Here is a 72,089-nt window from a genome sequence, read left to right on the forward strand (position 1 = left end):
ATGCTGTGTGTGCTTCAGAGCTCTTCTGTTTCTCCCGCTCCACTCATCGACAGGTCTGACCATTGCATCATTGAATGTGCTGCGATCAACTGAGCGTGCAAGATCCGCGGGTTGTCTTTCAAGGATGTTTGTTGGAGGCACATGACATAAACATAGGGAACGGTGTCGGTAGACAGCTGCCTTGTCATATTGCACACGGAGTGCCTGTGCTTATACTGGCACACCCTCGTTGAGCTCTAGCACAGATCATGCTCCAATGCTGCTGCAGTGTCTACTGTTCTCAGGAATGCAAGCTCCATCTTTGGGCACCTCATCCACATTAATGCATTCAGTGATTGATTTGCATTCTGCATCTGCATCCTCAAACATTGTGCATGGAGATCTAGCCTACTTTGCTGTTTGCATAGATGCACTAGCCTTGTTGCAATGCCTCTACTCAACTTGGACCTCTGTAATAAGAAGAAATGCCTGACCAACAATGGAATCGAACCTCTGCCTTTGAGCACAGCAGCCAAATGCTCTAATCACTAGGCTATGATCGGACGGAGACTCCTAATGTGCCGAAGCCCACTAGCATTTTGAGATGTGTGGCGAGTGTGTCATGCGGTAGTTTCTCGGGAGCTCGTGCTTTGAGGCACTGTCTTTGGGATTGGCTCAAATTCGCTTGTACTTTCCTCGTACCAGCTATCGTTATATAGAAACTGTATGACATTGTACCACCTTCAAGATCAACCTTGGTTGACCATGCTGTAACATTTATTTGCTGCAGTACTAATGCCGTCAATGTTTTAACATAGACTGCGTTTCACATGTCTCTTCATTTTCTTGACAGAGGCCCTTGCTTGAGGCGATCAAAACATCTCCCAGCTTTGTTGAACAGTCTTCTTTTTATTGTTTTGCTTGATGCACTAGGTTCAGCAGAGTCGCAAAAAGAAGAGGGTGCATCTGCCTATACTCAGCTTTTAAAGGTAGCTGTTTTTTTGTGAAATGGAGCACTTTTTTAATGTCAATGGCTTATCACTGTTCTGAGCAACATGCACCTTGGTCTCACTGAGAGCCTACCTGCACCAAAAGTTGTGCGCTGAAGAACATCAGAAGAGACTGCAGATTTCGTTGAGGCAGACTCATTGATTCCTTTGAGAATCCTTGCTGCCTGCTCATGATGAATAATGTGTTTCATGAAATCGAAGGACTACATTCGTTTGCAGAATTTGAACACGGCACAACATCAAGCAGTATGTGGCGAGACTTGTAACAATGGCTTTTAACCTTCTGATGTGCCCACACAGGCGATACATATAAGCCAAAGGGTACACTGGCAGTAAAGCCTGCTATTCAAGCAGGCTTCACAGCTGATCTTGCTCATTTAGCTGGCTGTCAGCAAATCTTTTCCGTAGAAGCTTAATTGTGTCTTTAACATCCTTTCATATTTCTTGGAACTCTAAAACAGCCAATGCAGCTGACTGAGTAACAAGTATCCACCGAAGCTGCAATAAGCATGATGCGGATAACGCAGAAAGGAGGTAACAGAAAGCGTCACCATAAAAGTTTTGTTTAAGGTTCATTCAAATAGTTCGTAATGTTGCATGCATGTGTCCCATTATCCGCGTTTTGTCCTCTTTGCGCACTCGAAAAGTGCGAACAGAAAAGTGCAAAACTTGCCCAGCATTCTACTTGCACTTTCCCACGGCTAAGAGAGAGCGACTATCTAAATAAGCAGCTGCATACATTGACTCTCTCTAGTTATTATTGTTATTATAAACACTGCATCTTCATTTCCTGGACCTCACGCGCTCGCAGCGACCACGACCGTGTCAGCGACCAACAATTCCAACTCGTGCTGAAGCGTATCTGGCGTCAACACAGCAAATGCTACGAACGCGACATAAGTAGCATACCAACAAGCCCACTCATCACGCTTGAATGCGACATAAGTAACATACCAACAAGCCCACTCATCACGCTTTCTAGTAGCGCAGTCAAGCGCACCGATTGAGACAGCACAGCTAATGATGTAAAAGTTTACTCACATTTCGCTTTCTGCAGGCTGGGGCGCTCCACCAACGCTCGGTAGCTCGATCAGCAGTGCTCATCCTAGGACGTCGCCATTTGCCAGGGCGAGGTTGCGGTGCCGTAAGTGTCGTAGCTTCCAACAGGCGCTAATTTCAGCAATGGGTGTCGCGTACAGTATTTTTGTGATTTACGAAATCTTTTAACAATACATACGCCACAGTACACTTAGCTTTTAGCTGACTTTTTTCAAAGCAGCGGAAGTCACGTGACCTGTTTTGGCCTATAGTGCCACGCCCCGTTGTAGATGCTAGCGGATGAAAATACGCGAGCGGCGTGGCGGAAAGATCTAAGAATGGCGCTACTTTTGAAAAATTGAGGGGCTTTAGCCTTTTCCCGCCGAAACCGACACAGATGGAGCGGTCAAAGAGTTCAAGGAAGGCGGAACCGCATGGCGCGATTTCAGGCGCGGATCCGTCACGAAATCGCGCCGCCGCGTGCTGCTGCTCGGAGTAGAAAAAAAAAAAAAAAAGAATGCGTCGCGCGGCGCGTCCGTCAATCAGAGTTCAGGTAAGTCACGTGGCATTTGGTCACGTGGCATATTGGTTTTTGGTTTTGCCACCAGATGTCCGTGCTCTGTGCGCAACTCGACGGAACCTCTCTGGCGCAATTTTTTTTTTCTCGGCAGAACTGGCGCGTGCGTTAAAGAAAGCACGTGCTACCGTGATTTCGTTCGCGCATCGTGTTTACCTAAAATGGACGAAGCAACCTTCAACGAGGCCCTAATAAATCAAGTGGAGAAGCGTCGCGTCCCCTGGGACATACGCGACCGCAATTACAAGAACAACATCAAATGTGACCAGGCTTGGCGAGCTATAGCAGATACCCTCAGCGTAGACGGTATAGCAGATGCCCTCAGCAACCCCCTTAATAGTTGCAATAGCCTCTTCTGCTCGGTAGTAAGCGGCCGACACTCTATTTTTTATGTGAGGTTCTAAACAAGCAGCGGCCTCTCAGCACGCGGAAGGTACATAGTCGCAGTTTCGCAAACAATCTTGCTGCTTGAAATTAAGCTTGATAAATACACTTTGGACAAAAATGTCGCTGTCTAATTACACTGAGATTATTTTTATTGTAGTGTTCTGTAAGTTTAAGGGCATATTATATATGCGGTAACAGAGAAAATTGACGTCCTTGGGAGTTATATGTTGTCTGGCAACCCGGAAAATGCGACGCGAAAGCGCTGCTCCCTTTTTTCGTGCGGGTGCTCGCGCGTCGGCGGCAACGCGGGCGTTCGCCGCGCGTCACGTTTTTCGCTCGCGGAAAACGCGCCATGCGGCTCCACGCGAACGGTGGCGCGTTCGAACGATCGTGTTCGTCCATTCCGGTGTAGGCTTCGCGAAATGATCTCACTGAAGCGTGGATCGGCGCACGCGCGGAACGTCCGCGCCGGTTGCCGACTCCGAGCCAAAGAGGAAGGGCCTTCTCCTTTCCGCGCCCAAATAACGCCGTTGTTAGGTGGCGTTAGCAGAGCCACACTCGCGCCATCTCTCGCAATGCGCTTCAACCACACTGACTGCCGTGGGCACCAAGCCACGCGGAGAAGCCGGATTACAGAAGACGGGAGCTATGCGGGAAGACAACATATCAGGGGACGCGTGAAAGTCACGCGTCGCCGCAATTCAAGCCGAAATAAGATACTCCGCGTATTTCTATTTAATAAAATTGTTACATGAAAACGGCGCACGTATGCAGCAGTTTTTATTGTATACATGTGAAAGGGCATTAGTGATCTACTGTGCAATGTCACAGTAGGATTCATGCTTTGCACTGTTGCGTCTGAGGTGGCATTAGGGCAAGGAATCCACCAAGCCCATCAACGAATACGTCCAGTAGTAAGGATGAAGGGAAAAGCTTCGTGTACATATGTTGTCTTCCCGCATTGAACTGACATTAGTTGCCCCCCCCCCCCCCCCGCCGGCTTCAGTTATAGAAGCCCACTCCATGCAGGAGCATGTTAGACATTCGAGTTCACATCATGACACGTCGGCCCCACTGCACGAAAAGTTTCCGCTTTTAATACCGTCATCTTCCCTAGGCGACTAGACTAGGGAATCTGATTACTGTACCACAGCCAATCCGAATCGTCGAATCGGTTGCGATACCATGCTCATTCTATCCAACACCTACGCACACCCGAAGCATAGAATAGGAGACAGGATAGCAACCTGCGAATTCACAGTTGGTGCCGTTCTTCCGTAGCGTTTGACGTGGGCCCTTTTTATCATTAGATAAAGCTGCCAGGCAGTGTTTGGGGGTGCGGTGCCTTTTGTGGACCCGTCAGTAGTCGGTGTCAACGTTGCGTTGACCTCTTAGTAGGCGCTGATGGATGGGTGGAGGTCACCTGATGGCAAACTTCTAATTAATGCCTTTAGTCGTGTTCCGACGTAAACGTCAGTACCGTCGAAAAACATGCTTGTATTAAAAAAATTATTATTCGCCTCACAGAACACACCTAAACATGCACAGAGCAAAAGGTATCACGCTTCCATGGCTTTTCAGGAGCTACATTAAAAAGTTATGAATGAAAGCAAGATAAATAATTATTTGGGCGAATGCGAAGTGACAGGCACAACACTTTAAAGGATACATGGTGTAAAAATAATGCGAACGTGAAAAAAAAAAAAAAAAAACATGACCATGACGCCAACAGACAGAAAAATGTTTGCTACATGTTTTACACGCGCTAGATGTAGTGCACTGCTGCACTGTGATGAATTTAACAAAGCATCTGGCTTTCAAAAATGATAAAATCTTCACGCAATTTTGCCTGTAAATATTAAGTACAGTGATTTCTTTGCCAAGAAAGGCGTGTTTCGAAGGCGCGAATTATTATAGGCGTAAGCTACAGCCCCTCAATACTACTAATGCTATGATGAAGGAGCTTAAGCATAGACATAGGTGAGTGGCCTGATCGATCTGCACAGTCCAGCCACCTGGCGGCGCAGAGCTTAACCAGCCAAACAAAGAGCTAATATTGCTCTAACCAAGTGTTCATGATTACTCCAAACAATGTGTTTATGATTAAACTCTTGCGAAATATTTACACCAGCAGCAAAGTAGAATGCTATATTATTTCTGTTTGGTTGAGCTCTGCGCCACCAGGTGGCTGCACCATGCAGTTCGTTCTAAAGTTCCTTGATAATTTGAAAGTAGCGACGCTCTTTAAACTCTGCCGCCGCCGTGCGACCTCCTCGCCTCCTCCTCGCCCCTTGTGCGTTCCCCCGCGGCAGCCAGTTTTGCCCCCGTTTTTCTGCACGACGATTGGTCTCCCTGCCGTTGCCCTTGGAAACGCGCGGATCTTGAGTTTTGCTTGTGTTTTTATTTTTCGTTCGCGCCATTTTCCTCCTGAGCACGGCTGGCTCGGAGCTTTAGCTCGGCGTAGCGAACGTTGTACGCTGTGTTTCCTGCTCTGTGTGCTAGGGCTATGCCGGGCTGTTGCGCATATAACTGCAGCAAGAAGCCTGAAGATGGTTATGCCGTTTTTATGATACCACAAGGAAAGCGTGACGGCTTGCGCAGGAAGCAGTGGCTGCATGACATTGGCCCAAAGAACTTTGTTCCGACAAAAAGCAGCGTTTTTTGCGAGCTGAGGCGTGTTTCTTATAGCTCGTAGCAAAGCATCCCGTAATACTGCATTTTTTTCTCATTCTTCCGGCCTGCTCACCAGCGTTTTTGTTGCGGTTGTTCTCAGTATGCTTAAAGGGGTGGAGACATCAAAATTTTCGTTCATGCGTTTGTTGATTCAAACGTTGCGTCATGCTTCAGGGAGCACGATACACACAGCGGGATTCATATATATCCGATAAATAATTTAATAATAGCATTATTATACCGAGCGATTTCGGTTTCGGTTCCTGGGCTCCGGGAGATGCTATGACGTCACAGAGGAGGAAACGCAACATGGCTTGGTCACATGGGCCACAAGAAATAGTGACGTAAAACTATGCTGCGTCGTCTGCTCGCGCATACGTGTGCTCTGCCAGCAGAGGTCGACAACTGGCGATCCGAAGTGCATGTCGCGATTATTATAATTATTGCGAAGAGCGACAACAACGGTAAGAAAATATTGCGGCTTGTGAGAGTCGGTGATTCATTCCGAAGCGCCGTAAGCTTTAGCTTTGAAGTGAACCGGAAAAGGCCTAACGGCGATATCGGCGGCGCCGAACGATCAGAGGCGGGGAAGCTGCCGTCGGTGCCAGAGTGACCACTCCTCGGTCGCTGATTGGCCGCTTCGCCGTACGGCTGCCGCACAAATGGGTCCCGGGCCCGTCCTCTCTACGTCAAGGAAATCTCGCCGTTCGCGAGCAAAACCGCCGTCGCACGGGGGCCCACGAACGGCGAACGGCATGCGGCGATTTTCCGTGCCGGTAACGTGGACGGGCCCTCACAATGAGAAAGGCCAAGCGAACGAGCGACCGCTCCGAGCTGCCGAACTATGCGACTATACGAGGAGAGAAGCGGACAACACGAACGCCGCATATCCTGGTCCCTTTCGGAGTCGGCCGGCAAGTGTTGCCTTCAAATGTGTAAAGGCCCGTTCGCACGGCAACTCGCCGCACGCAGTTTGCCGTTCGCGGGCCGCCGTGCGGCGTTCGTGTTGTCCACTTCTCTCCTCTTGTGTCCGTGTCTGCACGCCTTACCCCTTCTTTGCATTTCTGTAGGCCTGTAGCTCGGTCGCTCGGCTCAGCAAGCTCCGTAATCGGCATTTCATCGCTACTCATCATACGTCACGTTTTTCTGCTAGTGTGCTATGACGTCAATATTTTCGTTCCTCCTCTGTGACGTAGTAACTGCCGCGCTAGCGATGGGTCTCGACAACGAGAAGGAGTTTTTAATGACTTTTTGGAGCTGAATTAAAATTATTTTGAAATGCTTGCAGCGTCCGATACCTCGTTCTGGGTGTCCTTGCACACGGTAGCAGCCTACAACATGCTTTTTATAGCTTCAAAATTTGGTGTCCCAACCCCTTTAATATTCTGGGGTGGCTCCATCACCTCGCACGTCGCTAACTGTTCTTATTCAGTCGGAAGTGCAGCATTGTAGATTCTGCTTTGCGCCCTGAAAAAATTTGTGGCAAGTATACCCGTGGCATTGCAGGTGATGAGCGTTAGCTAGTCAACATTGAGTTTTTTATTTAATTTTAAGGCGAAAGCCTTTAGATCTCTATGTTTCAAGATCGCGTTGTAAACTGGAAGTATCACGTGACCCATGGAAGGCCAGAGGTGCCCCAAAGCATGTCCACCCCTGTATAAGAGAATGATTACCCAAGTGATTCGTGATTGACATAAGGTGGATTAGGGAGGATTAACGTTGATTAGAGCGTATTAATGAAGAATAAGGTGAATTAGAGTGCATTAATAAGGATTAAGATGCATGAATAAAGATTAAGATGTGTGGAGAAGGATTAAGGCGGATTATGGTGGAATAAGGTGAAGGGTTGATGAAATGGTATTAAGACCGATTAGGGTGGATTAGGGTGCATGAACAAGGATTAGGGATGATTAAAACGGATAAAGGAAGATTAAGGTGAATTAGGATTGATAAAGGAGGATTAAGGCCGATTAGGATGGATTAGGGTAAATTAAGGTGGATTAGGGACCATGGAGCTGGATTAGGTTTGATAGAGATGGATTAGGGTGTATTAAGGTAGATTGGGACTATCAAGCAGGATTAAGTTGGATTAAGGTGCATAAATAAGGATTAAGGTGGATGAAGTAGGATTACTGCGGATTATGATGTATTAGGGTTGATAAAGGAGGATTAAGACCGTATAGGGCAGGCTAAGGTGCATTAGGGTGATGTAGGTGGATTGGTAGTATTAAGCTGGATTAAGGTGGATGAAAGAGCATTAAGGTGGATTATCTATAGGGTGGACTAAGGTGAATTAGGGTTCATTGAGTATTAAAACCGATTAGTCTACCATAATCCTCCTTAATGCACCGTAATCCTTCTTAATCCACGCATATCCTTCTTAATGCACTTTAATCCACCCTAATCCACTATAATCGTCCTTAATGCACCTCAACGCATCTTCATCCACCCTAATCCACCTTCATCGACCTCAATCCAACCTAGTGCTCCTTTATACACCTTCATTCACGCTCATGCACCTTCATCGACTTTATTCCACCTTAATCCTTAATACACCCGAATTCATCTTAATCCAATCACTAATCAATCATTACTTTGCTAATCATTAATAATCTCTTATACGCGACTGCACATGCTTTGGTTCGCTTCCCGCCTTCCTTCGGTCACGTGATATTTTCTGTAGCTCACAACGGGACCTTGAAACAGAGGTCTAAGGCTTTCGCCTAATGAGCCACACATAAAGGGATGTGTCACAAGCAATACTAGATCAGACGCACGAAGTAAAGCATCTGATCATGTGGCACAAAAATTGTCTGGAGTATAGAACTCGCCTCAAAGCCCCCTTTACATCGGTATACCCCGTTCATACGGCTTTAAGAAAAAACCAACCTCCTCATAAACGTTGCCTCCAGCATTATCGATGCTGTTATCAGCATTTCTCAAAATTTTCAACCCCACTGGGGGGCGCAACTGGCCCAAAATAATACGCCTCCATAGAATCCTGCGGCCCGTCCGCGGGAGCCCAGGAGGAAAAGCGCGCCGTGCGCAGCCGGCGGGCGAGGAGAATCGAGGAAAGCGCCGTGAGGAGGAGAGTGTCGCTACTTTCAAATTATGAAGGGGTTTTAGTTCGTTCACATTTGCACCCCCGCTCATCCCATAAACGCCCATGCCCAGTCCGCTTGCGCTTTCGTTTGCCCGAATACCAGATATGCTAAAAATCTCCATTATGGTAGTAACCCTCCTATGTGAAGTGACGGCTGCAAATGCGTAGAGTCCGGTGTGCTACAGCCATTCAGTGCATCTGCTGCGTTGCACAAGGACAAAATGTTGCAGTTTGGCATATTGCCAGTCACTATGTTTGCAGCCCACAAGGTAACAAGCGTGAACCATGGTGTTCGGGAAAAGATCGAGACCAACACTGACCGCAGAGTTCTTGTCAACACAGAGCACAGTTCTAACACAAGCAGATGACATGTGGTGTATGCTGGAAGTCCGATAAATTGTCCTGGTGCATTCTCTTTCTGTTATTTTCATTTTTATAGAAACAAATTAACTAACATTGCAACTATTTTGAACAATATTCCAAACAACGTTGGAAAAATTATCAATGATGCGCACTGGGCAGCAAATGAGATAGCTCACTCTACTGGCATATATATGGTCACCTCGCGCCACCTGGTCAGGGGTGACTGAAAACTCAGCCGAGTGGCGTGCTGGAATTGGTAAATGAACATTTTTGAAACCTTATAATAAGTTGCCCGCTCTACGCGGAGCATTTAGGTGCATCACTGATCAGAAGCACCCACCCTAACAACTCAATAAGTTTGTACAAAATTCTTAAAATTGTTTCAGGGTGCCTTAAAGTACTCGAAGGCTATTACAGTGAAACCTCGTTTCTACAAACACTACATTCACAAATTTATCAGATTAACGAACTTTTCAGAAATCCCCTGCTGACTTCTTATAGTTTCAACGTAAAATATTTCAGAACTACGAACTTCAGAATACCGAACTTGTCAAAATAACGATTGTTATTCAGTTTCCCTGTGATGTTAATGCCTCAGTACTACGAACTAATATTACGAAATCTGCGGATCCTTACATTTCTGTGTATCTTTCAAAGCAGCTGCAACAGTAGGCTAGCAGACGACAAGGCGTACAGAGCAGACGTCGCAGCGCATGGGTTCAGAAAACCCGAGACGGCACCCAAGAAAAAAAAAAAAAGAAATGCAGGTAAGCAGAGGTGACAACATCAGATTTTGAGACCGCACGCTCCACCCAAGAAGGTGTCGCCTAGCAATGGAGGCGCGCCTCTTCCTTCTTTTTGCGCATGCTTCTTTTTTTCTCGCTTCTTTCTGCAGCCGGCCGTACTAGTTATGCGCATGGTGAAATGTAACCTCTGTACCTGCGGGTGATGCCCCACACGGTTGCACTTCTCACTTTTCAGACGGTGTCGTTTACGCACACTTGCGCTTTGACATAGTTCAAGTGTCGGGACAGTTGCGGTTTGCATGGCAAGAAACACGAAAAACAAACAAAAAGTAAGAAATATTGCTCTTTGAGGGCGACATGGAGCTACCTCTTTATCAGTAGTTTTCTTGGCATCAGCATCTGTTTTGTGCACATCACTCTTAATATACGGTGTTTCGGTGGTGCGTGGTGGCGGAACCTATGGAAAATAGCAACAGCGCGTGCCAAGAGCCAACAGCGACGTTTTGATGGATAGCTCATATGGTGACAACTTATGAACTGATGATTTGATGGGCAGAATTATTCATTTTTGGGCTCTCAATATAACAATATTTCACAATAACGAACAAATCACTGCAGTCCCCTGAAGTTTGTTATATCAAGATTTCACTGCAAAAAATATTTTATTTATGTAGTGCTTATTTGAAAGCATAAAATATTTACACACCCTGCACCACTTGGACCCCTTTCTTCGACTGCGCATTCCATCTGGACTTTCCCGAATTGAGACAACTGTTCTCTGCTGACTGTGGCTTGGAGTATAAAGTTTGAAAACAGGGATAAGGTGCCTCAGAAAGGCTGGCCAACGTTTCGATAGGAGGACCTATCTTCGTGAAAGGCGGCCTCGTCATCCTCGGCATGTTAGTTTTAAAGGGTTAGTGCAGTGACGTCACGTGTGGGTGTTGTCGCTGGCGGCTGCTGGCGGCTGGCGGCTCTCCCAACAGTAAGGAATAGATGGGCTCAGATAGTAAGGCGAGGACTGTGCACGGGGGCAGGTACAGTACGTGTGGCGAACGTCGGGATAGCCGCCGCACACCGGACATGCCGGATGGCCGCGGCGTTTTTCAATAATGTGTTGTATGGCGTCATTCGCCAATGTTAGAGTTTGAGCCTGACGAATTAGGGAGCCGTCGTGGCGGGTGAAGGACGGATCGGGGGCCGGAAGGGTACATGCAAACGAGCGCAGTTCGCGGACCTTATAGCGCGGCTTTGCTTGCGGTGTTCAGCGCGGTACATTCTGGCGCAATAGGTGTCAGGCCATGGAATAGGAGCGCTCGGTATTTTAGACTCGCGAGCGAGGGAATGAGCACGCTCATTTCCCTGTATCCCCTGATCGCCCGGCACCCACTCCAAGAGGACGTGTAGTGAGGGATGTTGTTGCATGTGTAGCGCGAGGGATGCCCCAATATGACAGGGAAGTAGGTTGTTTGCGAAAGAACGAAGGGCTTCCTGGCTGTCTGAGCGAACGCTTATGGTTGGCGTGGAGTGAGGGGGAATAGTAATGGCTTCCGATATGGCAAGGATCTCGGCGTCGGTTGGAGACGGTACTCCGCTATGCCAACGAGTGATGTCACCCTGAGGGCCGATGACTGCCGTCTTGGATGCGGTCGGCGAGAAGGCGGCGTCAACATAGTAGGTGTCATGCGCTGGGTCAGTTAGATGGGTCGCCCGCGCCTGTCGCCTGCCTGCGTTGCGTTCGGAGTGCATATTCCGGTGTATCGGTCGGACTTCGATTCGAGGGATAGTTATCCATGGTGGAGGGTCGATGGAAAGAGGTGGAAGTGGTGAAGTGTCGTGTCCCAACATTCGCAGGATGGCGCGTCCTTGCGACGTGGTACTCAGACGGAGATGCTGAGACTCCCGGTGTGCTTGGACCTTCACATCCAAGGTGTTGTGCAGGGTTGAGCTTTTAACATCGATGCTACGGGCGTACCTGGGAACACCCATTTCAATGCGGTGACATCTTCGCAAAGAAGCCTCGAGTCGTTTGGTCTGGGTGCGTGTAAGTGCAACGTATGGCAGGCCATAGAGGATTCGGGACTAGATTGCTGCCTCAGCAATTTTACGGAGTTCGTGTTCACGCAGGCCTGTGTGGCGCTTGCTTACGCGTGCCATCATGTGTATGACCTGACTTGCCTGATGGAGAATGCGCCGTAGCCACTCCGCACTACGTCCATTCTCTTGCCACAGAAATCCGAGGATGCGGACGGATTTTCTGCGCGGGATAGGTTCGCCGGTCATAGTCAAGGTGATGTGGGCGCGTTCAGCAGCTGCTTTGCGCGTAGAGGAATTCAGTACGACAACGTACTCTGATTTTTCCGGGGTGCATGTGAGGCGTAGATGTCGACGATGTCTAAGCCGGTTTGAAGTGTGGTTTCCTGTTCACCTGGGTTTCCCGTGGCACACCAAAGTGTGATGTCATCAGCGTATATTGCATGGCGTAAACCTGTAACGAGGTTGAGCTTTGCGGGGAGGTCCTTTATCGCCAAGTTGAAGAGAGTCGGTGACAGAATGGAACCCTGTGGCGTCCCTCGGTTTATAGGGAAGCACATGGATGGCTGGGTGTCCGGACCCAAGAAGCGCACTTGCCTAGCACTGAGGAAGCCGCAGACGTAGCGAACCATGCGTTCTCCGGGTTTGGTGGCTGCTAGGTTGTCAATGATGGCTTGGTGCAGGACATTATTGAAGGCGCGTTTGATATCCACGCTTACAATTGTCCGGAGTTGTGCCGAGCTAGGGTGATCGTAGACATCTGTGGTAATTTGCAGGGCCACGTCTTGGGCGCATACGTGCCTGCGGAAGCCTATGAGTGTGTCTGGGAGATGGCCCTGGCTCTCAAGGTGCCATTCTAGTCTCGTCAGGGCCATCTTTCCCATCAATTTTCCCGCGCACGATGTGAGGGATATCAGTCGAAGGTTTTTAAGCGTGTTGGGAGGTTTGCCAGGTTTGGGGAAGAAAATAACTAACGCTTCCTTCCATGACTGTGGAATGTTCCCCGTCTCCCATGCATGGTTAATGAGGTGTAGAAGGTGCTTCTTGTGGTTTTCGGGCAAGTTGCGGAGCATGGTATATGTTATCTGATCCGGACCCGGAGTTGTATTGCGTCGGAGTTGCATGAGTGCTGACCGCAGCTCCTGGAGTGTAAATACCGAGTCAATCCCTTCTGGCTTGGTTGGTGATTGCGGAAAGGGTGTAAGTGGTGGTGGGTTGAACTCCGGGTAAAATGTCTCTCGCAGTTCTTGGATAATTTCTCCTGTGGAGTGCCCGGTCTGCATTTGATATCGTTGGAGGGCGTAGCGAGGTTTCGCTTGGCCCATGAGAGTGCGAAAGATTTGCCATACTCTAGGTGTGTGAAGCTGGCCATTGAGGTCTCACATGTTTGCCACCACCGTTGAGATGCCAGTTGGTCAGCGTATTCCTGGCTCTCCTGAGTTATGGTGTGTATACGTTGGTGGAGCGTCCTATTTCTTTGCACGGCGCCACCAGCTCACCAGTCTGCGGCGTCGTTCCCAGAGGGCTAAGAGGTGAGTGTCGATCTGGGGTTGATCCTCTGTGGCGGCAATGCGGGAAGCATGTTGGGACACAACCTGCAGTACATTGTTTGTCCATTCTGTGGGGTCAGTGTTCTCATCAATCTCATCCAGTTCGAGTCGTTTACGCGCCTTGTTCCAGTCAACGAGACAGATGGTTTTGTGGCGGGGTGTCCGACTTGGCCTTTGTGGACAAGGGAAGCCGGATCTCAATAATAGTGTGATCGCTCCCCAGAGTGTCTTGGGTATTCTCCCATTGAATGTTGTAGTGGCTGATTGACCAAGTGAGATCAGGGTTTGTGTCCTTCTCACGTGAGTTCCCCAGTCTGGTGGGAGTTGTAACGTCGTTTAGGAGAGAGACGTTGTAGTTTGACATGAAGGTGTCTAACTTGCGGCCGAGCGCTGATGTCTGGTCATATCCCCAAGAGGGGTGTCGACAGTTGAAGTCTCCGAGGATTAGGACAGTATGGTGAGGTGTTAAGCGTTCCTGGGAGGGGTTGCAACTTGATAACGGCCAGATATTTTGGTTTGGCGTCCAATAACAGTTTAAAATATCTATACTGTGACCATGAACGTCTGTCCTCGTGCTCACGTGCTCAGTAGTCGGTGTATTCATATGCGTAGTGTCGAGTTGGATTGTGGGCAAGGATCTCTTGACGTCAGTCACCGTCACTGTAGGAGTAAGTGGGTCTGACGTGCCCCGTTGTTTGTATGTAATACTAGGAGCAACAAAATGTTCATAGCCAGTGAGGGGAAAGGTACCGTGGGTCTCCTGCAACACAAGAATGTCCGGTTCTGTTTTCATGAATACCATATGTTGCAGGAGATGTTTCTTGCGTCTGAAACCACGACAGTTCCATTGCCATATCGTGAGAGATGGGGATGGTGGGGTTGGGATCGGAGGTGTTTGCCTAGAGTTAGTGGCCATGTTGTGATTCAGAAGGGTTATGGTGGATGGGGCGTTTGTGTGGGTGCATGGTGTCCTCTATATGTTGTAGGCGGGTGGAAATTTTCGCAAATTGGTTTGGCAAGGAGGTTAGAGCGGTCAGAATGGCGCGTTGTATCTGTTCAGTAATTATAGTTGCGATAGTAGATTCGATCGCTCGTTGCACGATGCGACGAATACGTGCATCTAACTCCTCTGACAGAAGGTCTGAGCTCAATGGGGAGGGCTGCGGAGCGGGGGCAGTTTCTGGGAGAGCTGTACCACTCACCTTTAAAGGCGTAGACTGCGTCTGTCGCTGGTTAGGTAGCGCAGGCCAGTTAGGGTCGTCAGCAGCAGGCTTGGGTTTAGGTAGTTGCTGCCACGAAGGACGGCGCGGATTGTGTTGATCACTTTGTGATTTAGCTGTCTGGCTCTGTCTGAAGTCCATCTTCTGCTTGTGGGCGGGCTTCGGTTTTTGTTTGGGCCCATTTTGACTGGGCTTGCGGTTGTGACTTTTACTCTGGTTGCGACTGCGGCTACGGCTGCAGTCGGTGTCGAGTGCCGAAAACCGGTTGCTGGTTGGCACGCCGGAGTCTTCTCGAGTAGGCGGTCGTGAGAGGTGATGGGCTGCTCGGTGGTTTGGATTGATCCGTGTCGGTGCTTTGCGCCGGCGAAGTGCCTCCTCTGCAGCGCGGCGGTGTGGGCAGTTTGCGTCCGTAGCCGGGTGGTCACCCCCGCAGTTGCAGCAGCGCATATCGCACTCGTGAGGAGTAGTTGACGTGTCAGTGCCAGGGGGGAAATGTTGCCCACAAGATCTACAGCACGAATATGTCGAGGCGTTGGGGCAGACATCAGATCTGTGTTTCTGGCTATAACAATGCCAGCACTGAAGGCATTTCGGCTTGGGTGGGTAAAGCCGGTAGACCGCTGAAAACAGGATGGCGCTCTTCGGTATTTCAGGCCCCTCTACTGTGATGATGAGAGACGCCGTCTTGCCAAGTCGCCGAAAAGACAGGATTTTTCGGCCCGGAATAAGGAGTTCTTTCCGTACGGAATCTTCAGAAAAGGAGAGTGGTACACAGTGCAGGACGGCGCGGGCGTTCTGTGGGTCGTTGGCGCAGTACGCACTCACAGGGTGCGATTTTCCGCAGACATCCACGGACTGTAAGGCGAGTAGTTTGGTGGTGGCCGATGCACGGTACGTGTCGATGGCGATGAGGTTTTGGGTGGTTCAAATTTTGACGACTGTGTCCCGTCTCTCGAACTTGGCGAGGTGGGCCGCCCGACGAATTTGTAGGCTCAACTCGATCGGTGTGACTGAGGAGAGTTTGAAGCCATCGGTCAACTTCACAACTATGGTGGTGGCCTCGTCCTGCCGTGGTGCTGAAGGGGTCACGCACGTAAATGCTCCCTGTGAAGCGTCACCAAAGTCCATGCCCTGTGGGTTCAGCGTGGTGGATTGCGCAGGCTGCGATGCAGTCGTAGCTGTTGAGGGCGGCGGATCCATGCCGAGCACGGCAGCGGCGGCGGCGAAGCGCCTGCAGTGCTGCGCGGGGTCCGGGGGCCCTGTGCTGGGGCCGACCGAGGCCGCCGGTGTTTAGGCGAGGCGCAGTGGGGCGGGCCAAAGTTCGCCCAGCGATGACAGGGAGCTCTCAGAGTTTGGCGGAGCTCTCGTTGCGCACGTCCGCTCGGGGCGAGCACTGAGCGCCGAATCAGGAAACGAGCGCTGCCGTCAGACGTCTGTGAGCTTTGTTCCCAAGACGGGGGGACAAGAACGGGAGAGTGGGAGCGCGGGGAGAAAAGAAAAGAAATAAAGGCAGCGAACAAAAAAAAGGGGGGGGGGAAGCCAGGGCGATCCCAAGACAGAAAATAAAAGGGGGGGGGGGGAGACAGAAAGAACAAGAAAGAGAAAAACCAAATTTTAAGAAAGACCGGGTCCTGGGAGCGTGTTGGGGATGCGAGAGGTTAGGAAGCATTCAGCGGTATCGCTGGCAGCATGCTCGCGTGGTACCAGAAGAGCCGGCCAGGCGGTCAGTGCGCGAGTAACACAAAAGACAAAAAAATAAATAAACAAAAAAAACGACTTGAAAGGGTGACTTGAGGAGCATAGTAGCAATACGTGGAGTAATGTTGAAACAGGATGGCGACGAGGAGTCTGCGGTGCAATGTATGGGGTGACTGAAAGGCAGCGGCATGGTCTTTCAAGGAGCATTGCACCAGTTGCTCAACGTAGGTGTCGTTACGGCGGCATCCAGAGATGGCGATACTCTGGGTTGAGGCGCCGAAAAAGGCTTATTGACTTCGGAATGCGTTGGTTACGGGGTTTCAAAAAATATATATAATAAAAAAAAAGGGAAAAGAGAAGGGGGGGGGGGAACCGAAACCGGAATAACAAACAGGAGGGTGACGTGCGCAGAAGCGGGCGGCGGCAAGTGTACATGGGAGAAGGGGTTCACACAGTTGATATAGGCGTAAAAAGCTGAAAGAGTATATTAAATTGAGTAGCAGGCAGGAAAAATTTTTTTTCGGAAGGGAAGAGTAGGTGAGGTTAAGAATTAAGGTTAGCTGGTGGCATAATGTGTTTTGTGTCTTGGTTGATGATATGAGTGTCTTTTACGAATACATTTGTTTGCTGCATTGGAATGGCTGACGGTGCTGCCTGTGATAGTTGTGGCAGCGAGGAAACAATTGAACATATCCTCTGTCATTGTTCCTGCTACAGCTCCCAGAGACAGTCCCTCGTGAAGGAGTTGGCATGCCTCGACGATCGGTCGCTTTCTCAGCAGACGGTCTTAAGAGCGCTGGCTGGTGCAGTCTTCACACCAGAAGGTGATGAACTACTAAACTTCCTCCGATCAAGAGACCTGTTTGAACGACTGTGACATTCCCGAGTTTCTTCGTGTATGTGTGTGTTTTCCTTTCTTTTTTTCTGTAATCTCCCTCTCTCGCTAAATATGTGCATTTTTCTTTATCTTTCTGTCTCCCCTTACTCCATGCCCAGTGCAGGGTAGCAAACTGGATATCTTTCTTCTGGTTAACCTCCTTGCCTTTCGTATCTATTTTATCTCTCGCTCATATACAAAACAGTTAATCCTTGGATTTATTATCTTAAGAACATGTCTTGTGCAAAATTTGGTTGGTGAGAAAATTCCGTGAGATATTGGCACAACTGCAATTCATAAAGAATCATTACAAATGTTGGAAAACAGAACTGGCCAAATTTCTTGCCGTCTGCGCACAAATGTACCATATTGACTCGCATAATGAACACACCTTTCTTGCCGAAAAATATGCACAATGTTGGGGGTGCGTTGATAAGGCGGGGTAAAATTATGAGCAAGTTTTTTTTTTCCCTGTGGTCACTTCTAAAGTCAGTTTCGCCCGAAATGCGAACCACCGATTGTGATGGTAAATGTGTAGACAGCTACGTGAAGTAAGGATAGTAGCTTTGTTAGCCGTATAAACTTGCAAACATTCCAACGCAAACTGAGCGGCGAGAACGCAGCCTGCACAAAGGTATGAGCCACCATAGAGCCAGCCCTTGTCGCAGATTGGTTTGAAGACAGGGCACGCCACGGCCGCGCAATGCGCAGTTGCTGCCAGAGTAAAATGCCCCCCCCCCCCCTCTCCCCACTTCACTCCCCTCCTCCCGGTGCAATGAGCGCGATGGAATGTTTCCTTCTCGCTTTCCTTCCTTGTACGCGGGAGATTGAGCCACGATCGTCGACGCCCCTCTGACATGGTTGTGCAATACGCAGTTGCTGCCAGACTACAATGCCGCGGCTCCTCCCTCCGCCTCCCCCCCCCCCCCCCCAGCGCCTTTTGTGTGATGAAAGATGGTGCGCGAGATTGAGCCGCGCTTGTCAGCTTGCCTCGCGCACTTTTGCTCGCACCTACACCATGTGGCGCGTGGCAACGACGACGGCAAAAATGCGCCTGGAGCGTCCATATAATTGCTATCGCAATAAAAGTAGGATACACGGTACGATTTGGCGTCCAATGCGGAGTCGGACACAATTGCACCTGCCGGATGCCATATCGGACACAGAATCGCACTGTGTGTCTCCTCTTTCAGGGCAGCAAGTTCAGGGTGCGATCATTATGCAAGAAAAGGAAGAAACATACTTCTTGACTGGATAAGTGGGGGCTGCATTCATTACACGAGTGTGTTCATTAGGCAAGTAAATACGATACTATACAGTGCAGGTGTCACTGTATGCTGGATTCAAAAAGTAAATTTTATACAAGTATTTCGGGAGATATGTCATACTAGTGCTTACTGAAATGCTAATACATTGGTGGAAATAAAATGTAGGAATAAATTAGGCATTGGGGACTTGACTCTAGACTTAAATTACTCATGTATATTAGTTATAACAAGCGACCTCTGTATTAATAATGAATTTTGGGCTGTCGTCGCTCAGCTTCTCTTGCAGCCCCCATCCAATAAAATGCTACATTGCATGCTGCCATTCAAGCACTAAAATACATACAAACAGTCAATGAATACTTATTAAACAGTATTTTATTTGGTGCTCTGATGAAACAGACAGTGGAAAGCTAACTTTCGAACAATCAACTGCTCTAAAAAAGTATTCATCTGTAAAAAAAAAATGTGTGAATAGAATAAGATCAAAGTCTCTCTAAGATGAACCATGTATACCAGAACATAGAGGCAAATGGGTCTAACAGAACATGTTCATATGTACCAAAAGAAAATACTGAAAAGAACAAAACAAGAACACAAAACTTAGAAAGCAGATCATTCAGGCATTTGTAGTATAATATTAAATATTACATTGAACATACATATTTTGTATGGGCATGCAAACAGTAATGTTTGAGATCGAAAGAACTATTGAATGTACTTCTTCAATAATCAAATATCACAATATAGCAAAGCAAATTGCTGATTTTATTGTCTTCATTATATTAAGGTTTAACTGTATATTTAATTATTTTTCAGCTATAACAGCGTTGTGTGGGTCACTTTTCATAATTTCTTTTACTGTATGTTCTATGACATGCTGCGAAAAGATCTAGAGCAAATATGGTGACCCGAAAAAAAGTGTTTCAGGGCCCCTTTAAGGGCACATGAAGACACTTGTGTTACTTGATGCAGTACAATGCTATGCAGCAAGCCACACATCTGTAGATCTTTAATTCGAACTCTACTTTAACATGGTTGTCGACCTACCCTACACTATCAGGGTGCTGTGCTCTCTTATGTCTGCTCAAGTGATTAGACTGCGTAAAGGACCTGGAACAGACGGTGCAACTGTATGGCCGGTCACCTGTATGAATGCGCTGGTGTATGTTCAGGGCACCCTTTAACGAGAAACTCCGAGAGCATGAAGGGCACTGATAGGGCTTCTCGCCTGTGTGGGTTCGTAGGTGGCATGTCAGGCTGGTCTTTCGTATGAAGCTCTTAAGGCATGAAGGACAATGAAACGGCTTCTCACCTGTGTGGGTGCGCAGGTGGTTTTTCATGTGGCGCTTATGTGTGAAGCTCAGAGAGCATAAAGGACACTGATATGGCCTCTCACCTGTGTGGGTGCGTAGGTGCTTTATAAGGTTGCCCTTTTCTGAGAAGCTCTGCGAGCATGAAGGGCACTGATATGGCTTCTCACCCGTGTGGGTGCGCAGGTGTTTCATAAGATTGCCCTTTTCCGAGAAGCTCTGAGAGCATGAAGGGCACTGATATGGCCTCTCACCTGTGTGGATGCGCATGTGTCTCATAAGGTTGTACTTTTCTGAAAAGCTCCGCGAGCATGAAGGACACTGATATGGCTTCTCGCCTGTGTGAGTGCGCAGGTGGATTATAAGGCTGGCCTTACGTGAGAAGCTCCGAAGACATGAAGGACATTGAAATGGCATCTCACCTGTGTGAGTGCACAAGTGCTCTTTCAGGTAAATCTTTCGTGAGAAACTCCGAGAGCATGAAGGACACCTAAATGACTTCTCGCCAGAGTGGGTGCATAGGTAACTTTTCTGATGGACTTCTTGTGAAAAGCTCTGAGGGCATAAAGGGCAATGAAATGGCTTCTCGCCCGTATGGACATTGGCATGTGTTTCCAGATGAGACAGTTTATCAGTCTCGTAGTCACATAACTGATATCGGTGGAGGCATCCTTGCTTTGAGTTGTCACATTTGGCAGTTGATGGAGAAATAGAAGGCCTCGATGCTGCACAAATGAAATAAAAGCAAGTGAAAGTTACTACGAAATGCCAAAACAAGAAGACAGATGACAAATTTAATGACTAGCTTTATTTTCTTTTTTATTTGGGAAATCTTGAGATTCAATTTAAGCATGATAAAACAGACAACTGCCAACGGTCCTTTTTCCTTTTTAATTTACCCAATATTTCTGCATCTGAATGCTTCCCGACCCTATCTGTGAAGTACACCAACAAAAATAATTTTGCAGAAAGGCAAAAAACTACATAGTAAGAGAATGTGCAGTGTGCAAAGACTTTCACTGATTTGTACGATCCTCAGAGAACAGTTTAAAGACGCTTTAACCGAGCTCGCTCTCTCATTCTCAATGAGCACTCGAGGCCCAGAGGCCACTGACGCTATTTGCAAAACTTGTTACAACTCGCTGGCACAAGAAAGTTGTTTCATAAGAAATTTCATCAGTGGGTTTTTTCTTGATGACATGCTGAACTTTGGCAACGTTTTCATAAGTTGAGATTGCAAGGAGCCGGCTAGGAAGTTCTGTATTTTCCTCCATATAATCCGCCAACATGTAAAACCCACACCTTCTTTTAGAACACGTCGCGAAACACGGACAGCTGGGCTAGTTGGTCTTGAATAACATTATATAACATGAATTATAACATGAATCATATCAATCAATCAATCAATAACATGAATCATCCTTCTAGCACTAAAATTAACAGGGACGAGCAGAGAAGGACAACAAAAACCGGCATTCTTGTCCTCCTCTGCTCGTCCGTGTTTATTTGTTTGCTGGAATGATGTTTCACAATGCTTTCAATACAGCCCAGAAAGGCAAATATGATATGCGTGTATAACCAATGGAAGTAACTGCATACAACCCTCAGATGGTAACATAAACAGTATCCATTTGGAGATAAACGACTTGTGCATGCCGTATCTTCAGCCACTGACTCTGTTCCACTGTTTTCGGAGACTCTGCTGGGCGGCTGAGCACAGCTTATCGTGATCCAAGTTATACTTTTCCGGCGCCATGTGCACTATTCAGCAACTGCTCATACAGAGGAAGATAATGACCAAAAATGAAGAACGGGAAAAGGGAGCTTTGACACACGGATGGAAAGACGGCGGGGTTCCCCAGGAGATAATGAAAGTTCGAGTAGCAAGAACCTTGCCCTGAAGTATGGCCTTGTGGCAGCATACACTGTGCTGCCATGAAACCAAACTTCAAATCAAAATTTCTGCAATCTGCACCCTGGCCTTGTCCTTACTGTGAAATTTGTACAATTTTTGGTGTGGGTAATACGTGCCAAAATACGGCAACTTCTTTGAGTGATCTAGCCAATCTTCATTAAAGAAGATTACTTGTTAACTTGGGCTTTTCTCAGTGCTGTCCTTATAGGCTTAACAAAGTATGACATCTTCAGTTACAGTCGTGTTCAAGGTGAAACAAGTTGATATGCACTCTACTCCTCGTGCTCTGCTCAGGTATGGAATGTGAGAACACCTGATTAATGGTATAAATCAATGCTACAGTCACAAGCACAGAGGCAGACAAGCAAATCAAAGAGCACAATTGCGCATTATAACCGGGTAAGAAAATGGAAGGCAGTCTTATTTTCTGCACGAAACGACTGCACAATGCGGAAACAAGCAGACAAAGTGAAAGTATGCCTCTCTAGCTATGGCATGGAATAAAACAAAGACTCGCAAACATTCAGTTTGTAGGTTGTATATAATTTCTCTGATCATTAAATCGTTTATTGAAGCAACAGATCAAACAAACAGATGACGTTGCCTTAAATAATTCTCAAAGTCACATATCACTGTGATTGACGTCACAGTACTGTAACTTACGTAGGCACTTGTGAGATTAATGCAACTCAGCCGCTGAGAATTTGGTGGCTGTGCGACGAAAGGCACACAGAGTTTGGTTTGAAATTTGAGCCCTTTTTACAATGCTTAGTGATGTACTACTTTGCAGACACTATCGTTAGCATGTATTGTATGCATTAAGTTTCTCAGTTCACGAAAGCCAGACCTCAGAGGGGCCCTTCGAAGCTCCGCTTGTGTGAAACGCTCTGATGGCAGAAGTGCCAATTAAGTGGCTTCTCTCCCAGGTGTTTGCACTTGTGTGTAATGAGTGGGGACAGGATACCAATAGCAAAGTCGCAACTGTCACAATGATTGAGGATGCTCTGCTGCAACTCCTTGTGCTTGACTGTTGGTAAGAAGCCATTGTTCCTCCCTGCCCACAGAAGCATAAAAAGTAATTGGCTCGGCCAATTGCACATCGTTTTGTTTACTACATGAAATTATAGTAAAAATTCTACGCTATCTTAACATCAGGCCAATACTTCATTTATGCCAAATGAGCAAGATTCACAGTGTCATGGAGAAAATTAAGTTTATTTGCTACAATCATGAATGAGAGAAAGAGATAATGGAAGTTGAGTCACTATACATCTCTTTGTTCACATCAGCTTAACATAAGATAGCAAAATTAAGCCGCCTATTTGCACAGTGAACTTTTGGTACACCACTGCTAGTAGTATTCAATCGCTTTCTTTAAATGAGTCTTCACCTTCATTCCTCGGTCATCAGACTTGAAACGCTTCTATTTTGAAAGTTTATCGTGAGATTCACTTTTCGCATACAGCATCCAAACATACATTGCCACATCAGGGAAGAGGCTAAAGGGTGTGTGCCTGATGAGGCCTACCCTCTTGCAGTGCATTTGAGACTGCAACAAGCTTCCTTGTATGGCAGCATTAGAATTGCACCAAAAAAGAACATCCATGATTCTGTGCAGTGTATAAATGTTTTGACATAATCAATTTCTCAATTACAGCTGTGAAAATGAGCATCACCGACAGCACTCAAAAATAAATAAGTAATCAGCCACGTTAAGACTACAATAGGTCGAATTTATGTGTTATGACCTAGGTAATAGATCTATAACTTCTGTTTTGTTAAGTATTGTACTTGGGAAATCATGTGTTAGATTTTCATTTTCTTTGTTATTCTTCAGGAAAGTTATTATAATGGTATGTTCAAATGTTTAAAGCTAACCTCAGGCATCCTGCAAGAAACATACCGCAGTTTGTAAACAGCACAAGGCTGTGCACGTGAACAAAAGCTAAGGTTAGGTTTGCTGTGGATCAAGTAATAAGCATCTATCGCCCGTCGAACTGTTACTAACTTATGTATGTTTAGAGTGGTCGCCAGTGTTCATGTGTAATGTCGGGAATATTAATAATGGCTCTAATAGCATTTTTTTATGTTCTTCTACCCCAAACAAATAAGCAGAAATGAAGTGAATGGATAAGGGCAAAATATATGTTTCTTTCAGTCAGCTTGGTAGAAGCCTTAACTTCTGTATTAGACCGTATGTGTGTGTGATATTTTGGTATGCAAGTAATTATTATGCTCAGTCAAGGTTAACTGTTCACTAAATACCACTCGAAGAAAATGTGTAAAACTCACACATTCTATTTTTTTCCTTTCTGAAAACTGAATACAGGATCGAAGTGTACGATATTATTTTTAGATTTAAAAACAATAAATTTTCTTTCTTGACCATTTAGCTGGAGCTCATTCATTTTTATCCATACTGATAGTTCAGACAAATATTTGTTTGCATTTACTACAGTGTTCAAGAAGTTGTGACCGAAGAAAAATTTTAGTGTCTTTTGCATGCAGAACTATATCACCTGAACTAGGTATATTGATACACCAGATGTGTCAACGAGGTGTCCCAACACGGTAATCTGACGGTGCCCAAATTGACACATTATGGAGTTCAGTTGGAGGCCGGCTTTTCAGAAGACCGAAAGAATGGCAGTGAGTCGGGTAATGTGGCTGCCGAAAGTGGGAGAAAAAACAATAGCGCTGTCAAGGTAACAAATACAGGTGGTCCATTTGTAGCCTTGCAGAAGAGTCCATCATACGTTCAAATGTATGATGAGTCCATCATACGTTCAAATGGGCAGACTTTGAACTCATATAACTTCCGCCGTGATCAAGGCCGCCTTCTCGCAGTCCATTTCATCAAATGAAATCTGCCAGTAGCCGGATCGAAGATCGACGGACAAGAAGTATTTAGCTTTGTGCAAGCAGTCTAAGGCATCATCAATGCATGGTAGTGGGTAGACATCCTTTCGCGTGACCTTGTTTAAGTGGCGATAGTCGACACAAAAACACCAGGTACCATCTTTCTTTTTCACAAGGACAACAGGCGAAGCCCAAGGGCTGGCTGATGGCTCGATGAAACCTTTGTGGGGCATATTGTCCACTTCCGATTGGATGACTCGACGTTCAGCATGCTATACACGATAGGGACACCGACGAAGAGGATACGTGTCTCCAATGTTTATACGGTGGTGAACAACAGATGTTTGGCCTAAAGGCCTGTCGCCGAAGTCAAAGATGTCACTGTACGATTCAAGTAGGAGACGTATGCCCTTGGCCTGTGCCAAGGTGAGGTCAGGTGCAATCATTTTCGCGAGGTCATCCATTAAGGAACCAGAGCTGTGAGCTGCAATTGGCACTAATAAACCACTTTCGGCATTCAGACTCTCAATGTCAAAATCGGAACCAATAGAAATGCTGTCCAAGAACATGCCGGCCGGAATCACTCGAGGGCACAGGCTGAAATTCAGAAGCGGTATAACAACGTTGTTTTAGTAACTGTGACCTGTGTATAAAGAACAACAACATTCCAGTTCAAAAGCCCATCAATGATAAGGCAAAGCACATATTCACCGTCAGGAACCTGTGGCTGAGCGGTCAAAGTGACATAAGTAACTGCCTCGGGTGACAGACACACATCGTAAAGTGAGCACAAGTGTGGTGGGGCGGAGCTCGGAGCATCGGCAAGTTGAGGCAGTTCTAACTGAAGAACGCCGGTCGCGCAGTCGATGAGAGCAGAATGAATGGATAAAAAGTCCAATTCAAGGATAACGTCGTGAGGGCAGTTGATCACAGCAAAGAGAACAGAAGTAGGGCGGCTAGCTATACTTAAATGCACAGTACACATTCCAAGAGCAACCAGCACGCCGCCGTCGGCCACACGAAGCACTCGGGCAGCTGCTGGGGTGAGGACCTTTTTGAAACGTCTACGTAGGATAGCCCTCATCACAAATATGTGGGCTCCAGTGTCAACAAGTGCTTGGACAGGTACGCCGTCTATTTTAACGCCAATTACGCTTCTCCTTGTGGGCACAGACAAGAGGATTTTCTGTAGTAGTAGGCAATGCAGCACCACCTCCGAGAGCTGCATTTCTTAGTTTTCCGAAAGTGTGCGGCCAAAAGCTACAGGGGACGAAAGGCGACGTGGCTGCGGCGAACGGGAAGATGGGCGATGCATTTGCGGTGAGCAAGACTGGTGTTTGCGCGGCAATGGTGAGTGACTGTACTCCGTGTTCCTAGCAGAGTCACTGTTAGACTCTGTGGTGGGCGAAACATTGCAGGTATTTCCATTAGAACGGTTCAGTTTGGTCGGTCTGCAAGGTGTTGAGGGCCACGAGGTGCGACAGGTGAAACATATCGGCTGGTCATCTGCAGTTCTCCACTCAGTTGGGATGCGATAACGCAGAGAGAAGCGTTGGGGTGGAGCGAAAATAGTAGAAAGGCATTCGTTAGCTCTAGGATTGGCGACAGCACAGACAGAATGTAATCCGATGTTTTCAAGTTCCATTTCGTTGCTTTCAAGAAAATGGATGAGGCATCGGTGCATCGGTTAATCATTTTCTCAAAGAGTTTGCATAAATAACTGGTCACAGCTATAGGCCTATAACTACTGGGTGAGGAACAGTCCTTTCCCTCTTTGAGAATAGGAATTACGATTGCTTCTTTCCAGGTAGAGAGAATGTAGCCAGCAGAGCACATGGAGTTAAAGAGTGACAGTAGCGTTCTGTGGGTTTCACGGTGTGTTTGATAATTTCATACATTATTCTGTCACTTCCTGGAGTGGATTTGTTACAGTTCAGTGAAGACTGAAATTCTGCCATGTTAAATGGATGATTGTATCCTTCAAGGGATGTGCCTTTCCGACCAGAGACTGTCTCTCTGCTTGTCGTTGATACCTTAGAAATGTATTTGTGCAATGGGATGTACTCGAAATGTGCTCAAAATGTGCTCCTAGACAATCAGCGTGCTCCTCAAGAGCATCTCCTTGTGTGTTTACTAGTGGTAGAGGACGAGCTTCTTGGCCTTTCATTTTGTTTACCCTGTCCCAGGCTTTTCTTCCATCTGTACAAGAATTAATGCCAGAGATGCATCTCTGCCAGCTTTCCCTTTCAGCACGGTGGCGCATTCTTCTACCTTTCGACTTTGTTTTCTTGAAACTGATAAGGTTTTCTATAGTCAGAGTCACAGAGGTGATTTGAACCTTATTTTGTTTCTTTCGCGCTTCCCTACATTCAACATTCCATCTGGCAACATGTCGTTTAGAATGCGATCCATTGGTTTGCGGGTACATATTAACACTCCATCGACAATAAGTTCAGTTAAATATACTACTGCACTGTCACTACTAAATATACAAATGTCATCCCAGGTCAAATGTGTCAGCTCTCTGTACCACTGCCGGTCCGCTGAGTCAACTTTCCACTGGAGCACATGAGGAGAGCATTCGTCCCGTTTTGTTATTTTGAAGTAACCAGAAAATTACCACTTAATTATTTAACCATGGAAGGTGGTGCTTAACCACCTTCCATTCCAAGTATCGCACGACTGTTCTTGATGCAATGCTTAACTCTATATCTGAAAATGTTTCGTTTGCAACACTGTAAAAAGTCAGTTCTTTCTTATTTAGCAAATGTTCACTTGTACATAAGAGGAAATTTTCTATGAGGTGCCCCCTGGCATCACATCGAGAGGCGGCCCACAAGGTATGTGCATTTAGGTCAACAACAATATAGGGCTCCAGAAGTTGTGCAATAAAGCTTTCAAATTCTGTTCTGGAAAGTTGGTAGCCGGGCGTGATGTATAAAGAAGTAATTGTCAACAGCTTACCAAAAAGCACTGCTTTGACTGCAACTGCCTCAAGGGGCGTTAGCAGCTGTAAATGCCGGCAGCCCACACCCTTAAGATCTACTATGACAACACCGCCCAATGAGGTGAAAACATCGTTACAGCCTTTGCAGTAAATGGCACATTGCCACAGAAAGTTTGTGTGTGTAGCATTGGCATAGCCTAGGGGTGGGGTTGGGGGGTCGAAACTCCCCCTGCCCCCGATATTTTCTGGCAAATCCGCCCTTTCCCATGGAACAGAAAGTTTCAGGAGGTGGGCTCCGAAAGGACGACATGGATGAAAGGGAAAGTCCCAAGGGGGATGAGAGGGTTGTCATGTCACCGCACCTAGAAATTAAGTTTATCCAGTTTCCCCACAACCACTGTCATGTCTATAGTAGTAGCATCTCCTTGCCTTCTCACATCACCTTTTTCCTATCCCCTTCTCCCCCTGTCCCCGTTGTATGGGTCAGCAAAAGTGAGCGAAAATTCCATCACATGACACTATCGAAATTTTAGTGCAAAGCTTTGTTCCTTCATTTTTAAATCTAGGATAATATAGCATGCTGACAACGTTGAAAGCACGAATGAGTGATAGGAAACTTGCAAAATAGTGCCCACCCTCTCCCGTACGTAGCCGTGATCGTAACACTCACTAGAAGGTCTGGCTGGAAAACGACAGTGATCTCCACTGTTACCTGGGCTGCAACAAATCTGGCCTGCAAATGACAAGACACACGATAGTGTGTTGTCTTGTTTTTGTATGGCCCCGTTTTAGCGTTGTTCGTTTTTCCAAGTCACGTACCAGCTAGGTCATTGACATACATTATATAAATGCATTAATTCATAAACAAAATTTTAAGTTTTCTTTAATATTGTTGTGATACAGAACAGGACATACAGACAAGAGACAATGACTAAGAAGTGTTGTTGTTACTGAGGCGCTTCAGCCGCCATGATCTAGGTACAGCTGGTGCCTTCAGCACTCGCCTTGCATAAACAACATTCATACTTGTCTCTGCCTCGCAACATTTTAGTGGAGGTGCTGGGTACCAACACGGAGTTCCACGGCGATCACCCTGTCAGCCCCAACACAGTGATTGACAGCCAAAGTGCCACAATGACCAACTGCCCACCTCCAGTGCAGCAGACTCTGACCTCTATTGTGTTGTCCCAGACGCGAGACCCAGGGACCTTCAATGGCATCGATGGTATGGACGTTGAAGACTGGATTTCCTGGTATGAGCGTGTAAGCGAAAATAATCGGTCGGACCCAATGCTAATGCTAGCAAATGTGCTATTCTATTTCTGAGACACAGTGCTAGCATGGTATGGACCCACAAATGTGACATAACAAGTTGGAACAACTGAAAGCAGAAGCTTCTAGGCCTCTCTGAAAAGCCCTTTGACTATCAGCTGGCAGCAAACAAGGAGCCATCGACCCATGCTCAAATGTCGACAGAACCTTACGTGGCATATATTCAAGTTGTCCTCACGCTCTGTCGTAAAGTTCAGGGTGTCTACCAAGTTGACATTTCCAAATTCCTTCAGTTTTTCAGGTTTTCCCTGAGTACCTTTGCAAAATCTCATGAGTGACACAGAACTTTGCTTTTATGTCATGATGGGCTAACACCATGTTACCCGATGATGTCACTCTTTAGTAATCATATGAAAAAATGCGCCCGAATTACAAAGGAGAGGTTGGGCCTTCGCCAAGTGTTGCAAGATACCTTTCGCACAATCTTGATTGGAGCTGTCAAAAAATGGAGACAGCATCATCGTTTTTGCCGTTACTGTGGCGTACACTTCAATTGTGCAAACTTGGTGCAAACAAGTTTTAGCACTGTTCGGGGTGCAAAACTATGTCAGGGCTTGACGTTATACGTGCACTTGACAACAACGTGATAAAATGGGTGGAATCGTACAGTATGATTGTGGCAGTGCATTCTGCGTATAGAATGTAAAACAGAGCAACTGTTGATCTTTCACTGGAAACTTTGTTGTGCAATGGCTACCCTGGCTACAGTGAGCTTGAGGACAACGTGGTCAAATTTGTTTTGTGAGCACCGTACACAAGTTCTCCCAATGATAGCAGATTCAAATAATTGCAAAGGCAATTGAATTGCTCACTAGTGTCTCATTTCTCAAAGGGAAAAGGCTTGACTTCTCGCATCCGCAAATGTGGACGAGCTTGTACCACATTGTAACAAGACTGCTGTGGACGAATAACTATCCAATAGGACAAACTAGTGGCACAGAAGAGGTCCGCCAGCCACTGCAGTCTGCAAACACTGCGCAAAACTTGAAGCTCCCATCAACGGGCAAGGACTAAAATGAGTGTATGGTGAGCCTTCACCTCAAGACACCTACAGGTCCATTGAAGTGATCCCTGGAGTGCACCTCAGGTGCCGAGTGCATGCTGCTGATTGCCTGACGATAGTGTAGCACATGCCTAGTCCTGCTTGGTCATCACCAATGATGTGCTATGGGATGTGACCCAAAGCTGTCCCAGAACAACAGTCCCGACAGTTCCCATGCAGTTTTCGCCTCCCTCAATGAATGAGCATATTGATAAAACAAAGTATGTATTGTAGTTAATAGCAATAAAGAATTTCGTTCACCCAAAGCGCAGGGGTCGACTTACATTGTGCATTGATCTATAATCAGGTTCTTACACTCATCACTGATTTCGGCATAACTAAGAGACTCACTGGGCGTAACATTATTGTAAAGCAATGTAAGGGCTACTACAGACATCAGGGCAAGAGTGCTCTCGATTAAGGTATACCACCTAAGCTGCTTGAATGTGCTCAGCAGAGCAGTATTTTTGCACTTTGATCATATCAGTATGCAGACAAGGATAACAAACCTGCTAATTTGCCTTCAGCAGCAGAACGTACTACACACTTGAGCAAGTCGTACCGAGCTACGCAGACTTGGCCATCTACCACACTCACACAAGCAAGCAAATCTTTGTAAGGGACGTGGCGGTCACTGCCCACCTGAGGTGAAGCTTAGATGATCCAGGGTCTCCGTAGTCTGCATGCTCTTTGAGACGCTCCGTGCTTTGAAGGAGCACCCGACAGATTTGTCGGCCAGAGGCAAGCTGCACTGCATGCCAACCTCGACCTGACCAACGACCTTCGGAAGAGCATAGCGTGTCGTTTTGGCAGTGATGCTTTCAGCTAGGCTCATTGCATTTGTGGGACCTGCAGAAAATAATTGAGGTGATTGCAGTCTTGTTAAAGCATCAAGAACAAGGGGTAAATACAACAGAATAAATGCAGGGGCAGTTTACAATGCATAGCCATGGAATACAAAACCTTTTCGGTTAAGTGTTCCTAAAAGGCTACAAGGGACACTCTGCATTGAATACTCGAAAACAAGGCAACCTCTTTTCTGTGGAAGGCTTATGACAGTAGAAAATCCCAGACACTTTTTCATTTCATACATTTTAAAGCTGTTGGTGTAGTCCAAATAATGAAAAGTGACTGCAAGATCCTAGGGTCATCGCGATCAGCCTATTTAATGTTCACGGTAAGATATCCAATCATCCCACATCTTGTGCCTGCTAATACCATACTGTGCTTGCATATTTTCTATTTCATCACCCTACATAGTTGTGTGCTGTCCACAATTGCATGTCAATTACATTGGTGCTCATTTTGTAACCCTGATAAACCGTTGGTCACCTGTCCTACACGTTACCAGAGTTCTTCCATGTTTTTCTGGTCACGAAACTCTGCCGTCACGCTATGGGAGAGGTTCATATGCTGCCCAAAGGTGCCGCAACGCGGCGCCACTGTGCCACAGAGGGCATCGTCCGCGTGCCGAAACGCGTGCACAGTGCAAAGTGAGCTGAGTGATCGGGTGCGTTCTGAGCATGTGCCACGCTATTTTTCGAGTGCTGGGCTGTTTAGTTGAAGTTGTGGTGTGGGACAACGATGCCGAACACGTGTTGCAAGTAACAGCTGAAAAAGTAGAATGGTGGTATCTCTAACAAGCCATTAAAAAAAATTGCTGTATTTGTGATGTGGCTAGTTGTGTTCGTTTGAGAGTTGTTTTGCCACGGTGCTATGAAATGCTTATGCGTTACACTTTTTTGTTTATAGAAATAATCGATTGTGCATTTTGTATTTATTGCCATTCATTTGCTGGTGTTTGTTTCCTGCACCCCAATGCATATCTCTCACATTTGACGTTATTCCTTCATGCTTATTATATCAGTGTCATGCTTTTAACAAAACTTCTTGCATTTTAATGGTGGAGCATTCGTGACCGGACGCCTCTGTGCTGTCTGTATATCACTCCGCTTATTTTACACGATAAATAAGTGATCGTGCTTGTATGTTGTTTTTGCATCAACACGTTTTATTTCTTTTCTTAATTGAATTATAAAGTGTTTTTATTTATTTTTCGATCATGATAAGAATATCAGGACCAGTGATTGCAGCATCTTAACATATTGTAAATAGTTGCACAATAAGAGCCAAAATACCTAGTCTCGTCGTTTCTGTGTCGAAACCATGAGTAGCGTGAATAAGTGCTGGGCTTACTGACGCTTTTAAACGACTGCTTGCTGAGGCAATTGCCTAATTACAATACAGCTAGTTTCAACTGTGCAAGGTCCTAACACTTCACGTTTGCCTTAATCCGTTGCTAAAAGCCGCACCGAAGACATTTAGTAGCGAAGTTTGTCTTGCATTAATCCTACCTAAATCTCATTCAGAAATTGCATCGCTTTGCAGAGAAATCTTAAGCGCACGGAGCAGCTCAATTTCCTTTTCTTTGTCACTAAGTATTCTACGGTAGCAGCCCTGTGCAATAACATTCTCATTCTTTTGATCTCCTTATAAGATACTGCCCACAGTCAGAGTCCTTCTCTGCCACAGTTTAACAGAAAGTGAACAGCTGTGCTCGGCGAACAATCTGGCGCTATGCGCAACGGAGAGTTGGCGCTTACTTACGGATAAGCGGGGGTGCAACAGCCCATATGTTTGCATCTGGTGATAAGTGGGACCACTGGCGCTTTGTTGCGAATGCGTGGTGTTTAATTTCAGGCAAATATTAAAATGCGAAGCCCACCGAAGTGTTGAGGCGAACGGCGATGATGAAGAAATCTGGACGAGACCGCCTGGCCGTGTACAGCGGACGCATTTCGACGGGGGCGAAGTGCAAAACACCCGTTTATTTAAATTTAGGTGCATTTTAAAGGATCCCAGGTGGTCAAAATTAATCCTGAGTCCCCCACAACGGCGTGCCTCATAATCATTTCGCGGTTCTCGCTCTTAAAATCCCAGATTCTTTTTTTGGTCTGAGACCGCCGCAAGCTCCATGTTATGAGCGGCTTTCTTTTTTTTTCGTCCCGGGCGCTCATATCAAGGCAGAAGACGCGCTCACACAGTAATTTAAGCATAGTCAATGTTAAAAATAGTTACCTGAAACTAAAGCGATGGCTGAGGAAGTTGAGAAAGCTAGAATACCGAGGCTGCCCCACACACAACCGCAGCGGTAGCGGCGTTCGCATGCCCTCTCATGCACGGTTGCGCCTCTAGCGGCGGGCGCTGGCTCTATATGAAACTGAGGCGGCAGTTTCGTGACCAGAAAAAAAATGGAAGGACTCTGACGTTACATTGCCTGCAAAAGATCATTTTCAATGCATTAGCATTCTTAAAGAACTTCGCCCAGTTAGTAGTAGGTATGTATGTATGTATGTCCACACCTAACCTCCTTCCTGCCAACCTGCGTCCCTGTGTGGTCGATGGTCAAATGGGCAGAGCATCTGGCTGCTGTGCTGAGGGAACTGTGTTCAAAACCAACCATCAGCCCAACTTGGGTGACTGAGCATGTAACATTGTCTATGTGTTGCTCTTCAACAGACTTTTCTGATACCAAGTTTGTTCATTGGGTAGGTATGTGCCACTCTTCAAAGACCCTCTGCCAGTGATCTCTAATTGTCCCCATCTTGTCGTCTACTTTTATCCCGACTGACGTGTCTAGGTTGGCTGATCTGTTTCCTCTTGGCTAATTTGGCCTTTTCATGTTCAAATTGAGAACAATCCTAGACCTCTCTAACTCATGATCCCTGCCATTTACCCTACCTAACACTTCTAATCTATTTTCTTCTTTCCCCATTAGGGCTTTTCCAGGTCCACTTCCTGTTAGTCCGCTTCTGGAAGAAGGTATTCATAAATTGACGGTGATTCCGTGAACTCTACCAACATCTCTTGTTTACTATTTCTGTTTTAAAGTTGATGCCATAGCTGCCAGTCACCTGTTCTCCAAGCCAATTACCCTCTACTTCTGCATTGCCACCTATGACTACAGTACACTGAGTTTGGACCTTTCAATATTAAGCATTCAACATCCTCATAGAAGTGTTCTATTTCTCCATAATCATCACTGGAGGATGGAGAATAGGCTTGTACTACCTGTAATTGATATCTGCTATTAAGTTTATTAGGATGACTGCTACCCTTTTATTAATACTGTTGCATTGTAGTGACGGTGAACAACCAAAGTGACACAACGCATTGGGCAAATCTGTGCCCAGCAAAACAAGCAACACTCAACACAATGATAGCGGCAAGCACACTCATGGATTGTCGAAATATCATCTGTGGTTCAAGCGCATCGGCTTTCATACATGACTCGTCAAAGGTTCCAGTTGTATCACTGGTGCCTTAATGCCTTCCAGAAAGTACTACACAATTCATGTCAAGCATACAATAGACAGCTTTAGTTTAGCATATGCTATACCATTGTGTAAGCAATTTCTCAGATTTACCATTACCGTCTTTGTGTGATTTACATAGTTTTCGTAAAACATGGCGGCGGTCGCGGCTGCCCGCTTTGAATTGAATTTGGCATTGCTTTTGTAAAATTCACTTCATTCGTAGCAAATGACTGCGTAAACGGCTTTCGCTTAATCTCAGGCCGTTTCGACGACAGGGTATTATGGATAACTTTACGGAGTTTTCGAAACCGCTGCCTTGGTCAGGTGCTTTGCAGCCACACTCGGTGCATGCTGCTCTTCACTGAATGACTGTGACGGCAACTTGGGTCACTGTGCATGTGCCAGCATTGAATGAAACTCTTTGCACCAACAATTTTGCACCAATCATAAGATTGCTAATGACATTAAAGCCGCCAATAATCTCTAACGAATGAATGCACCACTAATTTGTTTTCGCTTAACACTTTGAGGGCCTTTTTTTTTGCCAAATGCAAGCCCCCAAGGTCGAGTTTTTTTTTAATTGCCAATTTAAAATGTGAAAACTGACTTATTTTGCAAGAAAGTTGCTGCAACTTTTTTAGAAGGATGATAAAGTGACAAATATTTTATGCAGGTAAACATGCATTGTTCATTCATGAATACAGATGGGCTTGCCTAAATACTTATTAGAAAAGTGGATTCACTGAAATAGATATGTTCCAATTTGGCACTTGGAGAGTAATCAGCATCAAAGGCTATTGCAAGCCCATCGCAGAAAGATCGCAGAGGATCCCAAATCGCCATGTCATGTCGTACACTTTCTCTAGGTCTAGAAATAGTTAAAGTAAAAACTGCTTATGAATAAATGGATCCGTGATGTTTGCCTCAATGTGAACAAGGTGGTCTATTGTCGAGCTTCCCACTCAGAAACCACATTGAAGGTGTTCCAGTTTGTTGTTACTTTCTAGGAAGCAGATTAAGTGCTGGTTTATAATGTTTTCAAAAACTTTGCACAGACAGCTTTTTAGCATTATCGGCCTATAGCTGCTGGCTAATGCCGGGTCTTTCCCTTGTTTAAGTACCGGGATGACCATAGCTTCTTTCCGTGACAATGGGATATAACGCGCTGCCCACATGGCATTGAAAAGAGATAGGAATGTTTTCAGTGTTCCAGGGTTTAGGCACCTAATAATTTCGTACATGATGCGATCGCCACCTGGCGCCGAGTTGTTGCAACAAGCAAGAGACGCCTTAAGTTCAGCTAAAGTAAATGGACAATTGTAAGCATCACTTGATGAACCTCTACGATTTAGGGGATGCCACTCTTCATATTCTTGCAGTCTTAGAAATGTTTCTGTATAATGCAGTGCACTCGAGACATATTGAAAGTGCTCACCTAGACAATCCACCTGACCTTCCAGGCTATCATTTTGGCTACTTACTAATGGCAGGGGATGCGACTCCCGACCGATTAACTTATTTACCCTATTTCATAGTCTTGTTTCATCGGTGTGCGAATTTATACTGGAGACCGTACCTATCCCAACTTTCTCTTTGCATGTCGTGTTTCTCCTGCTTTGTGACTCCGCCTGTTTGAAATTAACTTCAGTAACATTATTGTAATAGAGTGGCCCATGAAAACCGTTCACCAAAAACAAACTATTCATATGCGTGCCAATAGCCTAGAATTCATCAATGTTGCCCGCTATGTTTATGAATTAGAAGCACTACCCTATATTCCCTCTTATCTGGAATACCTCTGTAGCAGAGGACATGGCCATTATTGAGCTCTGTATAAGCTTCACTTTTCTAACCCTATTATGGACAATGATATCTCAGGCAATGCTTCATAATACCTCAAAGAGCCTCATAAAGCTAACCGCACTCGAGAGGGTACAAGTGTTAAATGTTGGCAGGTTTAATCTTCAGTGACAGCCTGTCTAGATCCGGAAACTCTTAGCACCCTCTGCCGCTTCGCAGGTCTTACCACCACCTTCTTAAGGTGCTTTGCAGTAGCACCGAGTACATGCTGCTCTTCCCTGAACCACTTTGATGCCAACTTAGGTCCCAGGTATGAGCACTTTTAATATTATTCATCATACAAATCATATACTCAACAATTGTGCACCAATCACAGGATTGCTAGTGACATTAAGGTCATCAATCATCTCTAAACAATGGATGTATTACCAATTCCTTCCTCTTAAACATTTGAAAATATTTTTTTCCCAAAATGTCAACCCCGAGGGTCAAATATTTTATTCTAGATTTAAAATCTTCAGACTGACCACTTTTGCAGAAAAGTTGCCTCAACTTTTTCAGAGTGACTATAAAGTGACAAAACATACCTTATGCAGGTGAACATGCATTGTTTATTTATGAATAGAGATGGGTTTGCACAAACAATTATAAGAATAAAAAATAATACAAGGAAATAGAACTTTCCAATTTGACACTTTGGCAGTATTTGGCAACGAAGCAATCTCCACTCGACTCAATAGGAGTAAGGAAACCAGCTCTCACACCCATAGCATAATCAAACTGTGTATATGTGCGCATGCGAGAAACCCCGATGTTTGTCTGCCACTAAATTTTTGCAAGGCAAATATCGAATAGGAAAATACAATTAAACCTCAATATAACAAATATTTACCTATTCATAACTGCTTGTCCAAAAAACATGTATTTAGAACCCCGATATAACAAAGTGTGTTTGTATGCGATTTCAATATAATGAAATTTCGCTTCTGCCGCAATGGAACACCGAGACAATAAATAGAAACTTCCGCGGATGCAGATAGTGAAATGCTTGAATTACAAGTGGGTGCTTGTAAACTCGCTTCTCAAATTGCACGTGGCACGATCAGAGCAACCGCCAAAGCGGAGCCGTATCATGTTTTATATGAAGTCCAAGTGCGGTAACTTTGAGCGTGGGTGATACAAGAGGGTGGCTTCACAAATTCAGCCTTCCTGAGCGAGCGAAGGGAAAGAAGGAGAGGGGAGGCGAGCTCATAACGCAATCAAGTGCGCGTGAGGGGTGAGAGGGCAGTTGGTGTGGGTCGCGATTTTTGGCCGTGGCTCCGCATGGCTGTAAGCATGACTGAGCACATGCGCAGCCGCACACCCTGCTTTAGAGGCCATCTGCCGCACGTGCAAAGAGTGGGTGTGCCGAGACGGCAAGGCTTATATAAGCTGTCTTCCCGCACATTTAGTATTTGAGCCTGTGCAATCTCAAGTTTTGTTGACCCATTGAAGCAAGAGTCTGATGAATGATTCACTCCCTACTGCCGGCGCTTTTCATGACAGTGTGCTCCCAGTTAGGGCATTGCTATCAGCCTTGATGGCTTCACTTAATTTGTACTGCTGATATGAAGATATTGACACGTGTACTTATATTTATCGGGCGGCACGTTTCGCCGCCTAACAAATGTTATCGCACAGCGCGGGAAGCGCCTGCATGTATCCGAAGTTTCTGGAAAGGTATCGATGTTTCTATCCGCTGTCTGTTGTCGCCGAACCTTGTGTTATCTGATTTCGTCGCGTGAAGCGAATGGTGTAGAACTTTGTGGAAGGCACGCGGGTCCCAACGATTAGTCTGGAACATTCGGTGACTACTGTAAAAAGCCGACGCGCTGGACCCGCTGATCAGATTTTCGCCGATTGCCGACTGTGTTCGCCGCTATCGTTGTGCTTTAAGTGTAGCCTGTTTTGTGGGCACAGGTTCGCCCAATAAAAGCTAGTTTTTGTCTTTCACAGTACTGCTACTGTGTTCTTTAACGTCACTACCACGTGACAATATCATTGACGGGGCATGAAACTACCATTTGCTGCCAACTCACAATTTCATCGAAATGAATTCCTTTCTCATTAAATTGCCTTTTTCAATTGCCCAATATTTCAGAAAATTCTGCTGCCCCTTTCCGCGTAAGAAAAGTTTATCAGCAACAGTACTTACTTGCATAAAAGGCGCGAATTTCAATGCAACGAAATTATGATACAATGAAGCAAACTGCCAATTTTACCTACTTCGTTATATCAAGGTTTAACTATTTTACCTGTATACAAAACCATATTTGGAAATTCGAATATTTACACGACACTAGTATGTGCACTAAACCTTGACCTGGGAATGCTTGCCAGACATCCTCAAAGGTATAAAGGCAGACGTGTGGGTTTGTTCCAGCCATAAGGATTACAGTGCTTGTCATTACAGTTAAGTCCACTTATAACAGAATCAAAAAGATCAATCTTACAACCGATCATTGCTATATCTGGACTGCTGTAAAAAGAAACAAAGCTGCCAAATATACCTTTGTACCTCTGAACACAAATTTGCCACTCGTGCTAAAAAACAGACATTGTAGAAAGTAGGCTTTGAAAAATAAAATGTTTATTTATAGCCCTTAACAGCCCGTCGAGCGTTAGATATGCTAAAATAGTCCGAAATGTGCACTTGCTTTTTCGGTAGTTTCACGTTTACAACTGCAGCATGCATCACATCCAGCTACTGCGCCAACACTGGCGGCAATTCTTAAGTGTGTACAAAATCAATGAGGGACTTCGTTGAAAACAATGCATTTTGGATCAACATCAGGGTCAAGGCCAAAGATGGAGAATTGTCAATGTTGTTGTCACTAAAACTTCTGTTGCACAATGCCACCATTTGTAATGACAATTATCACCTGGTACAAGAGCTCTTTGTAGAACAAGGCAGCACTATCTGCACTCAGAAACTCCTCCGTTGAAGCCCCGCCTGTTTCACCATCAGTAGCAAAATAGAGGCTAGAAACAGCGACATGCTTAGAGAGCTTGGTTATTTCAGTGGCTTTCATCACGTTGGTATCACTACCATGGTGGTTTCGCTTTGGCAAACAAAGCCCATCTTTCTGAAACAGTAGTTGATGGTGAAAAAGGGTCTCTGACCTTTTTTTCATTGATAGGCATGGTCAATGGGTCCAGCCCTCATGATCACGACACTCCCAGGTATCAGAATCCACATCGAATACATCAGCTCCCACTTCTTTGAGGCTTCCAAAATTTGCAGCTTCATCTCAAGCCACACTGTTTTGTGCTTTGTCAGCACTATCACATACAAACAGGACTGTCCGCTGCTTCTGGCATGCTTCTGCAGCACATTTTGTACATAGTCTACATGCTGAGAGAGGGCACCACCGTGCTGCTCTAGCCTTTTTGTTTTTCACTCTCTCCGGATGCGTATGAGGTGACATCATGAGTGACGCAGATGCAATGCAGCTGGTGCCACTTGTGCCATGCTGCACCAAGTCGTGATACTCTTTGTGGCTTTTGTAATCGGCGTACAGGCAAGATACAATGCATGGAAATGGTGGCAGATACCAATTCGCACAGGCAACCTTTTCACCCTCTCTCGGCATCGTTTATTTAAAGGAAACTTCGCAATGCAAACAGTCTGCTTTGAAAACTTCACCCAGAAGACATAACTTTGATGGTCATATCTAACATGCCGTCGCTTGGTGACGCTCAGATTATTTTTGCACTCTGCCTAAGTGCATAATTAATTAATTAGTTAATTTCGTGAATATCATAATTCGATTAGAAGAATCAATGAAAAAATTGTCGACCAACATGAGAAGCTCCCGATACAGCTTTCTGTTGCTCAATAAGTGCTGCATAAAACTGTTTTTCCTGTCATTATTATTATTTATTTCAAATACATATACACTAGGCAGGAAAGGGGAAGCGAGCAGCAGGCTGGCAAGTGCCACTGGAAGGGGCACCACACCTGCCTACTCTAGAAAGAAGAAAGACAAAGATAGAAAGACGGGGAGGAAAGAGGAAAGAAACCAAGATGACAAATCTCACAGAATTAAGCACAACACGCACAGTACAGGTCACACACAGTAGGGCCAGTCACTGCAGGTCAAGTCACTAAAGAATGTCGTGGTACATGGTTTTTTTAAAGCGAAACTTTCTTTGCCTCTTCTTTCTACTTTTTGCTGCTGCTGCTGCTGCTGTCTTGCAAGTCGCGTCGGGCAGTGGGTGAGAGTGCACATGTACGTGGCAGGAGCGCGGTAGAGAGGAAAGGCGATGCAAGAGACTCATTCAAGTCTTTACCTTGTGGCGTTTGCACACAGTACCCTTTGGAGCTCCCTGGTTGTCACTAGATAAGCCTCTTGACAGCTGTAATTATCTGCGAGTCACCACAAATGCATTGTAGAAACTGCAGTGCATACCCTTCTATTAACTTACAAGTCCAGAGGGAAAATGCAGAGGATGGGTAGAACCTACGCAGTTGTGAAACGAGTGCATAACAGTCTTGCCACTCTTCACTCGGTTCCCATACAGAGTGTGCAGGCGAGGGAAAGGCTGACAGGGCAATGTAAAGGTACAGTACGACAAATTTACGCTATTTTTGAAAAATAAGCACCACATATATTTGCCATGTGGACAACTGATGCAGGGCATGCAGACGCCAAGCCCCATAAATCACCATAGAGTCCATGTGACGTAACAGAAGTGGCAGCACATCATCAAATCAACACTTCTGTGCTTGTGGCGCTAGCTTTGCGGCTGTAGTATCGCTCAAGGCCGCAGGTTCAATCCCAACCACAGCAGCCTCATTTCAAAAATAGTGATATGCAAAAACGCTTGTGCACTTCGATATAGATGCACATTATATACCAGCATCTCAAAATGAATGCATAGTCTGCCACTACGAAGTGCCTCATAACAAGATTGAAGTTTTGACACATACAGCCCCATAATTTAATAAATGTTGAACACATCTGCCATGATGTAATATGCCATGTGAGGCAATGACAATGCTCAACTCTCTTGGAGGTTACGAACAATGGCGTACAACAATGCCTCAAGAAACACATCTCCCTATGTGTTCTGTGTGCTATGCAAACAAGCAGCAATGGTGCATGCAAGGTAATGTTTACCATCGACTCAGCAGTGTCATATTGGACTAACCGCTAAAGAAATTCAACATGCACCATCAACATCACTGCCAATTATCATCAATCAAAGCAAACAGCACAGAAAGCTCTGCTTACATCGATTTCCACAGCATCTGGGATCCGCATAATTTTTCTGACAGCCCCAAGGCATTAGTTGATACTCTAAATTGAGTCATCATTATAACTGATATATCATTATATGTGGCCTTGTTATAACTGAACTGCACTGTATGTAGAATGTGGTCATAGAAGCAAGTAACAGGCCAATAAACTCTCATCCTGAGGCACCGAGGTAGCACACGAGTCGAGACCTTTGCAGTCAGCAAGCAAGAACTATCGGGGAAATCTTAGGGCTCAAGTTTTAATGCGCAGCTCTTAAGCGCCCATTCCTGGGTTAAGCGTCGGCAGCATTATACCTCGTAACCGAGCGAACAAGCACAGGCAAAAGATGGAAGCGAATGCAGAGCGCAGCAGTAGATGAAAGAAGAGTGCGCAAGGAGGAAAGTGAAGGAGGAGCAGAGGAGAAACAGCCTCCGCATCTGCATGGACGACCTCATCTGTGCTTCCAACGGGAGGACAGGGTGGTGTGAGGTGGGGAGGGCTACGCTCGTCCATGGCGTCACCTGCTCAGATCAGTCTGCGGTACTGGCATTTGTGACGTGCATCACTGCTCCTGCAAGGGGCAATGACGAGCGGCTACGAGTAAGGCTCGATGTGACAATCCCTTGGATGTCGCCGCCGCTGACAATGGTGGCATGATTTCACCACGACGCAATGAAGGACCGCTCTCATCGGTGGAACGAAAGCGCGAGAATCATAGTGGCATGCAAGAGAGGTGCGGCGACAATGGCTACGATATGGCGCCAGAGGAGCACATGTAGACTGTATTGAAACAAAGCACATTACTCACAGCAATCTCTTCCTAATATAAACCCATATAGTTATAATACAAAATACTGACAGGCGAAATGAAGACATGTATAGAGCTGCGCTCAAATTTTGCATTAAGGAGTATTGTAGTCAGTGAAATTTTGTGTTTGTAATGACACAAACACAATGCAGGCAAAGAAAGCATAAAGGCACTTACTTGTAGGTACCCAAAGTGAAAGTGATGAATGGTGTATACAAGGTGAATTAGTGTGAACATGTATAAAATTTTAAAAATATGTAAAAGACTGAATGAAGACGCTGAGGCAAATGTGTAGAATTATATGAAGAGAGAATCTGGAATGACCAAATTCAGCATTGCTAGCACTGCAAGAATTCAAGATTGCAAACATTGCAGCCCGTGTACAAAATGGGAAGATCAAGATGACTCAGCAAGATAATGGGAAATGGAGGCAATTAAATGAACTGTCATGATAAAATTAGTTTAACAAACAGTGACAAGACACAGTAATATAGAGAAATATCGCTGGACAAGGTGGGTGTGGTTGGAAGAGAGGGATATGACGTGGGAACATAATGTTAGCTATGCAGTGGTGATATCAGCTGAACCCATTTTGTCATGATACCTGCTTACAAAAGGTGATGGGGGACTTCGGGCATTTAACTGCAATAAAATGATAGTTTAATGAAAGATTCATAAAATACCATGTCATACAGAATGAGAAATGGGTTGCTGTATTATTGGAGACAAAACCTTACAAAGATCCATTTTCACCTTCGAAGTTACCACAACGTTAGCAAGCAAGAGTGCAAGCTGTAAGCTCTTGGTAAAATTGCTGGCACCTCGCTCAGCAAATTAGAGTGTGAACTTGTGTGAAGAAAAAAATCTGCAAAGACCATAGACGATGATTGTAAATGTAAGCGAATAGTCGGTGACGTGTGCCAGCATGGCGTCAAAAGTTGTCGTCGCGTTCCTTTCATAAAAAAGCTTGACTTGCGTTGTTTGCTGTTCCTGTCGGTGATAAGGACTTTTGGGACACCATGTCGCAGCAGGATGTTTTCGACAAAGAATTTTGCCACGTCGGTTGCGCTACTTCTGGCACAGCCTTCATTTCAGTGAAGTAGGGGTAAAGTAGTCCGTTGCCACGACGATCCACTTATTTCCGGGTGTTGATGTCGGAAAGAGTCTGAACAAATCCATTACGGTCTGCTGAAACGATCAGCAAGGAGGCTCAATCGGCTGTAGGATCCCACTAGCCTTGTTGGCTGTGTCTTGTGTCACTGGAAGTCACGGCATGTCTCAACGTAATGGGCGACATCAGCGGTCAGGCGTAGCCAATAAGACTTCTCTTGTATTCCTGCGAGTATGCAGGAATGATGATGTGTTGTGCTTAGTGGCACAAGGGCCAAAGAGTACCATGCAAGTGGTGATGTGGTGCCTATGATCTGCCAGTGAGATGATCAGGTGTATTGTGATAGGCAGGTGTGACTTTGCTGTAGAAGGGCCTAAAAATCAATTGCTGCAAAGTGCGTAAAATACATAGGTAATAAAATAATGAACATGACGGGGAGATACTATGACTGTAAAATACATGTTACAGAACAATCCCTAAAATTTAAGAGTATATAACTAGCACTACTGTCTCACAAAGGTCCTTAAACACAAGAGTACGCAGGCATGTGCTCTACAAAAAACTATTATTGCAGGAGCACCCTCTGGTGAGAGGGTGCACTACGACATTCCTGGGCTAATAAAAACGAGCTGCTAACAACCTTTAAAGGGGCCCTCACCAGGGCTGGCCATTTTGAGGCTACAAGGGCCGTGCATACAATGCGCGCTAATGATTGTGTCTTCTAAGTATTACATCGCTACGTGCCATGCTCCAAGCCGGAGGGATGATTATACGTGCTAGTGCACATGCATGCTTATGTCTTTGGTGCGACACCACTCTTAGCGACTCGTGACTTTGAGAATTATTCACGGCAACATGGCAACATTATTCGTGTAATCTGTTGCAAAAAATAAAACACATAAACCGAATCTCTGCGTGTATTTGCTTTACTTTGCACCGCAGCAAGAGCAATATACTTCCATTGTCTGCTTGTTCCCGCGTCGTTGTGAAGTTGCACGCGCTGACACCAAAACTGTGCCATGTTCTACCGTGTTACAGCACGCGATCATGCTCTGTGATCTACTTATGTCTGCCTCAGTGTTCGTGTAGCACTAATTTATACTGCTAGTCAGGTGTTCTTGTGCACAGCGCGCACAATTGTGCGCTGTGCAAAAACAGACAAGCACAACAGCTCGCGCGCGACACCATCAGCAAAAGTGCGTTGCGCCGCAAAAAAAAAAAAGGAAAAAAAGAAAGAAAAAAAAAGAAACAAAAAGTGAAGGCGGGGGCCCGTGAAGTATGCGTCACACGATCCTCGAGGTCCGGTATGGGCACGGTGGGTATGCGAGAACGCAGGGAAGGAATTTCGCTTGTGGAGGCTAGACGCGCGGGGCAAGTGGAGAGAGTCTCTCTCTTGGCAGTGATGATCGGCTCCTGAAATCATGGGTTCGCGGCACTGAAATATTTCTATCTCGGCTATTAATGAACTAATATGAAAAATTCTTGCGGCTGAATGCTCCTTAGAAGGCACGTAACAACTTCCAGCGTATAACCAAAATTTGCTATGGGGCCTGGTGAGGGGCGCTTTAAGTGAAGGAAATGTAGCCATTACCCGAGAGCAAGAAATGGAAAGTTCTGACGCTTCAGCTGGAGTGGTCAGCAAACTTAAACAGTGAGAAGGGGAAAAAATGCAGCCATGTGCGTGGCCACTGCTGAGCACAACAGCACAACCATCCCGTCACACCCACATATATATAGACGCGTCTCATTAGACAGCACTGACAGTTCAGTGCATATGCAAATGTTGGCGCGTGGGAGGTGGCCCATTTTTAATCGCGACTAAACACACGCCTGCTGCACATTATAAACAGTGGCACTCTACTGTTTCAACTAGAGGCAGCGCTCAGAAGTGCTTATCGAAGGTACCAATGAATACAAGTTCCTGCGATCTCTGCGAGACTGCAGCAACCGTTTCCCGCTAGGTGAAATTTGTAGACCACGTTATACCGCACAAAATGGCAAATGCGGTTGTTCCTACAATGAAGTGTCGGCAAAAGAACAGGTAATCGTGCGAAACTTCGAGTACTCTCACCGTTGTTCGGTTGTTCCAGGTGCGCTGCAGTAGCACCATAGATTTCTCTATAATAGCACCGGCAGCTTGTCAGTGATTGACGCTTGACGCACACGATGGCAGTACAGAACACCTATACAGAGAAGGGAAACTGTACCTTCCACCATAGAGTTTCTCACTATAGTAGTAGTGAGTTTCGTGTTTGGTGTGAGAAACTCATCGGAACCGTGCATGGAAACGATTGGAAATACAGGCTACGGATTGGCATTCTGTTGACTGGCAAAATAGTCTACAAGTATTTCTTGGCAGTTTTGGTTTCGCTCCAAGCGCAATTGCTATATACGACGCAAAGCTCTTTGCCTTTGTTCTTTTGCTCGAAGTGGCGATAGCGCGCTCTGAGCCGATATTTGTGTCGCGGTGTGATGTCGAAGCCCTGACGAGAAAGCGACGGCATTGTAAACGCTGAAAGAACATGTTTTGACCGTTTTGACCTTGGTTTGTTAAGTGTGTAGGTTAGCGCTGTAGCGTTACGTGCTTTATGAAACTTCGTAACATTAAAAAGAAGGCACTACTGATACAAGACATAGACAGTTGTACTTCTAGAGGCTTGACAGTCAAATTTTATTGAGAGCTTCATTATGCATTGCTCGTTTATGTGCTCATTGAAATGCGTGTTTTAGGACTTTGAGAACACAAACTTATGGCGTTTTTCACTGGTCAATTTGGAGCGGCCGCCGAAATCCTCGAGCGAGCACTCGGGTTTCAGAAATCTGAATCGGCCAGCGGAGCACAAAAACGCTCCGCGGGGGATCACACAGGAAGTCTGCGTACACGTCGCACAAACCGGTTCCGGAAACCATGCCCGACTTCCGCTCTGTACGTTTCCACGGCAACCAAAGTCGCTGTCCCCCTTGCGCAATTTGACCGCGGCAGTCGCAGAGTCCGTCATTTCCATGTCGTGCCCGCAAGGATTGTGCATGGACAACGTGCATAGTAGGCTTCGTACAGCACCTGCGTCACCTTGTAATCGCTGTCGTCCGAGCTCTCATCGCTAAACGCGAGCTCTGCAGCAGCACCGAACGCAGCCATTTTGCGAACCGACTAATGAAAACGAGGATCAGTCTCCTGTGGATATATACGGCCTCCTCAATCGGGTACCGATTTCGCTTGAAGACGGAAGTGACGCGAGCTATTTCCGCCCGAATCCGCGCCTCGGCGGCGGAGCAAGTGAGAGCGATCCGGCGCGGAGCGAGTTGATTCGAAACGACTAGTGGAACGCGCGAACCCGATCCAGATCGACCAATGAAATTCGGATTCGTTGCCGCGGAGCAAGAAAGCCTGCTCCGAATCGACCAGTGAAAAACGCCATTACTTGTGGTAGGAAGAGAGAGAGAGAGAGAAAGGCAAAGGAAAGACAGGGAGGTTAACCAGAGATTATCTCCGGTTGGCTACCCTGTACTGGAGGAGGGGAAAGAGGATGCAATAGGTGAGAAAAAAAGAAGGATAAAAAAGAAAGTAAAAAAAAAACCTAAGCACACACACGCACGTACACACGAACTATTTCTGTGGGCACTGTCACGCAGCCCGCAAAGGCGTTCCTAGTCTTACGCAGTGTCACCATACAGTCCTTCGTCACACAATGTACTGTCACAATTCGTCAGAAAGTCCCGTGTCTTTCAAGTATCGCAGCAGCGCCTTCATAGCGGATCGCGCTGATGTTCGCGTAGGCCAGGTTCCAAGGATCTTGTTTTCTGTCATTGCATGGGCGCTTGTCCAGTTTGTCTAAGGTGGCTGAGAGCAGTGGCGTAGCCAGAAATTTCGTTCGTGGGGGGGCTCACTTTGCAGCTCGGCCTCCCCTTATAGAATTAGTCGAAGGATATATATATATATATATATATATATATATATATATATATATGTCATTCAATAACCTTGTTTACATTTTCGTACATATGCAACGACCAGGGGAAACTCTCAATGACGCTGTCCTTTGTTAGAATCGATTGCGCAGGAGCAGCTGTGTATTGCGAGTAATTGCTCGGAAATTATAGTCGCAACAGAGAGCACATATAAAAAGCAGAAGTTCTGCAACATATACGAGGGCGAGTCAAATGAAAGTGAACCAATGCCAATATATGATAAACGGGGTACTTTATTTAAAAGTAGTCAACATGAGTATTTAGACACTTGTCCTACTAACGAGTCGCATAATTCCCGTCTCATAAAACTCCTTGGGTTGCTGCCTCAAAAATCTGTAAATGACTACACGTCATCTTCCGACACGAATCTGGTTCCTTTGAGCAGTTTTTTTCAAATTTTACCAAATGTGGAAGACGCAAGGCAACAGGTCTGGGCTGCATGAGGGATGTTGCAGCGTTTCCCACTTGAACTTTGCCAGTTTTGTATTAACCACATCAGCGACGTGGGAACGGGCAATGTCGTGAAGCAAGATGTTCCCAATGCTCAATTTTCCACGTCGTTTGTTCTTGATTGCGACACGCAGCCGATACGACCTTTCACAATATCTGAAACGATTTAGAGTCTCTCCAGGTTTAGAAAATTCGATCAATAATGGCCCCTAACGATCTAAAAAGAAGTCAACACTTTTCCGGCAGAAATGACGGCCTTTGTTTTCCTTGGGAGTGGTGAATTCAAATGTTTCCACTGTAAGCTTTGCCGTAGTGTTTCAGGCTAGTAGTAGCGGCACCATGAGTCGTTCCCGGTCACAATTGCAGACAAAAAGTCGTCACCCTGATCTGAAGTTCTTTGACATGTACCTAAATCTAAGTGCACGGGCGTTTTCGCATTTCGCCTCCATCGAAATGCAGCCGCCGTGACCGGGATTCGATCCCGCGACCTCGCGCTCAGCAGCCCAACACCATAGCCACTGAGCAACCACGGCCTTTTCAATTGTGTGGGGGGAGATTGCACGGTGGCTTTGGCCCGGCCGTGGATCATCTTTGTAACTTTCATGTCCTTCTTTGAACAGTTTGCTACAATGCTTCACAGTGGCCAATGAAACGCAATGTTCAACGCATACGGCAGCCATATGGCGAATAATTTCTTTTTGGGAAACATCTTCATTTGTCAAAAACCTCACGACACCAAGCTGTTCAACTTTTGGAGTGTTCATTATGTCACGTAACCCTGTTCAACCCAGTGTATGAGAACATTAAAGAACATTTAACCTCACCTCTGCATGTCACTTGTAAATGAGATGCGTATGTGCTACGCGCATGCCTCGAAAATAATGAACCGAACCATTATTGCGCGGGGCGGGTTGTCTCACTTTCATTTGACTCGCCTTCGTACATTTGAAATGCGAAGATACAATGGAATATACAAATGTGAAAATACAGCGTGATACAGGGCAAAAATTGGCACTGGAAACAAAGTTCACTGCGCATATACAAAAAACCTCGCAACAATATATTTAAATATACGTATAAGTCTCCAATAAATCTACTTACCTAAGAAAAAGTCACTATATATAATGCGTCAAACAAGGCAAATAAACAGGTTGCGCAACCACAGATTCACAGATCACAGCACCCCCCCTCTCTCCACTCCCAAAATGTATGGCGTGCGACAGAAGGCGGCGTACTTCCTCCCCGCTTTTCTCCCTTGCGCACACAAGACTCATCGTCGGCTAAACCCCTCCCCCTTCCCCCCCACGCTTTCATTCGCACATAGAGCATGCGGCGCGCGGTAACGATGTTATCGCCCTTGGCCTTTATTTACACGGAACATGAGGGCAACGGCAGGAATGCGCCTGGAGTCTTCATATAGTTGCTATCGCAATAATATAATAGTATCCGGCAACTGAAGCGTCCCATGGCCCATTACTTTCCGCGAAAGAAGTAACAAAATCGAACTTTCACCATGCGACAATTCGCTGCGCCGCAACAATATCTTCCTTTTTTATTTTGTGGGGTGGGGGGCGGCGAAATAGAATAACGGAAAGGAAAGCATGTTGGCTACAATCGAATGCCTACTTTGGGCGCCTATTGTGGCTACCGAAGGAATATCGAAGAAAACGTGTGACGCTTGGTCCAGAGAAAACCATACGCATACTGCTCGGTATCCTACACCGGCGAGACAAAATTTTCCGGAGAGGTTGCGCTCAAGCGAACGCGTTGCAATCCGTCGAGTCACCGCAGTGCTGGCGGCGAGCGACTATGCATTGTTTCTTTTTCTAGTCTGCTAGCCAGAAAGCGTCCAAAACTCTGCCAGGCGAAAATGCAGTCGCCCAGAGAAAGTGCTCGGCGACGTTGTCGATGCAGCACGAGAAAAACGCATGCGCTCTGGCTGGATTGGCAGCCCGCGGGTTACGAGAACAAAAGAAGAAAAAAAAGAGAAAGAGGCTCAGTGTATCCTCACGAATAAAAGTCTAGGTAAAAAAATAAATAAGAACTTAGTTACAATGGTGGATTTAGTGTCTTGACATGGGTGCTTTGGCGCAGGGGAAAAAAAAATGTTCATATTCTTTTCTGTGACCTGACGGCACAAATGAACCACCACAACGCTTTGTCTCATCGGACCTCGCTGCGTGCTTTGTCAACTTGTCTGATAATATGTTGATTTGGCTTGTCTCATTGTATGGCCCAATGTACGACTTTAAAAAAGTCGATGCATCTTTGGCGTCAAATGTTTACAACAGCATTAAACCCACAAAGGTCCGTAATTGAACATCTAAAGCACGACTTTGGAAATGTCAGTGCACCTTTCGCGTCAAAATGTTATGAGAACTTTATACCCACAAAGTTTCAGAATTGAAATCCAAGCGCTCCGGAGATGCCGCGGCCTCCGGGAGATGCCGAAACGAGCACGCTCGCCATCAAAACACCCTTGAAATTTTGTTCTCGGTGGGGCTCCTTGCGTTACGATATGTGACTCCCGATGCATGGGCGTTGCCGCGAAATCGAGCCCGATTTCGCAATGTTCGCGCTAAAATGTCTTTTCGAACGTGAATTAAGGACATTCTAGACAAAAATCGAGCATGATTTCCGGCACCGGGAGTTGTTTTGGTCGGCGGCACATGAAAGCACGAAAAAATTTCAGGGGGGGCTGAAGCCCCATAAGCCCCCCCCCCTGGCTACGCTCCTGGCTGAGAGGACAGTTCTTTGTGGGTTAAAACGAGAGCACTGACAAAGAAGATGCTCGATCATTTCGTTGCACCCGCAGAAGTCACACAGTGGGCTGTTGGTCATTCCGATAAGGAAGGAGTAGGCATTTGAAAATGCTACTCCAAGCCATAGACGGACAAGAAGGGTGCAGTCACGTCGTGGAAGCTCGGGCGGAATATGGAGCTGTAAATTAGGGTCCAGGGTATGGAGGCGTGCACTTGAGAAATCGCATGAATTCCATTGGGCTCATGTCAGGTCACGCGCAAGTGCGGAAAGTTTTTTCGCTGCGTCGGCTCTCGAAAGAGGAATGGCAACGCAGTTGACGCCGTCATGGGCAGATCGGGCAGCTGCGTCTGCTCGATCATTGCCATGTATGCTACAGTGACTAGGCAACCACTGATATATTATTACATCGTGTCCTTCGTCAACTAGTCGATGGTGGACTTCTCTGATCTCTGCGACGAACTGCTCATGTGATCCATGGCGCAGTGCTGAGAGTACACTATGTAGGGCTGCCTTGGAATCACAGAAGATTGGTAGGAAGGGTTGCTGCTTCCTTGGTATAGTCTAGTGTCGCAATATGGGTAAGTGCAAAGCCACGTACGCCATAACGCTTCGGAAGCGGTACGTCAATATAAAATTTAATGAAGCATACTCGTAGGAGGCCACAAGCGTCCTAGCTAGCACTGCAGCAGATGTGCTTAAAAGTACTTGAAGAGCAATCGTGACAGCCGACGCAGCCTTTCGAAAGAGCGAGAGAGTTGGCAAGTGCCTGTCGTCTGGGAGAGAAGTCTCGCGTTCGCAGCGAGCAGGCGTCGTAGCAGCTAGACGACACTTGTATCATTCCTCTCAAAGGCGCAACACTTTCTCACAATACAACATGTTTATTTCCATGAATACTTCGTGATTATTTTTACATAAGTACATGCACGGTTGTTATTGCTGTCGTAAAAATAAATAATTATTCTCTGGCGTTAAATAGGGAACAGAATTGCAGAACGAATGCATACCCTGGTACGTGTGCCCTGGTGGTAAACCGTGCTTCAATCTCAAAGTCATACAAAGTTTATGTAATGTGTTGTACATTACATAAAGATACTGCAGAAATAAAATTAAATTTTACGCAATAATATTTGAGTATAGCTTCGTTTACTGCGCCGCAAGCAAATGCCACTAGTCTAAATATCGAAGTCAATCCGAAGCATGTACTTCCCATCATTCCCACTCGTATCACTCCCATGTATGTTGAGGCAACGGAGGAAGAGCGTTGGGTTGAGGCGACGCTCAGGAGAGACCCCGTAGGACACTAGCACCACATTTCCCTCTAAGGTATTTATTTAGAAACTCTATGGGCATAGAGTTACCTACCAAAATTTTTGTAGGAAACTCTATGTCTATGGGGACTAGGAACAAACTAAACGTCCATTTGAAGGGTCGCCTGCCGTTTGTGCGCAGGCGCGAGTAAGAGCGGGCGCGAGAGATCTACGGCTTTTGCTCCTTGAAGTGTCACTGGAAAAAATTTCATCCAGTGACTCTAATATGATTCTGCCTAGGCGCTACGGAGGAGGTTTCTTAGCGCATGTTGTAGGCATTATTCTCTAGGCGTGCCGGCATTGCGGAGCAAAGTGCGTTCCGTGAACGCACTCCGCTCGGAGTGCACTCTTCTGCGAGTACACTCCGCTTGCGACATTTAGATTTGGGAAAGTGCACTTAAAACCGAGTGCACTCTCCGTAAGTGCACTTAACTTTCCCGCTTGATAGGGGTATTATATCTGCAAAATAGATGCATAATTAGTCAAGTTGACACATATAATCGTTATAATAGTGTAACAGTACGCGATATGTAGAGTTCGAAAAAAAAAGTTATTACGTCGCTGCGTCAAGGGCGTAACAGAAAATGTATATAAAGAAGTTAACACAAGTAATCGTTATAATAATGAAATAGTAAATTATCGGCAGCGTTAGAAAAAAAACTGGCTACGTCGCCGTCACGAAAAGGAAAATAAAGAAGTTAACACATTTAATTGTTATAATGGTGTAATAGCAGATGATTGCATGTTAGCGATGGGTAGAGATGCGTAAGTTAGCATAATAAGTAAGCAAAACCGAAGTAGCAGCCAAGCAAAAGAATGTTTACGCATTAGTAGAAAAGTCTCAGCATTTCTCAGTATTTTTATATTTAACTATATACTGTTAACTACCACTTCCTCTAGTTTATAGTAATAAACGGTATTATTTCCAAGGGACACCGTGCATCTTGTGCCTGCAGACTTACGAAAGGCTTTGCTTTCCAGGGCGTCCAGGACAGCTGCGCAGAAGCTGAGATTGTCGCTGCAAAAACACAGACGTTTATCTGCGAACTTCCTGAGCTTGAAGGGTTGGGTTGCAGCCATGAAGATCAGAAACGCCGCAATTAAAGAGGGAGACTTGGGGAAAAAATGCCAACTATATATCCCCTAAACAACAAGAGAATATGCGTCACTGCTTTGCAGCAGTGAAGACAAAAATTAAGGGACCAAAGGCATGCGCTTTACTAGCGAGTGGATGCTGGAATGCGTCTTAATGAAAATGAAAAGCCCAAGGCTTTACAGACACCTGAAAATGAACAAAATTCTTATCCTTCCCACTCCACCATAAAGAAATACACAAATTCTTAGAAAGGTGGATGTGGCTTCAACAAAATGTTAGAAGCGACGAAGGAGAAGAAAATAACAATGGACCCCTTCAGGTGTCACGGGGGTCTCTTGTTCGACGAGATGAAGCTGTCAGAATACCTTTCTATTTAACAATCCGGGAAACTGCGAGGCTTCGTAGACTTGTGTCCCTTTACTCCGCCCCAAGATGCCAACCTGCCCTGTGACCACGTCATGGTTCTTATGTTCGTGCCGTTTACCGGAGAATTCTCTCAATCATAAGAGCATTTGCAATGCGTGGAAATGTTAAGGGCAGCATCCTGTGCAAAATACTCATCGAAGCCATAATTATTGCGGAGAAGGCAGGACTGGATTTCTTGACGTGTGATGGAGCCTCGTGGAACCATCGAATGTGGACAATAATGGGTATTCAAGGAACTGCAAATAACGTCACGTGCAAGGTGAAGCATCCTGCAGATTCAAAAAGCTTGCATTTCTTGTTGGACTTCCCACATCTCCTGAAATACCTCCGCAACTCATTGCTGAGAGGCGGCTTCAACACACCAGACGGTCGGGTAAGGTTCTGTACTGGACGCTTTGGTTAGCTTTGATACTACTATGTTACGTAGGCCTATCATTATAGCATTCGTTTCATATCGCAGGTGTCCACGTATTTTCTCCGTGAAGCTTACAACTATGACAAAGACAACATCACGCTGGGAGCAATGCCTGGGTTCACCACCAGAATTGAACCAAACGTTGAGAAGATTCGAGTCTCCCTTGCGTTCGGCGATTACGTGTTGCGTGGCCTCCATCATTACAAATATCTCGTCGACACAGGCTGCGGAAAGGGGTCTCGAGACCCCTTTCCGCCATCCAGATCTGGATAGCGCAGAGTCGTTCTTCTGGCATCAAAGTGAACACTTCGGTAAACGCATGCTGTCAGTGCTGTTAAATATAGAACTACACCATGCAATGACTTCAAAAAAAGGGGGGGAAAGAACCTAAAACAAACATGCATTAGAAAATGGGTGGTTAAGCTGTCTTCAGTTGGGTGCCTTCGGTGCGATATCCTCATTTCTTTTCGCTGTCATAATTTATCTAATTATAAACTGAGTCACCTGATCCAGGAGCCTTAAAATGTCGGTGCTGTCACGGCTTTGCTCCCGGCGCCCAGCGTGTTGCTTTTCCGTACTGCACACGCATCATGTGCACCTTCCATTACTCGTCGCTCACTAAGGTGCATTAGAATAGTCCTGGGCATTCAGTCGAGACGCAAGAGCTCCTATTTGTAGCCACACCTTATGGTACTGCGAAGCCCTCATTATTTGCTAGTGTCAATACTTGACTTTCGTCATTGTGCATTTGAACCTAGAATGAGCAGGACAGGTCGTGCGCCTGTCTGTGTTAGTATGTGAAAGTAAAACAATGCCATCATTGCACTGACTTGTCATCGCTGCGTGCTTTCAGTCCCCATTTTCGACAGAAAACAAATCAACATTAAAGCATCCGTAACGGTATAATAGGTCCGTTAATTAACGTTGTGTTGATAATATTTTTGATTGCATTTTCTTATTATCGCAGAATGGTCAATCAACTATCAAAGTGACGATGATCTCGCTTCAAGGCTGAAGCATTGTGGCCCAATTCTACCAGCGTTGCTCACCTGTCAAGCTTCCTAGAGTACATCGACACTTGGGAACGGCTCGCCGCTGGCGCCGTCGGATTCCTCAGCAAATCGACAGCTGTGGGGTTCAGAGTCACACTGTCCAGTGTGCTGTCCTTGCTCGAATATTTGACCAAGGAGGTCCAGTTCCACTACTTGATGACAGCGCATTTAAGTCAATATCCTATTGAGAAATTATTTGGCATTGTGCGCCAGCCACCTGGTTGCAATGACCACCCAACTCCGTAGCAATTCTTAACGCTAGTCGACAGCTTATGCTTCTACAGATTAGCAAAACCGGTGACAGGAGCTAATGTTGAGCCCACTGTACTGACGGCGCTCCTAGATACCAGTGCTGCCAGTTCATCCCACTCCAAAGATTTGCAAGCAACTCTTGATGAATATATTTCACAAGGAAACCTTGATGAGCTAAATATAGCTGTGAGCCAGAAACCCAGTGCCTTTTCCGCCGAGCATTCTAGTTTAGCAAAGAAAACCAGAGATGCGCGCCTTGTTTATGACATGGCAAAGTATGTCGCAAGAAAGTGCGTGAGAAAATCAGGCTGTGACATGCGCTGTGCGCTGCTGCTCGTACCAGCGTCAGAAAGTGAAACACATCCGTTTACAGAATTTTCAGCGTTATGCGATAAGGGAGGATTGCTCCATCCATCTAAGGAACTTTTTGAATTTGTAAACTATTTGTAGGACGTGTTCACGGGCTGCTTCAGTTCAAATCAGCTTCACGCAAACAGCATTCTGGATGTGTGGCCACTCGTCAGGGTTAAGGAAAAGACTCTTGGTTGCATTGAGCACGCGGAAACAGTGAAAGCTAACATAGCAAAATTCTATGCTGTTACGCAGTTGCACTTTTTAATTAAAGGCGACAACAGGTCGAAAGAGGAGCGACGCAAGATGGCGCAGCTCTTAAAGGGCCCCTGAAACGATTCAGACAAATTTTGTAGACGCGTAGGATACAGCTTAAGTAGAACATTCGCACCACAATTTAAGTGAAGTGTTACGTATTAATGGAGCTACAAGCGATTATAAGTTACCCTCCTCCCTAGCCGTGCTTTTCCTCCTCAACTCGTTCGCCGAGCGAGCGGGGCTGAGCTCCGCCTTCACTGGTTCTGCGTCACGATGCGACGTCACATCGTCCACTTCCGGTTGTTTTGGAGCCCGCCCCCACCAGCGCGGAACCTCTCCGCTAGCCGCTTGGCCGTCGACCCCAAGCGAGAGCTATCAAAGCAGCGTGCGTTGCGAGCATTCTGTCGTAGCGCCGAACGTGTCTGATATTCCGGTAACCACATGCAAGCTGGTCATTTCGGCAAATGATTGGAGGCATAAACTCAAGGTGATGAAGGAACTTTAGCGTAGACGTACGTGAGCGGCCTGATCGGTCTGCATGGTCCAGGCACTTGATGGCGCAGCGCTTAACCAGCGAAACAAAGCGCTAATATTGCTCTAACCAAGTGTAAAACATTTTAAAGATTTATAAAAACAACGTGTTGATTACACTCCTGCGAAAAATACACACCAGCAGCAAAGAAGAATACACTTCGTTGCTGCTACTGTGTATGGTCGAGCTCTGTGCCACCAGGTGGCTGCACCGTGCAGACCATTCACATTTGCTCATCTCATGGCTCATCCCGTTACGGCTCAGTCAGGAGGCCAGACCCCAGTCCCCTTCCGCTTGCGTTTGCCCTAATACCGGACTTGCGAAACGTTTTGCGTTAGTAATCTTCCGGTGTAAAGTGACGGCCACAAACGCGCAAATCCTGGCGCCGATCGGATAGCGGCAGTCCGATGCGCAGCAGCCAGTTCGCTCGTATGCTGCCTTGCAGAGGGACACGATGTCGCAGCTTGACATATTGCCAGTCGCTACGTTTCCAGTCCACAAGGCAACAAAGTCGAATCATAGTGCTCGCGAGAAGACTGAGACCGACTCTGACCGCGGAGCTCTCGTCAAAATGGAGGACGTTGTAACACAAGCAGACGACACTTGCTGTGTGCCGGAAGTGCTTAAGTGTACTGAAAAATTGTTCTTGTGCACTCTCTTTATGTTACTTTCTTTTTATAAAAACAAATGAACTAACATTCCAACTATTACGAAGATCATTTGTTTACCATAAAGTTGGAAAATTATCGATCACGCGCCCTGGTCAGCCAATCGGATAGCTCGCCCCACTGACGTCATATGGGTGATTTCCGTCATATGGGTAGGGGCGGTTTAAAATTCCGCCGAGCAGTGTGCTGCGATCGGCAGCGATGTGCATTTTTAAAACCTTATAATAAATTACACGCTTTACACGGAGCACTTAGATGTGTCAATTAATGATCAGAAGGATCTACTCTAACGACTCAGTACGTTTGTAGAAAATCGTCAAAAGCGTTTCAGGGTCCCTTTAAGTCAGAAGATGCAGTTGATTTCCATGGATTTAAAATATGCCATGCACACGTGTTTCGGTTTAGCTTTTTCTGGGCATCGTACAGCTAACTTGGACCAAGATTTTGAAAAAAACCTATACGTTCTTCAGAACAGAAATCGCGTGGATGTTGTTAGCGTTTATCTAAACTTACAGTACCATCTTATCGCTCGTCTTTCTTGTGTAATTAGCTGAGATAAATTAATTCACTTTTAAATATAACTTGAAACGTTCAGGCGTAGATAGGAAAGTTGTGGAGCTTCAGAAATATTGACCAACCCAGGTACTTCCAACGAGATAGACTTTGCGCGGCCGTTTTTATTCGGGAAAAACGAAAGCCCGTGGAGTTTAAAATATACCACGTGACAACGTGCTCTGTGCGCCCGAATGCGCCGCGATTACAGCGCTCTCAAGAGCGATTTGTAAAAACATCGCCAGCGCCGCGCCTTCCCTTCACTTACGAGAAAGGGCATCAACCTTTGATCGCTCTGACATTACCGGCAGCGGCTGGTGACGGCACTTCGAAAAAGTGCTTCGTCATCAACCGCTCGCGCCTGTCACTGAAGAACGCACCGTCATCAGCCGTTTTTAATCTGATAAGACGAGAAGAGCAATTTTTTGTCCAGCGTTCAAGTCGATGCGGAATAGAAAAAATACAACATGCATCATACATCTGGAACCTGCGCGAGAGAGAGCATCATTTGTTACAACGCCGATTTTTTTCCAAGCTGTGCCAGCGTCTAGATGCATGTGAGCTCGACTGTTTATTACTGTCGTGCCGCGCAACCGTTTCGAAGCATTTGTTTGCAATGCCGAAAGCATGCCGTACTCAAGCGAGCAGAAGGCGAACATAGTCTTAGCCTTGGGAGCGGCACGGGGCAACAAGAAGAAAGCTGCCAAGATATACTGAAATTGTGAATGTGTGGGAAGACCTAGCGCGAACACAATTATGAGGAGTTACTTGATGCTGAAAGAAACAGGTAGCTTCAAGAAGACGCAGCACAGAAAGGGGAATATTAGTGAAGAGGCTGTAGGAGACATTTTGGCTTTCATGACTGCAAACCCTTATTCCAGCGTTCGTGATGCGAGTGGTGAGGTCGGGCATTTCAAAGTCTTCAGTGTCAAGAGCTCTTAGGAAGGCTGAAATGCATCCGTATCACTTCAAACCGCATCAAAAGCTGCAAGAAAGAAACTTTCAATGGCGGCTTGATTTCTCAAATTAGATCCTTGTGAAGGCCGGACAGGCCGCCATTGGAAACTGAACCTGGCAACGTTTAACGCTACAACGTTATCTAGTGAGGCGAGTCTAGCAGTGCTATTGGAAGAATTAGAGGGCAGTAAATGGGATATAATAGGGCTCGATCAGTGAAGTTAGGAGGACAAAAGAAGCATATACAGTGCAAAAAGCGGGCACGTCCTGTGCTCTGGGGCTTAGCGGAGAGACGAGAACTAAGTATGGACAGCTGGGCTAGTTGGTTGTGATTAGCATTATGAAACATCGTTCCAGCGCACAATTGAACACGGGCGAGAAGAGAAAGACAACACGAACGCCGGATAGACGAGAACTAGGAGTCGGATTCCTGATTAATAAGGATATAGCTGGTAGCATAGAGAAATTCCATAGCATTAACGAGAGGGTGGCAGGTCTTCTTGTTCAAATTAATAAGAGGTACAAATTGAAGGTCGTACAGGTCTACGCCCCTACATCCAGTCATGATGAGCAGGAAATCGAAAGCTTCTATGAGGACGTGGAATCAGCGATGGGTAAAGTCAAAATAAAATACACTATACTGATGGGCGACTTCAATGCCAGGGTAGGCAAGAAGCAGGCTGGAGACAAGTCAATGGGGGAATATGCCATAGCTTCTAGGAATATCAGTGGAGAGTTATTGGTAGAGTTTGCAGAACAGAATAATATGCGGATAATGAATACCTTCTTCCGCAAGCGGAATAGCCGAGAGTGGACGTGGAGGATCCTGAATGGCTAGACTAGACATGAAATAGACCTTATACTCTGCGCTAACCCTGGCATCATACAAGATGTGGACGTGCTCGGCAAGGTGCGCTACAGTGAGCATATGATGGTAAGAACTCGAATTAGCCTAGACTTGAGGACGGAACGGAAGAAACAGGTACTTAAGAAGCCGATCAATGAGTTAGCGGTAAGAGGGAAAATAGAGGAATTCTGGTTCACGCTACAGAACAGGTATTCGGCTTTAACTCAGAAAAAGGACGTTAGAGTTGAATCAATGAACGACAATCTTATGGGCATCATTAAGGAGTGTGCAATAGAAGTCGGCGGTAACTCCGTTACACAGGATACCAGTAAGCTATCGCAGGAGAGGAAAGATCTGATCAAGAAACGCCATTGTATGAATGACTCTAACCCTACAGCTAGAATAGAACTGGCAGAACTTTAGAAGTTAATCAACAAGCGTAACACAGCTAACATAAGGAAGTATAATATGGATAGAATTCAACATGCTCTCAGGAACGGAGGAAGCCTAAAATCGGTGAAGAAGAAACTAGGAATAGGCAAGAATCAGATGTATGCGTTAAGAGACAAAGCCGGCAATATAATTACTAATATGGATGAGATAGTTCAAGTGGCTGAGGAGTTCTATAGAGATTTCTACAGTACCAGTGGCACCCACGACGATAATGGAAGAGAGAATAGTCTAGAGGAATTTGAAATCCCACAAGTAACGCCAGAAGATGTAAAGAAAGCCTTGGGAGCTATTCAAAAGGGAAAGGCAGCTGGGGAGGATCAGGTAACAGCAGATTTGTTGAAGTATGGTGGGCAGATTGTTCTAGAAAAACTGGCTACCATGTGTACGCAATGCCTCATGACCTCGAGCATACCGGTTTGTTGTAAGAATGCTAACATAATCTTAATCCATAAGAAAGGGGACGCCAGAGACTTGAAAAACTATAGACCGATCAGCTTACTGTCCGTTGCCTACAAAGTGTTTACTAAGGTAACCGCAAATAGAATCAGGAACACCTTAGACTTCTGTCAACCAAAGGACCTTTGATATTCACACTATCAATCAGGTGATCGAGAAATGTGCGGAATATAACCAATCTTTATATATAGCTTTCATTGATTACGAGAAAGCGTTTGATTCAGTCGAAACCTCAGCAGCCATGCACGCACTACGGAATCAAGGTGTAGACGAGCCGTATGTAAAAATACTGAAAGATATCTATAGCAGCTCCACAGCCACCGTAGTCCTCCATAAAGAAAGCAACAAAATCCCAATAAAGAAGGGCGTCAGGTAGGGAGTTACCATCTCTCTAATGCTCTTCACAGCGTGTTTACAGGAGGTATTCAGAGACCTGCATAGGGAAGAATTGGGGATAAGAGTAAATGGAGAATACCTTAGTAACTTGCGATTCGCTGATGATGTTGCCTTGCTTAGTAACTCAGGGGACCAATTGCAATGCATGCTCACTGACCTGGAGAGGCAAAGCAGAAAGGTGGGTCTAAAAATTAATCGGCAGAAAACTAAAGTAATGTTTAACAGTCTTGGAAGAGAACAGCAGTTTACGATAGGTAGCGAGGCACTGGAAGTGGTAAGGAAATACATCTACTTAGGGCAGGTAGTGACTGTGGATCCGGATCATGAGACTGAAATAATCAGAAGAATGGGCTGGGGTGTGTTTGGCAGGCATTCTCCAATCATGAACAGCAGGTTGCCGCTACCCTCAAGAGAAAAGTGTATAACAGCTGTGTCTTACCAGTACTTACGTATGGGGCAGAAACCTGGAGGCTTATACGAAAAGGGTTCTACTCAAATTGAGGACGACGCAACAAACTATGGAAAGAAGAATGATGGGTGTAACATTAAGGAATAAGAAAAGAGCAGATTGGGTGAGGGAACTAACGCGAGTTAATGACATTAGTTGAAATCAAGAAAAAGAAATGGGCATAGGCAGGACATGTAATGAGGGAAGATAACCAATGGTCATTAAGGGTTACGGACTGGATTTCAAGGGAAGGGAAGCGTAGCATGGGGCGGCAGAAAGTTAGGTAGGCAGATGAGATTAAGAAGTTTGCAGGGACAACATGGCCACAGTTAGCACATGACCGGGGTAGTTGGAGAAGTATAGGAGAGGCCTTTGCCCTGCAATGGGCGTAGCCAGGCTGATGATGATGATGATGATGATGAACAGTGCTAAATACCGGATTTTGTTGACAAAGTGTTCTGGACAGATGAGGCAACCTTCTCCAGAAATTCTCAAGATGAACATCCATAATGCGCATTACTGGAGCCATACGAACCGGCATTGGGTGGCGCAGACCAGACGCCAGTACTAATGGTCATTCAGTGTGTGGTGCGGTATCTTTGATGGAAGAATGTTGGCCCCATATTTTTATCACACGCTCGTTGCTCCGCGGTACGTGAACGACATCTTGGAAGGCCCAGTCGAAGATTTTCGCTGTGATCTTACTCTTGCGTATTTAAAGCGAACTTGGTATCAGCACGAGAATGCAACAGCTTACAGCAGCATTACCCGAGCCTGGCTTGACGAAGCCTTCAAACGACAGTGGGTCGGGCGGCATGGACCAGTGGCATCGCCCGCAAGGTCACTGGACTTGACACCTCTTGACATCTTGTGGGGACATGTGAAAGACCGAGTGTACCACAAACCTACAACTACACGAGAAGCGCTAAAGGCAGAGATTGCTGATACCTACAGCGAGATACTGTCTTGCGCAATCGAAAAAGCTATATCGGACGTGCTGAAAAGGTGCTAATACTGCATTACGACAGAGGGCCACTTGTTTGAACACATTCTTTTGACAGACATTACATCGAATAAATCTCTACAACCGTTACCCATGAAGGCCCACGAAACACGCAAGCAGCTATTTGATGTCTTGAACGGCTAATTCCAAAGTCTAGTAGCTGTCTTGATCAAGACATTTTGTAGCCATAGACGTCTAGAAGTACTTCAGTAAGCACTGCTAAAGTTACGCTAAACGTTGGCTAATGGACAGCTTGACAAGAACTGAAGACTTCTTTTACACATACTCAAAATTTTGCGGCAGCTGTTACAGTAAAACGAAGTTTGCTTACAGTTACAATTTATTTTAAATGAGGCACGGACACCAGAAAAAAAAGTTTATATTGTCGGATAGTGATGCACAGGTAGTCTTTCCAGATGCGAACCATGAGAATAGTGTAGTACAGCCTCATTAGTCAATTAGTGATTCTTACTTAGACCAATCCATTGAATGCCACCTATCAGAATTATTTTGCAAATAAAACAAGGTCTGTATTGTATGCTGATATCATTCCAATGTTCGCCCATTGACCTAAACAAGAACATCTCTGCATGAAACACGTTATTATTGACAAAACTTCGCCCTGCTGGGACTCCACCAAACTGAAATAGTTTCTAGCAGGGAAACACTTGGTCAGTGATGCTGCAGTTCAGGCAAAAATTACAGACTGGTTTCCGCCACAGAGGGCACAATAGCACGACACCAGTATGCGAAACAGAACGCTGTGCTGCAATGCATTGTTAAGAAATAAAGGATAGTACACATCTGGAAAAACACTCTGCGAACCACTATAACTAGCAATATAAATACACTTTTTCTGATGTCTATGCTTCATTTAAAAGTTCATTGTAATTTACTTTGTGGGTGCCCCCTTGTAAGGTAACGCCACATGCTTGCACATCGCCGCGCAGAAATAATGGCCAGTTCTTCGGCATACCATCCATTAGTGGATTCCTTGCACATTGCATGTTACCGGAACTGAAAGATAAATCATAATATGCTGTTAATTTTTTATACACTGTACGATGAATCTTTCACGCATAAAAGATGATTGCAAGCGATAATGCAGCAAGACAGCTACTTCACACCATGTCACATAGTCATACTTTATTACCTAATAAATTAGAAAAGATGCAGGAAGTGTAATTAACAAGAGTGACAAATAGCAGCAAAGGTGACCATGGATAAATCTTGAAGATGACTGCCGCCGCTGCCAGAGCAGGCCAGCCTTCGTAGGAGAACTGGCTGCCCACAAAAGCTTGCTGTCACAGGCCACGCGTGAAGGTTCTTGTAGACATAGGCAGGGAATACCTGCACAGAAGAGAGAAAAAGGCGAGGGAGCAAATAGGAATGTTGAAATTGGAACTTCAATTAGCAATCTGAGCGAAGTAAGAAGTTTGGCTCACATTAAAAATAAGTTTAAGCACTCCTTTCTATTCAATTACGGGTATTCTGAGGTATGTATGTGATGTTTAAAATTACTAGTATATTTCCTGGCATATAGTTATTAAATTGCAGAGCTGATTTAAAGTCAGCCTTGAAATTAATATATGGTGTTTTGTGGATAAAAAGACACTTATCAACTTTTTAACAAGTCTGAGAAACTTCCTGCAAAATATAATCAACTTAAAACAGTAATCCACTCTGCAGATAATTGATGTACTAACTTAATTAAAAAGGTAAATAGCGTTTTATATTCTTCAACTAAAAGCAAGTTTGGCATTTCGCACTGCCTAGTTGTTGCCTTTTTTTTTCAAACTTAAACATGACACAGTACGGAGTAAGCAGGTAGCATGCAAAGGAGGACTGGTGATAAAGTAGTGTTGCTGGATCAATCACTTTTGTTGATATATTTTCATGTGAGCCTAATTGGCTTAGGGAAATACCTCATACAAATGATGCATTACCTTGGATGATGCGTCATACAAAATTCAAAGTATCTCATGATCAAACGATAACATTGCCCAGTGTCTCGGGAAGTGTTAACATGCTGTTTGCGCGAGAAAGTGCAAAGTGATTCGTATAGGTAGCAAATTCATCAGTGCATCTATAGCCTCAGGTAATTCTGAGCATCTACATTGACTCGCATTTGAGAAGCCACTGCACACGAAAAGGTGTATTCAAGTAATGGTCAATGCTCAATAATTGCCCACCTAGTGAAAAGTCAAATGTGGCAGGCGAATGGGCCAGGACAAATAAATTGCTAAATTCTGATAACACCTCCAATGATATTTTTGAAATAGGTAACAAAAACAGCACAGGTAAAATTATAGTTATGAAAAAAATTTTAAAAGCACCTCTGCAAATTGCTGGAACCCTCAACATCATGTACCTGTTCTACACGCACATATGTTGCAGCACAATCTTTATCTCAGACGCAGGCGCCTCCACACACCACTGTGTGATCTCACACAGGGGCGTAGCCAGGGGGGGGGGGGGGCTTATGGGGCTTCAGCCCCCCCCCCCCCCGAAATTTTTTTGTGCTGTCCGTGCACCGCCGACCAATGCTACCCCCGTCACCGGAAATCATTCTGGATTTTATCTAGAATGTCTTTTTGACGCTCGAAAAGACATTTCACCGCAAACATTGCGAACTGGGGCTGGATTTCACGGTTCGTCCATGTACCGGGAGTCACATAACGCAAGCAGCCCCATTTGAACACAAAGTTTCAAGGGCGTTTTGTTTGCGAAAGGGCTCGCCGCGGCATCTCGCAGCGAGCCCTTTGCGGAACCGCGGGATTAATGCTGTTATAAACATTTGACGCTAAAGGTAAACTGATTTTCTAAAGTCTTACATCGGAACATACAACGAGGCAAGCCAAATCAACACACTATCAGACAGGTCGACAAAGCACACAGCGAGGTCCGATAAGACGAAGCGTTGTGGTGGTTCTTTTGTGCCGTCATGTCACATAAAAAATATAAACATTTTTTTTTCACCTACGCCATAGCATCCATGTCAAGACACTAAAGCCAGCCAAGGTAACTACGTCCTTATTTAGTTTTTCGCAAGGACACATTGAGCCTCTTCAATTTTTTTGTTCTCGCTGCCCTAACCGTGGGCTGCCAGAGCTAGCCAGAGCGCATATGTTTTCCTCGTGTTACTCCGACCACCACGCGGCACACTTTGGTGCGCGTTCGGCTTGCTCTGGCGGAGTGGATTTTCGCCTGGCAGAGTTTTGGACGCTCTCTGGCTAGCAGGCGACAAGAAGAAACAATGGTCGCTCGCCGCTGTCACAATGGAGACTCGACGGATTGCAGCGCGTTCGCTTGAGCGCAACCTCTCCGGAAAAGTTTGTCTCGCCCGTGTAGGATGCCCAGCAGTATGCGTATGGTTCTTTGTGGACCAAGCGTCTCACGTTTTCTTTGATATTCTTTCGGTAGTCACATTACGTGCCCAAAGTAAGCATTCGATTGTGACCAACATGCTTTCCTTTGCGTTTTGTCATTTCCGTGACCCCGCCGCACAATAGAAAACAAGACATTGTTGCGGGGCAGCAAATTGTCGCATGGCGAAAGTTCGATTTTCTTACCTCTTCTTTTGCGGAAAGTTGTGGGCCACGGGACGCTTCAGTTGCCGGCTACTCTTATTATAGTATTGCGATAGCAATTATATGGACACCCCAGGCGCATTACTGCCGTTGCCGTCGCTGTCGCCCTCATGTTTTGTATAAAGTACAAGGGCGATAACATCGTGACCGGGCGCCGCATGCTGTATGTGCGAGTGAAAGTGTAGGGGGAGGTGGAATGGGTGAGCTGACGATGGTGACTCAGTCTTGGGTGCGCAAAGAGAAAAGCGGGGAGCAAGCGCGCCGCCTTCCTTCGCGCGCGATACATCAGGGGGAGTGAAGGGAGGAGGGTCGGGCCTTAGGATTCTGTCATCTGTGGTTGTGCAAGATGTTTATTTGCCTTGTTTGACGAATTATATACCGTGACGTTTTCTTAGATACGTAGATTTATTGGAGACTTATATGTATATTTAAATATTTTGTTGCTAGGTTTTGTGTATACGTGCAGTGAACTTTGTTTACAGTGACATTTTATTGGCCTTTATCAAGCCGTATCTTCGCATTTGCGTATTCCATTGTAGCTTCGTATTCCTATTGTACGAGGACGAGTCAAATGAAAGTGAGCCAACCCACTCCGCGCATTAATGGTTCGGTTCATTATCTGCGACGCATGTGCCTAGCACACAGGCATCTCTCATTTACAAAAGTGACACGCAGGTGTGAGGATAAATGTTCTTTTAATGTTTCATACACTGGGTTAAGCATGGTTGCGTGACATAATGGACACTCCAAAAGTTGAACAGCGTGGTGCCATGAAGTTTTGACAGCTGAAGTCATTTTACAAAAAGAAATTAGTCGCCGCATGGCTGCCGTGCACGTTGAACATTGCATTTCATTGGCCACTGTGAAGCGTTGGAGCAAACTGTTCAAAGGAGGACGTGAAAGTTACAAAGATGGCCCAAGACCGGGCCAAAGTCATCGTGCAATCACCCCTAACAATATTCCAAAAGGTTAATGAGCTGTTGAGACAAGAACGGAGGATAAGCATCAATGAACTGGCAGAGTAAGTGAACATCAGTCACGGTCCGGTTCACCCCATAATTCATAAACATCTCGGTTATCGGCACTTGTGTGCGCAATGGATGCCCAGGATTTCGAACCACCGCCAGATAACGGAGAAGTTCGGCGCTGCCTTGACTCATCTGAACCGGTATCACGATGAGGGTTACGACTTCTTGTCTGCAATTGTGATCAGGGACGAACCATGGTGCCACTATTACGAGCCTGAGACACGACGGCTAAGCTTACAGTGGAAACATTCGAATTCATCACGCCCAAAGAAAGCAAAGGCCGTCATTCCCGCCGTTAAGGTGGCGTTGACTTATTTTTTTTCGATCGTCAGGGGCCATTATTGAGAGAATTTGCTAAATCTTGAGAGACCATCAATTTTTTCGGATATTGTGAAACGCCGGAACGGCTGCTTTTCGCAATCAAGAACAAACGACACGGAAAATTGACGAATGGGGTCATCTTGTTCCACGACAATGCCCGTCCCGACGTCGCAGATGTGGCTAATACAAAACTGACAAAGTTCAAGTGGGAAACACTGAAACATCTGCCATGCAGCTGAGACCTGTCGCCTTGCGACTTCCACATTTTAGGGCAACCGAAAAAAACAGCTCAAGGGAACCAGATTCATGTCGGACGATAACGTGAAATAGTCAGTTGCTGACTTTTGGAAAGAGCAACCCAGGGACGTTTATGAGACGGGAATCACGCGAATCGTTAGTCAATAGGACAAATGTCTAAAGGCTCATGGAGACTACTTTCAAATAAAGTGCCCCTTTTTCATATATTTGCATTGGCTCACTCTCATTTGACTCGCCCTCGTATGTTTTGCAGAACTGCTTTTTATACGTGCTCTCTGTTGAGACTATAGATTCGGTGCATTTACTCACAATACACGACCGGTGACGGCCGCTCCTGCTTAATACATTGGAACCAATGAGAGCGTCATCTAGATTTTTCTCTGGCCGTTGCATATGCACAGGAATGTAAACACAGTTCCTGAATGACAAAGTTTCATTAACATGCTTGCCCTCAACTTGTTCATTTCATGACCTTTACATTTTTCATATCAGCGGCATGCACTACTTTGCTGGTTTCGGACTAATATAATTCTAAAGTTCGTGTGATATTTTCTTTGCCTATTAAATACACAAACAACATGGAAGCATCTATATAGGTTATATTGTGCACAATGTTTGGCACATACGAGTATGTTTTATAAAAAATACATATTTTACTTGTTTTGACAGTGCGTAGCGTTCAAGAATTCGTTTGCAACATCTTTGGCAATAGGGATGAAATTATTATTCATGTATTTCATCCCTTGAAAAATTTTTTAAGAGGAAGCTTTAGCTCGGGCCCAACTCCGACGCGGCTTATTCATATACATGTAAAACGCCGAAACGCTTTTCTGTGATAACCCCTGGATCGCTTTTAATGAAATTTGTTGTATTTGAGAGAGAAAGTTAAATTCTAGTCTCTATTGGAAGCGGAATGTCGATTTAGGGATAGAATTTTGTTTAAAATATTTCGAAAAATTCGAAAGTTCGGAAAAGATGTAAGCACGTTTACAGATGAATAGCGTTGCATCAAGAACAGATATCGCTGTTCTGTAAACGGCATCTATTATAACAGTCAAAGCGGATAAATTTGGTATGTCAATTTGTAGCTTACGTGAATTGATCATGTTGTGTACAAGGGTTCTGCAAAAGCAGTATTTTCCCAATACAAATTTTTTTTAGATTCATGTGTAAGAATCAATTTTGTTCGCTTTAGATGTACTATTAGGTGCAATTCAGAGAATTGTGATGCCAATTCTCATTGTTGAGTTACAGAGTTATAAACTAGATAGTTTCGTTTTCTGAAAATTTGCGATTTTGGCCAATTTTTGATAAAGAATTCACTACCCAAATGAAAAATCCGAAACGAGCAGTCACTAGAATTTCAGTTTTTCCGTTAAATGCAACAAACCTCGTCAAAATTGGTGCCGTGGTTGCCGAGAAAGACGAATTCCCCTTCTACATGTATTTAGGTAGGAGCACCCGAGCTAAAGCTTCCTCTTACGGAGGAGGCTGAGCTGCAGGGTGAGCCCCCCCCGAACGAAATTTCTGGCTACGCCACTGATCTCACAGTAAAGCTAAACACAGTCTAGCACAAGCTACCTGATATGATTCATTTTGCAAGCACCAGCCAAGTGCTGACGGTTGCAGGGCGAAACTGGAGTTTGTCCTTGTATGGAAGCCTCGGCCCATGTTTTATCAATTGTAGCGGCAAAGCACACCTTTTACAGCACACATAAATCTTAAGTTAGACTGCTTGCTGATGCTGTACACTAAATTCCTGTAAAGGAACTAAATCACACAGAAAAAATTTAGAATACAGAACTAATCACATACTGGCTTGAATATATTTGTGGATTAGGGAAGCAAGGTGTAATGTACACTGTTGTAGCAAATTTTTGCACATGTATGAAATAGTCATATGACACAACAGAGTTAATTTGTGAGTTTTTAAATAGCAGTGACTACCTACAGGCAAATTTTGTAAGGCTTAGGGAAACGAATTATTAGTAGAACTGTGTATGTACACTGGCACTGAGAAATTGGTTATAATAGTGGCAGCTTATAAGGGACCAGTGCAAAAAAAAAAATGCCCGTTCGTGAGACATCAACTAGCTATTTTACCACGAAGCGCTCCCTGGCCTGAACCCATATACAAAGGACTGGGAGGACCAGAGAGGGTACAGTACATTGGCTTACACTGATCATGATAAGGTCCTGTCATCCAGCTAGCGCCAAGGTACAAGAAGGGTGTCCAGCAGTCTATGGAGTGAGAGGAACAAAAGAAGGGAGTTGAAAATAAGAGTTGACAGATTTGCAATTACAAAGGAGGTGACCCCGTCCCACTCATTTATTAATAAATGCCAAGCAGTCGTGAGTGCATTCCCAGATGAAGCACCTACTAGGCTAAAGGTAATGCTGCTTATTTAGAACAAAACAGAAATGAAATTTGTACATCAGCAGACAATTGCATTTGGAATTGTATAGATGAAGTAAACAGTGCAGTTATATTTTTGTTTTGCTGTGGGAACGTTACAAGCTGCATAGTCACCGACACGCGCGCGCGCAGGCAACGCTGTAACCTATGCAAGAACAAAAGGACACAAAATAGGGCGAGTTCACTCTGGTTCAGGATTACAGCCAGCGCGTCGTCTTCGAATGCACTCCTTCGAGTGGTTCGTGCTACGTTAACCACAAAGACTAACAAGTAGGGCAAAGTTCTGACTGGTGTTGCAGAAGTCGTTGAGCGCGGTAGCGCTGAACTGCTGAACACAAGCAGAACCGTCGTATAAAAGTAAAGATGACGAAAACCAGCAGGGCATAAGAGCCCATCCATCAAGAATTGTCGCGGGTAACGCCTAAAAATATTGATATTGTTGACGAAAAACGAAGTGCAATGTATTTCACTTACCGGAAAAAGTGTTATCCGAACGTGCGACGTCCAAAGACGCACCGAGACACGAAGGCGGCGAACGCACATCCCGCCATTGTGGTAGTAAGCCGTCGGCGAAAACGCGCAATACAGCCGATGTCACGAAGCACTGATGCAAAACACACGGCAAACAGCATCAGCACAGCTAAATGACTCCGGTTAATATCAAGTATAAATGTACAGAACGGCTTAGAATGACGCACAACTGGCATAACGAATTACGAACCCACGACTGAGACATTGCGGGCAGCAATGGCCGTTTTTTTCAAACTTCTTGTCTTCCAGTGTTTACAGCATGGAATGAGATGTCTGACAAATTTAGAGTGTGCCTATTTAACTGCCGCCGAAGTGATCGCAGCACGGTGGCTCTGCGGTGCAACATCGGCATTTCGCTCCTGCTGCTGTCAGTACCCGCTGCGCGAGCACAGAATGGTTTTCAGGCGTCGTGTACGCGCCCCCTATGGAAAACAATAACTCACCCTTGATTGCTGAAGTTCTGGAGTGAGATTATTTATCATTAAAGCTAACTTATTATGTTGCTTCCAACGAGTTCGATTTGCATGTGGCGTCTTTTATTCGCTAACGCCGACGGTAACCACATTTTTAACACGTCGTTTGGCATTTTGTGCACTTTTAGACAAAAAGACTTGAAAAGTTCTTGATTTAGACGTTCTGAATGTGTTTACCAAAACGGACTCTAGTGACACCAGTAGTGGGTTTTGCAGCAGATAGAATATATACTAGCATATCCCAAGTGCTGAGGTTATGTTTAAAAGAAATTCTATTTTCAGTCTTATCATAGACCATGACGTGTATAGCCGTTTCAAGAGGTTTTCAAGAGGTTCTGTGTTTCGTGGGGAGCCATCTGTGTGAAACTTTTGTACAACGTGGAAAAGGCGCGTAAGTAATGTGAAATTACAAATTCTCTGCCGACAAGGAATGGACAGGAAGCTAAAAAGCAACCTTTTGTGTCGGTTTACAGTTCTTCCTTTTGTGACAACCAGCGTGATTCGCACGACGTTATCAAGCTTCTTATAATGCGTGCTTGCTTGTTGGGGTCTTGCTCCCAAATTCGAACTCATGAGAATGCCATTTTTCCTCCGCATGCAATCTGCTAGCGCGAGAGTGCAATTATCGCCGCAGAAACGAGAGCCGCGCTGTATTTCAACTGCCGCCCGAGCCCACTGCCGTTTATCTCGGAACCAAGCACAACGCGAAGCAGCACGAAAGGCGCGACGCGAGCCATGTTTTTTACAAAGCACGGTTGAGAGCGCTGTAATCGTGGCGCATTCGGGCGCACAGAACGTGCTGTCATGTGGTATTTTTTAAACTCCGCGTGCTTTCGTTTTTCCAGAATAAAAACGCCCATGTTAAGTGTATCTCGCTGGAAGTGCCTGGGTTGGGAAATACTTGTGGAGCTCCACAACTTTCCTCTTGACGACTGAACGTTTCAAGCTATATTTATTATGTTAATTTATCTCGGCTAATTACCACAAAGAAAGACGAGCATACGAATGGTACTGTAAGTTTAGGTAACCGCTAACAACAGCCATGCGATTTCTGTTCTGAAGAATGCATAGGTTTTTTTCAAAATCTTGGTCCAAGTTAGCTGGGACACCCTGTATATATATATATATATTAAAGTCGTTTTTGTCTGCTAAGGATATTACTTCTGCCAATGAAAGTTATGTGCACTATTCACTAATAAGTGTGTTTGCTACTGAAAACACGCTTATTCCAGTCGGGAGTTTTCACTTTTTCAATTAGTGCATTTAGAACATTTGATACTTTTTTCTCTTGCATATATGTCGTGAATATATACGTCTATGTACCCCTTGATTTACCTAGAAGTGCATTACTCATTCTTCGCGCAACGCAGTTAGTAAACGTGGTTTTGTTTACTTTCTCATGGCTAAAACTAAATTTCCTACCGGCCGAGAAGAGCCATATGCGCACCAGAGCAACTAAAAACATAAAAAAAATTTACTGCGCAGATTTTCTGCGAGAAAAAGTGGCCGTCCGCCAGCGTCCGCACAACGAACGCTAGCTCGCTAGCAGATGACGCGCTTGACAACCGCAAGATTGAAG

The 72,089-nt window shown here is 45.5% G+C and overlaps 1 protein-coding gene, 1 long non-coding RNA gene and 1 pseudogene across 2 annotated transcripts; 1 reads left to right on the top strand and 2 right to left on the bottom strand.

Moving 5' to 3' along the window:
* Window positions 1-18,909: 18,909 nt before the first annotated feature.
* LOC129383527 (uncharacterized) lies at window positions 18,910-20,196 on the bottom strand. Its single transcript, XM_055068098.2, has one exon. The coding sequence runs from the start codon at window positions 20,098-20,100 to the stop codon at window positions 19,564-19,566; it is 537 nt and encodes a 178-aa protein (XP_054924073.2). The 5' UTR covers window positions 20,101-20,196; the 3' UTR covers window positions 18,910-19,563.
* Window positions 20,197-20,326: 130 nt separating this feature from the next.
* LOC129383512 (uncharacterized) lies at window positions 20,327-45,397 on the bottom strand. The gene is made up of 3 exons (XR_008611406.2): window positions 45,314-45,397; window positions 30,568-30,774; window positions 20,327-20,555 (listed from the first exon to the last, which is right to left on the bottom strand). It is a non-coding gene; the product is annotated as an uncharacterized lncRNA (long non-coding RNA).
* Window positions 45,398-53,473: 8,076 nt separating this feature from the next.
* LOC126526432 (uncharacterized) lies at window positions 53,474-55,656 on the top strand (annotated as a pseudogene).
* Window positions 55,657-72,089: the final 16,433 nt, after the last annotated feature.

The sequence above is a fragment of the Dermacentor andersoni genome, unplaced genomic scaffold (genome assembly GCF_023375885.2).
Source record: "Dermacentor andersoni unplaced genomic scaffold, qqDerAnde1_hic_scaffold ctg00000039.1, whole genome shotgun sequence".
NCBI lineage: Eukaryota > Metazoa > Arthropoda > Arachnida > Ixodida > Ixodidae > Dermacentor > Dermacentor andersoni.

Bases quoted from the DNA above. Each gene is read 5' to 3' on its own strand.
- LOC129383527 (XM_055068098.2), bottom strand. From the start codon at position 20,100: ATGCGCATCCACACAGGTGAGAGGCCATATCAGTGCCCTTCATGCTCT.